At 40.7% G+C, this 72,089-nt stretch overlaps 1 protein-coding gene across 1 annotated transcript; it reads right to left on the reverse strand.

Annotated features, from left to right (window-relative positions):
- Positions 1-514: 514 nt before the first annotated feature.
- GALNT2 (polypeptide N-acetylgalactosaminyltransferase 2) lies at positions 515-47,558 on the reverse strand. The gene is made up of 16 exons (XM_030446703.1): positions 47,555-47,558; positions 46,938-47,069; positions 39,038-39,191; positions 32,472-32,570; positions 31,854-31,921; positions 30,372-30,437; positions 27,218-27,339; positions 20,320-20,407; positions 16,588-16,675; positions 15,951-16,054; positions 13,422-13,548; positions 10,736-10,828; positions 9,756-9,839; positions 7,893-8,019; positions 3,394-3,513; positions 515-981 (listed from the first exon to the last, which is right to left on the reverse strand). The coding sequence occupies exons 1-16, from the start codon at positions 47,556-47,558 to the stop codon at positions 826-828; spliced, it is 1,632 nt and encodes a 543-aa protein (XP_030302563.1). The 3' UTR covers positions 515-825.
- Between the last annotated feature and the right edge of the window lie 24,531 nt (positions 47,559-72,089).

The raw sequence follows: 72,089 nt of genomic DNA on the forward strand, positions 1-72,089 counted from the left end.
CTGTGCAGATGCATTGGCTTATTCTGCTGTTTTCTCTCTCCTCCTGAGTTTTGTGACCTCCAGTGAGGGTGAAGCAGTAAGAAGCAGATCCAGTTGGCAAAGCAAAAGCATCCAGTGTCAGCAGGGACATCACACTCAGCAGCACAAAACCTGCACCTCCGTGGAGTTTCCCAGCATTCTGATCCAATTTCTGGTTACACAAAGGTCAATCACTTGGTTGATAATTATAGGAGGATGAAAACAGATAAAAATAATTGGGAACTGACAGTATATATACTTTTATATATTTATATTTAGAGTCCATCATAGAAAAGTTCATATTCAAATTACCAAGTACACACAGGAAAAAAAAAAACAAAACCTTCCAAATGACACTTCTGTTTCTGGAAATGACAAACTATGATTTCTATGCAAATGGAGATTTCAAATAACCTTCTCCTAGTAATTTTTCCCACCCTCCCCTCCCACACCCTGTTTCCCACAAGTGTTTCTTCAGTTCCTTTTTTTTTTTTTCTATCATACATCAGTTGTTCCTAGAGTTAATTATCTGCTGTGCAAGAACGTAGCTGAAGACAGAAAGGAACCATTGAAGCCTTCACACCAAGGAGGATTTTGTGCTGCAGTTTTGTCCAGTGACATCTTTGCAGTGTTCCAAGTCCCCTGGATCCCTGGTGTCTGCTTCAGCACTCTCCTAACTTTCAGATCAAGGTGGAATACTGAGGTATATAAGGTCCGTGGAAAGTTTTTTAAGAAATACATCAGTAATTCAATCAAAACTTTGCCCAACTTTGTCTATGAAGCAAAAACTTTTGCTTGCAAGTCCTTCTACTGCTGCAGGTTAAGTGTGAATTTCCACTGTTGTGACAAAGAAGGGCCACAGATCTCCACGGTGAGGCCACCATTCTTGGCATTTCTGCTGTCCAGACAGAGGTTGCTGCCAACGTGTCTCAGTTTAGAGTTGCTTTCAATTTGTTCCCATTTCTGGAAGAGAAAAATAAGAGTTAATTGAGCTGGAAAAGCAGGAAAAGGATCACTTCTACATCCTGTCCTCTGAAGCCTTCATGAGCTGGTGCTTTGGAAAGCTGTGAGAAACTGCAATTATCATAGAATCATAGAATTGGCTGGGTTGGAAGGGACCTCAGAGATCATCAAGTCCAACCCTTGATCCACTCCCACTGCAGTTCCCAGCCCATGGCACTCAGTGCCACATCCAGGCTCTTTGGAAATATCTCCAGACACGGAGAATCCACTACTTCCCTGGGCAGCCCATTCCAATGCCTGAGCACCCTCTCCAGAAAGAAATTCTTTCTCATCTCCAACCTAAACCTCCCCTGGCACAACTTGAGACCTTTTGTGCCCTCTTGTCTTGCTGAGAGTTGCCTGGGAAAAGAGCCCAACCCCCCCTGGCTCCAACCTCCTTTCAGGGAGTTGGAGAGAGTGATGAGGTCTCCCCTGAGCCTCCTCTTCTCCAGCCTCAACACCCCCAGCTCCCTCAGCCCTTCCTCACAGCACTTGTGCTGGATCCCTTCACAGCCTCCTTGCTCTTCTCTGGACCTGCTCCAGCACCTCAAGCTCCTTCCTGAACTTCCTGAGGGGCCCAGAACTGGACACAGGACTCAAGCTGTGGCCTCCCCAGAGCTGAGCACAGGGGCAGAATCCTTCCCTGGACCTGCTGGCCACGCTCTTCCTGAGCCAGCCCAGGATGCCATTGGCCTTCTTGGCCACCTGGGCACACTGCTGGCTCATGGTCACCTTCCTGGCAATCCAGACTCCCAGGTCCCTTTCTGCCTGGCTGCTCTACAGCCACTCTGTGCCCAGCCTGTGCAGTTTTGATGAGCCTTGAATTAAAGCATCCATGTTCTGGCAAGCCTTGCCAAAACCCCTCAGCTACTACACTGCACCAGACACAAACCATACCAAATCATTTCACCCCTTCTCAAATACCCTGTCACACCATGTTACCTGGGTGAAACCTTCAGTCTGAAGGAAAAAAAAAATTAAAAAATCACAGAACCCATCCACACATCAATGGAATTGTGAGCAGAGAGAAGCAAGGAGCAGAATCACCAAAGACAACTTCACAGAAATCCAGCAATCTGTCAGACACCTCCCAGTCATACAGAAGACAACCAGTTCTCTGCTCTCAGAAGCATCTCCAGGGTGATGCCAAGGAGAATAAATCCCAAATAGGGGATTGTTTAATAAAAAATTGGGGTTTTTTTGCTGCATTTCTAACATATTGCACCTGTAAGGCAAGAAAATCTTGCTTTCCTTTTCAGAAAAGGGGCAAAAATATTCTTCCTGCTTCAATGAACAGCACTTGAGTTTTCTACCTTCAAAAAATGAGACAGGGATGCAAGGGAGCTGGCAGAAAAATCAGAACTGGTGACTTAGAAGGAGATAGATGGTTCCATGACTCCATCAAAAAGGTGCCAGGACTGCAAATGGGATTTTCCTCAGGTATGGGAAGGAGATGAAGTCACAAGGCTGCCTTAATAGAAACCCACTGAAGGAGTCCAGTGCTGTTCTAAACAGGGCACAGCTGGAAAGAAGGAAGGAAAGCCAAACCCTGCTCTTCAGAGACACAGACTGCATCATCTTGAGACTTCACAGAAGGCAGAATTCTTCACTGAAACTGTGGGATATGCATCCCACTTCAGGAAGAAGATGTGGCAGCTGAAGACTGATACACACCAACACTCTTGGGAGGGGGGGGGGGTGAAACCTTTTACCTAAGGCCTGTGTTGAGATAACACCTCTGTTTGTTCATGAAATGAGGAGGAAAAAAAAACAACCAAAAAAGCCCAGTGCACAAGCTTAATCCTGCTGCTCTGCAGGAGGATTACAGGAGAAAGAGCAAAGAGAAAACTGGACAGAAGATATGGAACTGCTGGATTCTAGAGGAGAACCCCAAAGATGATATGAGGGATGGAGCATCCCTCCTGTGAATACAGACTGAAAGACTTGGGGTTGTTCAGCCTGGAAAAGAGAAAGCTCCCAGGAGACCTTTCAGTACCTGAAAGGGCTCCAGGAAAGCTGGGGAGGGAATTTTTACAAGGGTGTGGAGTGATAGGACAAGAGGGAATGGTTTTAAACTGGAACAGAGATTTAGGTCAGACATTAAAAGGAAATTCTTCAGTGTGAGCACAGTGAGACCCTGGCACAGGATCAAAACCCAAGAAGGTTGTGGCTGCCCCATCCCTGGAAGTGTCTCAGGTCAGGCTGGATGGGGCTTGGAGCATCCTGGGCTGTGGGAGGTGTCCCTGCCCCTGGAAAGGGGTTGGAACTGGATGAGCTTTGAGGTCCCTTCCAACCCAACCCATTCTGTGATTCCTTCATCCTTATTCCCAGCCCTGGTTCTCTGTTTGCAGAGTGCATTTGGGACACACTTACCTGTCTGCTGTCATTTTCTCTGCAGCCCTGAAGTTTTATTAGTGAACCAGGTGCTCTGTCCACAACAGTAAGGCACAAATCCATATGTTTCACTGACTTGTCCTTTGTCAAGGCCCATTCCTAGAAATAAAAGAAAAACAAAGCATGGCTGTGTTAGCAGACACCATTCTGTACAAGGTGCATAATTAACACAGGTTTAAATCCTGTCAATGGCTACATATGAACACTCAAACAGTTCACTGCTTCCCATAGAGCAGGAGATGGAAAAAAAAAAAAAAAAAGCCTGTTTGCAAATGCAATAATTCCAGTTGCTTCAGTATTCCCAAGCCAGCTCTGGGTCTGGCTGGCTGTTTGCTCCCTCTGCTGGCTTTGCACAACTACAGTGGGCAGGCAAGCAGGTCCTCAGCTTTCAAATATTAATCTAGTTTTATGTATTATATATAAAATTATCTATTCATTTTTATCTGTCTGCATTTGTGTATTACACACCCCTCATATTTTCTAAGTAGGAAAGATTTATTTATATGTACAGAAATATATATCTATAAAATTATCTCTATATTATATATATATATAAAATTATCTGTTCATTTATTTCTGTCTGCATTTGTATATTACACACCCCTCATATTTTCTATGTAGGAAAGATTTATGTATATGTACAGAAATATATATTTATAAAATTATCTATATATTATATATAAATATATTATATATAAAATTATCTATTCATTTATTTCTGTCTGCATTTGTGTATTACACACCCCTCATATTTTCTATGTAGGAAAGATTTATGTATATGTACAGAAATATATATTTATAAAATTATCTGTATATTATATATATTATGTATAAATATATTATATATAAAATTATCTATTCATTTATTTCTGTCTGCATTTGTATATTACACATCCCTCATATTTTCTACGTTGAAAAGATTTGTGTATATGTACAAAAATATCATTATTTACATTAAAACCCCTCCAAGCTTGGGCTGCAGCATCACTGCCCACCCTACCCACCCACTTAAAAAGTTTCTGTACAGTGAGCAAGGTGATAGGAACCACCAGAAAGCAATATGCAAGCATCCCAAACCCAGGGGGAGAGGGAGAACCTTCCTTCCTATTCAAAGGTGTGATGTACAACAATTAAAAACAAATTAAACAATTTAAATATGCAGCTTCTTAAATAGAGAGCAAAGTGAAGCTGTTCCCAGCCTGATCCTGTGCTACTGTTCAGCTTCTCCCCATTCCTTTCTCCCCTGGTCTCCAAGTTCCAGATTTGTCTTCATTTCTCTAATAATTCCTTGAGGAAGGAAGCTGATTGATCAACTAAAGCCACATTAATTTATCAAATCATGCTCATTGCTACTTAAAAAGGGTTCCTATTCAAAGGTGTGATGTACAATAATTAAAAACAAATTAAACAATTTAAATATGCAGCTTCTTAAACAGAGAGCAAAGTGAAGCTGTTCCCTGCTTATTTGACCTCAGCCTGATCCTCTGCTGGTGTTCAGCTTCTCCCCATTCCTTTCTCCCCTGGTCTCCAAGTTCCAGATTTGTCTTCATTTCTCTGATAATCCTTTGAGGAAGGAAGCTGATTGATCAACTAAAGCCACACTAATTTATCAAATCATGCTCATTGCTACTTAAAAAGGGTTCCTATTCAAAGGTGTGATGTACAATAATTAAAAACAATTTAAACAATTTAAATATGCAGCTTCTTAAATAGAGAGCAAAGTGAAGCTGTTCCCAGCCTGATCCTCTGCTGGTGTTCAGCTTCTCCCCATTCCTTTCTCCCCTGGTCTCCAAGTTCCAGATTTGTCTTCATTTCTCTAATAATTCCTTGAGGAAGGAAGCTGATTGATCAACTAAAGCCACATTAATTTATCAAATCATGCTCATTGCTACTTAAAAAGGCACAGTTAGGTTTTCTCTAGCAACTGAAAAGGAAGCAGAATTGTGTAATACAAAACTTTATATATAAAGGGCCAACCAGGCTACATTTAGATGTTATTTTGTAAGCAATGAGTGTTTCAGAAAGAAACTAAACTACTAATCTCATCCTATTTTTTTTTTTTTATATTCTTCTTTTTTCTACCTATTTTCAGACAGCATAAGTGAATTTTTGGCTTGCATAATCACTTTCAAACTCTGAAGATTTAACAATGATTGAATTCATTTGGGAACAGATGGTCAGGAAACAATCAGAATTTTTATCCCACAAGCTTACAAGTAACTGTGGTCTCACAGGTAGCAAATACCACATTATGCAATAATGACAATTATGCAAAGCAAAGGCAGGAGAACTCTCTGTATACCTTTACTTTTTTCCAAACCCAAAAGCTGAAATCTTTTCCTTCCACTCTCAATGTGTAAAATATTTTCCACTATGTTCATCTCTAATGACAGCAAAATTCCTTGCCTACTCAGTTCTGTCCAGCTCCTAAGATGTCAAAAGGAATCCTTAATGATAATAATTACTTATGTTATTCTCAGAGCTTATCAGGACTCACAACTACCTCTGAAAAAGATATCCCCCCCTTATGAGATTTCTATTGAGTAGTGACAGCTGAAAATACCACCAGGAATGACTAAAACTTGTGTTTGAGAACCCTGCAGCCAGGGAAGTGAGAGCCTTGAAAAAATTGCTCTAAACACCTTCACTTTTCAAACAAAAGGCTGCAAGAGCCCCAGACACAACAGAAATCCCCCAAGGAATGAAGGCATTTAAAACCCAAAAGTATTTTCTTCACCAAAGCTCTGCTGCTGGAGACATCTCTGTGCTGGCCCTTCATGGTCTGAGAACCAGGGTATAAAATGGGTTCTCCACCAGTGATCTGGGACTGTGATTTGCTATAATTGGGACAAGATCCAGCAAATTCCACTACACCAGAAGAGAGGAAAAATTGGAAGCAGTTTCTGTGTGTGCTCAAGGCCCAGGACAGCTCTGTGTAATGATTTGAAAAATCAGGACTTCTAAAAAAACCTGTCTTAAATCTGAAATATCAAGTTAGTAGAACACCACTGACCTGAAAGCTTCTCTTTCTGCCAAAGTGCATTTTTTACCTTTGGCTATAATCCTAAATATTGGCACCTAATTGTCAAATACACCACAACTTCTTCAGCTCTTGAGAGATACCTTTTTTTTTTTGAGGTAGATACCTTTTTAATCACCAAATTCCATCAACCTGATGGGAGGGAAGGAGGGCAGAAATCCCACTTTTTACTGTTATTTTGGTTTTAAGTTGTGTTGAGCATGGAGTGCACTCTTCAAATTATAGGAAAAGGTCTTCACATCCTGTAACATCTGAGTGCTCTTAATCCCAAGAGCCTTTAAATCCTCTTGAAAAGAAGAGGTGCAGATTTAAAGACTGATTTGCTCCTTAATCCTTCTCCCATGCTGAGCTGACTCTGTTCTTGCCCTCCCATCCAATATGATGGACATAAAACCTACTTTTGATCCACTCTGCCTCTCTGAATCTTTCTGAATGTCCTCTCAAAGGGACTTGTTCAAAGTGTAAATTGGTTTGGCAAGGTCAGCTCCACAGAAGAAATCACACACAAAAAAAGAGGGTGAGATCCAGGGGAGGGGAGTTTGAAAGAAAAAGCCAAGTTTGTGTGTGTGTGTGTATAGAGAGAATAAACAATATCACCAAAAATTTCCCCAGCCTTCAATTTTTACCAAAGGTACCCAAAATCTTAATCTGACATTTGATTTATAGCCAGGTTGATTCTGAAAATAATTTAGTGACAAAGCAGCACACAAACCAGAGAGCACTTATGGATGTATTTCATGAGTGATAACTGGAATCACAGCTGCATAAAGAGATTCTTTAAAATAAATGCTGCTCTTGTTTACTGATTTGGCACCTTTGCAGAGCAGAAGTAGAATGGATTTGTTGAAACCCTCCATTTATTGTGTGTTATATGCTATAACATCTGGGTACTTCTGTTTTCTAGAAACTGGGATTTAAAACAGTTTTTTTAATGCCCTGATACTACAAATTGGAAATTGCTAATTGGGCATCACACCAAAGCACTGTTCTATTTTGCTGACCTTAGGCCACATGCTTAATAAAACCCAAATCTTTTCTTAAGTAGAAGTCCCACAACCTCCCCCTGCTTCCCCACTACCCCAAAATAATCAAATGCAAACAGTTAACTGAAACACAAGTTAAAAACTCCTAGGAAGGAGGTGACTTCCTCTGGTGTAAAAGCAAACATCAGTGAAGACAAAGGAAAGGGATAATCTGATGCATCCTGAATGAATCTGTGGGCTGAGATTCTAATCCTAAAAATGTAAAATTTATTTGAGGGAGAAGTAATTCAGCCAATCTGTTATCAAAACTGATCTGCTGATTCACATCCATCTTCCCATCACCAGTACAACTGTACCTTTTTCATTTAAAGCTTTCACTTCTTTTTTTTTTTTGTTTGTTTGTTTATTTTGTTTTCAATTGCACACTGTGGGGAAAAAATTAATGGTATACAGACCTGGTTTCCCCCGGCATTATGACATTCATAAACTCCAACAACACCATCTGCAAAATGGCCCAAAGTGTCAAGGCAATTGGTACCCTGCTGCAAAGCCCCAAAAGCTATATCTTGATGATCAGGTACCCTAAAATAAAACCAGAAATATCTGCTTAATTCAGTTTCTTCTTGAATTTTTTTTTCTTTGATTTCTTTTTCAACTCCTTGATTTACTCAAGAGTATTTTGAAGATGAGAGGTTAAAGATGAGTGGTGACTGCTCTCTGGAAATCTCAATCATTTTCTGAGGAGGGAAAGCAATTATCTGATCAGGAACTGATCAAACACAAGGAAGCTTGCAAGCTTAGGACAGAATACAAACTTAAAAAGAATAAGGATGAACATACAAACTCAGCACAAAAAGCAAATTAAAGGTGACCTAACATCATCATTTAAGGTCACTGAAGCTTAATGCTATGAGTAAAGGCCATCAAGCCTACAGCTTGTGGCAGAAAGGAGTTAGGAATTAAAAAAAATAAATAAATCAGAGTTTTCCTGATATTTATTTTCTGATGGTTGCACATAAAGTGAACTCATAGAGTAAGGAAATACCTAAAGAAACCCTTTCAACAAAGTACTGTTGTGGGGTAGAGACCATGAGTTTATGTAAAAACATAAACAGTGAAGAAAGGACATGTTAGTTCCTTTTAAAATTTCTGACTATAATATTAATATAAAAATTCAAGCCAGGAGAACAAGGATGTAAGAGGTGACACAGAGTAAGCTGATGTTACACTGCAGTAACACTTCAGGTAGCACATTTTCCAGGAGAGCTTTCAAGATGAGGGGTTTGTTTTTCCTGACAAAACAAACAAAAAATAAATATCCTCTAGCACTTCTAAGAGAAAATAATGAATAATTTTAGCATCACCCCAGCATCATCACCATAGCTCAGCATCCCCCTGGTTTATGAGACTCTTTAGTAGGTGTGGATCTGTGTGTGTTTCACTAGGGCTATAATGGCTGGTGCTTTTACATTCCAAGCCTGGATGCCACTAGCAGTTACTTGACCCTACTGACATGAAAAAACCCCTAAAAACCCCAAATATTCTTAATAAGCCACACAGAGTATCTTACCATGACACTACCAGTATTAGTTTGACAGCAGACAAACTGATTTATAGACTTGCATCTAACAGACATATTTATTAATAGGTTATTAATCAAAAAAACTTTTTATCCTTTCAAAAAGTGATAATCTTTCTCTTTGAGGATTTTTCCTCCAAGATTAGCTCATGTTATGGAAACAGTTAGGAATGTTATCCCTCATTTCTCCCTTCTCCACCCCAAAAAAAAACCCCAATCCCAACCCTAGTGATTATCCAGTGACAGTGAACAGGAGACAGAAAGAGCTTCTTAGAATCTTGGGCATCTGCCCTTGGCTCCCAAAAATACAAGGCTGTTTTGTCTGCTTTGTTCTTTTATTGTAGTGAGATTGAGTCTCCTCACTCAGCCAGGAATGTGCTTAGGTGAAGGCAAAAGCTTTCAAGGGACAAGAGCATAGAGGACAGGGCACTTCTGAGCAAAAGGTTTGTGTAGGAGACTGACTCCAGGCTCAGGTAAGTTGAGTCCTTTGGATACTCTTTAAAATACCTGCTACTGCAGCTGTAGTTGTGGTAAGCAGAAAAAGCAGCTTGCTAGGGGAAAAAAGGCTCTTTAGGAATAGAACTGATTAAACCCAAAATCCTCTAAGCCCGCATCACCGCTCCCTCAAAGAAATTCAAAAACATCCTTTATATCCAAGGAAGAAGAAAGAGAAACTGATGATTTCTAGGGAGGGCAAAGAAGAGAAGTCCACAGCTCCCTTGATTCAGCCCAAACTCACCGTAACTCAGGATAAACATTTTCAAGATACCACTTGAAGGGTTTGCAGCTGAGTCTCTTTCTGAGTTCCATCCGGCTTTGAATACTAAAGGGGGAAAAAAGGAGCAGCTTTAAATGGGGCTGCTGCCTTCATTTACATTAAAGAATACACAGAAAACTCAAGACCAGTAGAAGTAGAATCATAGAATCATAGAATTAGCCAGGTTGGAAGGGACCTCAGAGATCATCTAGTCCAACCCTTGACCCACCGGAGCAGTTGCTAGACCATGGCACTGAGTGCCACATCCAGTCTTTTTTTAAATGTCTCCAGGGACGGAGAATCTACCACCTCACCGGGCAGTCCATTCCATAGCCTGATCACCCTCTTCATGAAGAAATTCTTTCTAATATCTAACCTAAACCTCCCCTGGCACAACTTAAGACTGTGTCCTCTTGTCTTGTTGAAGGTCGTCTGTGAAAAGAGTCCAGTTCCCACCTCGCTACAGCCTCCTTTCAGGTAGTTGTAGACAGCAATGAGGTCTCCCCTGAGCCTCCTCTTCTTCAGGCTGAACAGCCCCAGCTCTCTCAGCCTCTCCTCATAGGGTCTGTGCTCGAGTCCCTTCACCAGCCTGGTTGCCCTCCTTTGGACCTGTTCCAGAACCTCTACATCCTTCTTAAACTGAGGGGCCCAGAACTGGACACAGTACTCGAGGTGTGGCCTAACCAGTGCTGAGTACAGGGGAAGAATCACCTCCCTGGACCTGCTGGTGACGCTGTTTCTGATACAGGCCAGGATGCCATTGGCCTTCTTGGCCACCTGGGCACACTGCTGGCTCATGTTCAGTTTCTTGTCGATGCAGACTCCCAGGTCCCTCTCTGTCTGGCTGCTCTCCAGCCACTCTGTCCCCAGCCTGTAGCGCTGCATGGGGTTGTTGTGGCCAAAGTGCAGGACCCGGCATTAATATAAGTGTTACTTATATTTTAAAGAGAATTAGCACTTACTTGCCATAGGGTACATTCCTGGCTGAAGGCACTGCTGCATAATAGAAATTTTTATACTCATCCATCCAGACTTCTGCTGCCCTGCGTGTATTTCTAGGGACAAGCACATGAAACACAGGTTATCTCTATTTCCTCTACCTGCAATTAAACCATGTCATTCATCCCTGGGTTGATTTTAACCTTTCCTAGTCCTATGTACTCAGCTGCCTCAAGCCAGGCAGAAGATTCCCCGTTAAAGACCTAAATAGCAGGCAACCATTAGGAGAATAACACAACTGAAACCCATGCACTAGAGTGAAATGTGGTTTTTTTCCACATTCATCATTGCTGCAGGTTTTAGTCAAGAATTTATTACACATCTTTGAGTTCTTCCCACAAACTTCATTACGTTGTGGTTGTGTTGATTTTTTTTTTTTCAAAAATAACTTGACAGAAGCCAAATAGAGTGAGTGTTCACCTGGAAAAGCAAGTTTCTTGGAAACATAAAAATCTCAACAACAGGCAGTATTTTATATGGTCTGTCACCTTTTTAAAAACAGATATGCTAACACAGGCAAGATAACCTTTCAGTCTTCATCCTGCTCCTACCAAGGCACTCAAAGTTCCAGCAGGACATCAGCTGTCCTGGCATTTAAGACCATGAACCAAATGAGTCTGCTGCAAGAGATCCAGTCACTAAAAAAATATCTGTAATGCTTTAAAATTCAAGAGAGGTTACTTATCAATAAATATGAAAACCACCAGCCTAAATTCTTTACTTTTAATCAAAGGAATTTCTGTATTCATGTAACTGGTGCCCTTCTGGACTGCAAGAGGCTGATGTCTTTTTCTGGCTTTTATGTAAGACTTATTTACTTCCATTGTTTGTAAGTTAATGCATTGAAAATCAAGTCATATTTCACTTGCAACTGCCAAGCTCTGAAGCTTATTTTACATTTGGCACTAAGTTCATTTCAAGCAACTGGAGTAAAGTCAGTCAGCCAGTAACTTCTTCAACACAATTTTCCCATTCAAAGCCAAAATTTGGTAAGGATCAAGTGAGTTCTTCTTGCAAGTCACTGAGAAGGAAGGAGATGAGGAAGAAAAAAAAGTGACAAGACAAACCTCAATCATTTTTTGTTTAAAGATTGCTTTTCCCTTGCAAAGACTCCTTTAGCAAAATCCCACTGAATCCAGATTAAGAGAGATATTTCAGTTTATCTTCACTTGCACTCTCTCAGGCCTGTGGAAGTGTCAACCAACCACTCAGCATCTGTCCCTGTTCCTTGCTCAGCCATCAGCTTGGCTGCCCCCAGGCCAAACAGATTTTGGTGGTAGACAGAAAATATTTGGTTTATTAGGGCTTAACTCCTCCAAAAGGGCTTTCAAGGCCTGAACAGATGCCTGTAGCATGTTTCCCCATGCTCAAGGATCAACACTTCAGGCTTAGTGTGGCAGATACAAACCCAGTGTGGATGCTGAGAACTGCCTGAACCAGTAAGACAGGCAGGATACTGAAGGACAAAATGTAGGGTGGACTCAGAACTTAAAGCTGAGCCACAGTTCCTAGAATGGTTTGGGTTGGAAGGGACCTTAAAGCTCATCTATTTCCAACCCTCTGCATGGGCAGGGACACCTCCCACACCCCAGGTTGCTCCAAGCCCCATCCAGCCTGACCTTAAAAACTTCCAGGGATGGATGGGGCTTCCACCACCTCTCTGGGCAACCTGTGCCAGGGTCTCACCACCCTCAGGGGGGAAAAATTTCTTTTTAATGTCTGAATCCTTCTTCCAGCTTAAAACCATTCAGCAGAGGATTCCAGGACAAACTGCATCCCCCTGCATCCTCCTGTCAGAGGACAGGTGATGGTACAAATTAAGAAGTCTGTGAGACCAGCACAGATTCCAGAACCAAGTTTCTTGCTCTTAGGCATAGCTGAGAATTCTGTGTTACAAGGGAACACAGGGCATTAGAGCAATTACAAGGGAACCATTACCTTAGGCTCTTCATTTTCTCATTGTTAAAATTGATTCAGGTATTGTCATATTGGTTTGACACTCAAAAAGGTTACTGAGGAAAACAAGAGCTACCACCACATATTGAATCAACAGCAAAATTAACAGGGAGGTTCATCTAAGCCCTTAATACTGCAGTTCATTAGCTCCATAGAAAATGCATTTTTAAACACTCAGGGAATACAGTATAGAACGAAGCTGCCAAGAGGCAGACAAAAATGCCAGAATCAGTCTATATAATCACTTGAATATCCCATACTGATAATGTCTCTACAAAAATCAAGCAAAGCATATTCATAACTCAAGTGTAGGTTGGCTTCTTAGGGAATGATGTAACTATTTTTATAAAATTAAGATTTATGAGCTGGTTCTGAAAATAAAGCCTCCTTTAAAACCAAACAAACCTCAAATTCTCAAAATTAATAGAATGTCAAGCTAAGCATTTCCTTCTTTTCCAGATCCTCAGGCTGTGTCTAGGAGAATTTTCCTTTTTTCAGCTCCCAGGCTCTTCTCTCAATCTGTGTGACTGCCTCGACATCATTAATTTCCTTTTAATGAATATTTTTCCATGCTAGCTAATACAGTGAACATTTCTAAAGGCAAGATTCTTGCTATTAAATTACTGCCACCTGCTGATCATCCGAAGAAATCCAAACCACTGCTTTTTTAGCTAGAGAAGACTGAACAGGTACCTTGCAAACACAGTTCCACTGCCCCCAGGGAAGGTGTAGGGATGCTGCTTGCGGAAGACATGTCCCACCCTGCTGCAAGGGATGATCTCCAGGCTCCCTCCACACTGCCAAACTCTGAATGAGATCTCTGAAATCCAAACAGGAATGAAAGGCCAACAGCCCCAAATGATGTCATTTTGTTATATATAAGGAAGGTTTTATTCAATCAAGTCGTTTTCTGAGGAATTCTGGGATAAACAAAGGTAAAGCTAAGAATTTCTTATTTTCCAAGCTCAAGAGAAAGATTCATATTAACTTGGGAGCAAAACTGTATGTCTTATCTAAAAATACCAGCATTCCTCAAATTCACAGACCACACTGCAATTTGCCAGAGTTAATTCAGGTCTGCAAGTACCATTAGAGTGATTTATCTACAGGGTATGCAACAGCTGATACACTTAACAGAGAAATTTATGATCTAGTTGCTAAAAAATCTTTTCAGCTAAAGATGGAATAACACAGTGGATAAAATCAAGGCTTGTTGAAGCAATCCATAGGTTCAGCCTGGTAACTTGCAACAGCAGATAACCAACACTAACCCAAACACTGACCATGAAGAGATTAAATCATGCCAATCTTCATTTGAAAACAGACTGAATAAAGATGAATAAACCTGAAGGTTTTGGACCTGTCTAAGCCAATCTCATGCACTGACCCAGCTCGTGAGAATTAAATTCTTTTACACAAATGGAAATATTTATACACCTCTCTCAACTCAGAACATTGGACATCAGAAGGTGCTGAGCACTGATGGAAAACTTGTCCTCATTCCTTCCAGTAAGAAGGATGCTTCCAGCAGCACTCTCAATTTTGATGGTTTCCTCTTTAATCCATCAGCTGGTACCAGTTACTGAGTGCCACCCTTAGCTTCAAACCTCTTCAAAATCAGTGTCCATTCTCCCTCCATGGAGAAAAGGGAACAGAATGCAGCAGGAGCAACACAAACAGTGTTTTGCATGCAGTCTGCTCACCTTGAGTAAGATGCTGTTGCTTGTGCCCTTTCCTGCTATCAATTACCAAAGCATAAAAGCAGCTGCTGTATTTCCAGAAAAAAACCTCAGTTACTCAAGTACATGCTTGCACTTAATCAAATATTTAAGACCTCTACTGGCAAGAGAGGTTTTCAAAGCAAATGTAAGTACTGCTGCAGTAAGTTTATCCAATGGTTTCCCAGGATATTTAAAAAAAAGTGAAAAATTGTTATATTCATATTGATCCAATTTAGCAATATGCACCCACTACAGTGAGAAAACAAACACTGAAAGTAATTGCTCAAAATAGGAGAAGTTTCTTCAAGTATTGCCTGGGAAGGTCAGCAACTGGACTATAAGGATGCCCCTTCCAGTTTTTCAGTTCCTCACAAGAGTGTTAAACCCACAGTTATTACCTTTCCATCCTTAGTGTGTACAGCAAACATTCCTTGTGGGCCAAGCATATGCTCAATGCATATGTATGCTTCAGGAACTCAAAATACTCCTGGGTTTTCACAAGTTTAAGGTATTTCAGGGTTTTTGCAGTAGAGAAGTTTGGAGGCTTAAAACTGGTCCTAAAACATACTACTTGGAATCTCTAAAATGCATCTCTACCCTAAAGAATGAATGACAGAAAGTCTTGAAGTTATAGTTCTGCTCCTCCCAAATCTTCTCTATTTTAATATAATTATGCCAGTTTGAACTGGAGAAAAAACTTTGTACCATAGTGGGATGCAAAGAGCCACAAAAACCTAACAGATTTAACCACCAGGTCAAAGAAGAAATGGTTACAGCCTCTCTTCCCTAAACTCCACTTATTTAAACATCTGAAAAGAAGGAACTACAGGAAAAATGCCCCTTCAACCATCGTTGGGCTAAACTTAGGGAATAAACTAAGGGAATAAAAGGGCTAAACTAAGCCCTTAGGGCTAAACTAAGGGAATAAAAGCAAGAAACTTACTACATTTAAATGCCAGGCTGTATGGCATTATTATTGTTAAGAAATATAATTATTCTTCAGTCAGCTAAGTTTTAATTGATTTCTCAAGATATATTTAAGAACATTTAACTCATGAACTCCTGTATTCACTTTTCATCATTAAATTTCAGCAACACTTTAAAAGATGCCTTACATTTAAATGCCAGCACTTAAACATTAATGTACTTCAAGTAGAAACTGTACTGGAGGATGTGGATCTTCCCAACAAGATAACATCTTGTAAGTGATTTCCATCTACATCCTGGAATATTTTTATCAGCCAACTTCCATGACAAAAAAAATTCACTGCTTAATAAACAAGTGATTTTATGCTCTCCTGTTTCACACTTAATTCATGCCTTGCTTAAATTCTTGCATTGAAATAAACATTTTTAATTTTGCCAACAATGCCTGTGAAGTTTTAACTCTGGTTTTAGCCCTCTTTGCACAAAATCAGGAAGCCCATGACTGTGACTGTAGAGACAGTGATGAAACCTGCTTTCTTTCAAGGCTGATCCAAAGGTAAATAAATATACATACCTAAATTTTCTCCACCCCAGACATCCATCATCATGTCATACTTCCCAAGTTCTTCAAAATAGGACTTGTCCATCACAAACAACCCACCAGCTATCATGGGTGTCCTAAACAGGTAAGAAAAATGGAAAGAAATACTTACAGAACCACAAACTGGGAGGTAACTATTATTGGCACCTCCAGGGTTATAACTCTTTGAAAAAAATCTGCAATGCTTTTGAGTACAACTAATTCTGCATCTATCACTTCAAATGTTGTCTGCACACATTTCCTTGGTATATATAGGGTATATATTTTAGTATATATATATGACCACCTTCTGAGGCAGGTTCCAAATCTCCATTTGGCTCACAAGTTCTTTATGTAATGGGTGGCAATTTGTGCCAGCAATCAAACCTTAAACCTGATGCTGAATTTTTAGCCCTCCAAACATACCAAAGTGACATCTACTTTTTGTTAAGGGTAAATAATCTATCAGTGTGCTTTAAAATACAGTTCATTTCTCATAGTAATACATAAATATGAAGTTTCCAGATTAATGAAAACTAAAGATCCCCTTTCAGACTCAAGAGATTATTTCTACTTCTGTCTGGTTGCAAACCACAACCTATAAGGGGGAGCAGCAGTGGTCCAAACATACTTTATGGGAGCAACTGGATTTCCTTGGCGTGCTCTTCTTTGCTCTGGTGTCATGTAATCCCACTTGAACACCAGGTTCCAGTCAAAGCCTTCAAGAAGAAAATATTAGAGAGCAGGATGTTAAAATGTGGTCATCATTCAATGTGGAGCAAAATGTTGACTGAAAACACTGGGAACTGTGATTTAAATTAAGATTTTACACTTATACAAACTTCTAGATAGGAAAAAAAATAAGTAGGAGTCCAGATGAGAGGGTAAAGAAGTTGACAGCACTGCTTTTAAAAACTAATTTCAACTACAAGATGGATTATACACTAAGTGAGAAACTTAGTCACCAAGCCACAAAGCAAAAGCCTTATGTATGAATCCATCTCAGATCCTCACATCAAACAGAATCATATGAAGCTCTTCCAGTCCTTACTGCACATTTGCACTTCAACTCCTTGTCAATCACACACTTTTATTGACACAGGCTCTATGCAGTGCCCTTGGTACTCCTGTCAGCTGGAGCTCCCCATCACCAAGGTCACAACAGGTTTTGCAGCTCCCCCTTTCTAACATTCCCATAACAACTTCTTTTCCCACTGCATGCTAATTGCATCATTTTTTAAACCTGAGACAAGTGCTAGAGTGCCAAAATAAATACTTAAAGTATGTACATATGTGTGTGTCTTCCAGGAGTCAATCCCAGAATCACCAGTGATCTCACTGGAATGGACAAGACCACCTGCAGCATCTTTCTACCTGACAGCCACTTGAATTATCTCCTTCAGGCACTGATCCAAGACCAACTTCCTATAGGAAACACTTCAGTAACAGCTTTTGAGGTGGGTGATGCTCAGAAGCATGAGCTCCCCAAGGTCCACTGCCCTCTCCCAGTATACCCAGTGAATCTGCCTCACACAGACTGCCTGCTGCCAAACACACTGAGATCCTCTGAGCTCATGGAAGGAATGATTTCCAGGTTTCTGGAGCACAGATGTCAACAGCTGCCTTTCTCCACCATAAACACAAAGCAATTACTTTGAGGTGAAGTGGGGAAAAAGCTAAGGACATCACCTGCAGTCCTCCAAACTGGCTGCTCCATAAACATCCATGGTCACCACTGATGGAGAGAGCTGGAAACAAATCACTTTTCATGGGAACTTACAAGATATTTACCACAGGCATACAACCACCACACAGCTATGCTCCTGACCTGTCTTTCCAGCCTGCATGCCAACTCTTACTCTCTGTGTTTGCCTATTTCATCAAGTGCTGCACTGTAAAAATGAAAGAGCATCTCAGGGCTCACCAACTCCAAGTAGCAAACCAGCAAGCTGGCTGCAATCAATAGTACTGCAAAGCCTCCAGTGTGAAAAGCAAAACCAGCTCCAGTATTTCCATGCAGTTAAAAAAGCTGCATTTCATCATATATACCCAGGCAAAATTACTTGCAACTGGGAAAAAAACCAAGAAAACCCAAAAAAGAAAACTGCAGGAGTTAGGTACAGCCCAGTGAACACAAGGGGTCTCTTTGAGAACACAGTACTCTGTTGCAAACCCCAACCAAGTGTATAAATTGTCAAAAATGTAAAAAAAAAAAATGATTTTCTGTCTCCATTTTCACTGACTCTGGGAAAAATCTGCACTCTTTAAGATAATATCTAAGTCTGTAAAAGGAATCTTTTTAAACACAAGTGCATAACCAATAAGACATTCTATCCAGTGTAAACTGTATCATAGGCAAGCTCTGAATTATTCCATCTCAGTTACCTACAGCTTATTCCTGTAATTCAAGTGTTTCTCAGGGCTGCATAAACACTCTTGCAAATCCCCCCTGAAAAAAATTACTTGCAACATGAAGTGCAGGGATTTAGTGCTGGCCAGACTGGGGAATTATTTCAGCCCTGTCGACTTGAAAAAAAGTTTGTAGCATTTCTTAGGTTGCTTGTCTTGGGTGATTAAGTCCTTTCAAAACAGACCAGGCACAAATGCTGCCCCAGCTGTCTCAAACTCCCCATGTTTCAGTCTCACAGATACTGGATCTAAGGCTGAAATCAAAGTTTGCTTTCCATGTTGAGCCTTTGGTCCCAGGGAAATTGTGCCATGATGCCAAATGCTGTGGTGTCTCTAACATGGTAATCTGTTCTCTGAGAACTGAAAAGAAATATATTCTTCACATCTTAACAGACCTCTCAATACCTTTAAACACTGTTATGGGCAAAATTTCTATTGTTAACATTAAAAGACATTAAAAGACAGCTTTTCTCTCTTCAGAAGACTCTGGGCACTTCAGAAAGAAAACAAAACCAGAACTATTCCCATTGTGTACAAGGGGAGAAAATGAGCACTGAACAAGTTAAAAAGAAACAAAAAAAATCAGGAAAAGTAGTTACAAAGATGAAGCATGAAAAACAGTAAAAAGTGAAACGATCTCTCAATCTTCTCCCACTTAACTTGGGAAGAATTTAAGGAGCATGAACCCTCCTTGAAGCCAATGGAAGGTTTCAATGAATGAATTTCTCCTCCTACTGCAGAGAACAACAAAAGCCACACAATGGCAGAGAGATTTCCATACTCAAGGCACAATAGATTGGGGAAAAACCTTCAGGATTTAATAAAGCTGGCACACAGATAATAGCAGGAAACTCTACATTAGCATACTGTGAATATATGCACTGTAGGTGTTGTTTCAGAATGTTAATTAAAAGGATAAAGAACCTCTCACCCCCATGTCACTGACTGGAATTTGAAGCATATGTGACCTTATGCTTTTATTTTAGTTTAAAGGAACAAAACTTGGTGGCCAGTGAGAGACAGGTAACTGAGAGAAGGGGCTCAAAATTGGGTTGTCATTCTTAACTCAAGAATGTCCATTCAGAAAAAGCTGAAATCCTGTGGGAACAGCACTGCAGAATTTCTGTGTTGTGCCTCACCTTACATCTTTCTGCAGATGGTTCAGTTTCCAGGGTTGTGGGAACTATTATTTGAAAAAAGCAAGAAGGGGAGGGGGCACAGAACAGCTGGTTTGAACACTGGATTCTCACTTACAGTGAAAAAGCAAGGGGAGAATTTTTTCTGGAAGGCTTCACACGTCTTTTTTGCTATCTGGTGTCACCAGTTCACACTAGATAGACACAGTGAAACTGCAGTAGCTCTAAACTCAATTTAACAGTAAATTCTGTAACTGTAAAGGCATAAACACTACAAATTTTCATCAAGGTCATATGTTAACTCTAACCATTTCAGCTCATGGCTAACAGCAGAATTCTTTAACAACATTCCAAAGCTTTCTGCCTATTCAGAAGAGTTAAATTTGATTTTATTTTTTTAAGCAAACCAGCATCTTGAAAACAACTCACAGTCACTGCACTGCTGATGGGCTTTCTAAGCTAGAGAGCAATTAAATCCTGTCTTATCTAAAAAGAGAATCATAAGCTCTAGTCAAAAGCTGTTTCTGACACAATCCTACAAACACTGGAGTGAGTACTGCACAGTGGTAAAAGGCAGCAAAAACTTAGAGGAATTAGCATAATAAAGATGAATTGGTTTAAAGCAGACGAGCATAAGGCCAATTAAAATCCAAGCCTAGGCACAACTGATCTACAGAACTTAAACTAGATAAATGGAAGGCAAGCACACTAGTTAACTGCCCATTCCCCAGCTGCAGTGATTATGAGCTTTGCTTCTTGATGCTTTTTTTTGGGTTTTTTTGTGGTTATTTCCTCTGCATTCCAGTACAGGTACATACCGCCTTTTAAATCAGCTGACGCCCCCACGTACTGGAAGTTGTCCATATTAATTACATCAATAATAGGAGACACAACTCTGGTCTTGTCCTAAAATAAATATTAGAAAGTCAGATTGAAATAATGATGTCAAGAAATAACAAGATTCAGGCAGGGTCAGATGTTGGAACAGGTCAGCAGGAATTTCAGCAGCAGCTCTCCCCCCCCCCCCTTCGACTTTGGGTTCTGCTGGGGCAGAGAAACTGCTCAGCACTGCTTCAGAAAGCAGAAACCACAAGGATGGGGCTGGGAATCCTCTTTCTATTCTAAGCTCCTTAGATCCAAGTCATCCCCCCTTTCCTGACTTGCTTGAAGGGAGGAAACTTGCAGTTCTAAAAGACAGGCAAGCAAACCCTTCCCCATTCTGACTTTTCAAACCAGCCCAAAGAAAAGCAGCATCCAGGTAATTCAGATTTTTCAGCAAATCTCTAGTCACACAGTGTATTACAGGCTTATTATTTCAACCTTTAAGGAATACCTTGGCCTTTCTGCAGTCAGAAAAGGCTTAAATTAACATTAACCAGTTTCACACTAGAAGAATCACGCTTCAGAACCAGATACTGAGGAAAGAGCCTAAACCACCACAAACTAATGGATGCTTTTGATTTCCAGCAGCCAAGATTCCAGTGGTACAGACACCACATTGTGTCCAAACATGGTCTCATTATATCACTCTGAGCAATCTTAGCTGATGCTTTGTCAAAATAGTTGAAGAGAAAACAAAAGTCTAACAACTCCACAGACATTATCCAGTAGGATCAACAAGACCTCAGCACCCTAAAAAACCCCATTTACCTGATATTTGAAAAGAACCAGTTTGTCTCCATAAGTTATTGGGGGGGGGGAAGTTACATTTACACATTTAAGCATAACCTCTATGACTGTATGATGGAACATTTTGCTTGAGTTCAGAATAGAAGCTTGAGCTCCAGAGTTTAACATCATTCCCAGAGCACAGATAAGCATCACTAAATCTGTGAATACAAAAAAGTGTTTTGAACAAAAAATTTCTGGGAGCTGTTTCTCTGTAACAGTTTTCATGGTTAAAAAACCATACCCATCTAAACACCCCCATGCCAAGAATTTATTGCCCAAGTACATCTTAAAAAACAATACATCTATTTCCCCCATTGATCATATTTTTAGCTCCTCCTTCTCTTAGCTGTAGCCCCAAGTCCACCTTTGTAATGACAAGCACAGAGTTTTCCTAACTTTTTTGTACTGAGGCAATTATGATTTACTGCACCTTAACTGCAGAAAAATGTTTGTGTGCCCTCCTACACAACTAAAGCACTCCAGGATCAACCATGAATTATTTGAGGCATTCTATGTACAGTGATAGTACTAGAAAACTCTTTTTCAATAAAGATTGATGAGATATAAGAGATCCAGCCTACCCAGTTATTTACAATCCATCCATCAGCACAACACACAAAAATGAACTCACCCTTCCTTTCTTTCTCCTATTTTCCTTATCTGAAACAGGTAGCTCCAGCCTAGACAGCTTACACATCTATGCCCACATCTAAAACCTTTTCTGAGCAAAATCTGCATTTCTCAAATGGCTCTTCTTGGCACAGTTGAGCTTTGTGGTGAAAGTTGCCCAAGCTATAAAGGTGTCATGTCAGGTAGAGCTTCAGCTGGACTTCAAATCATAGAATCACAGAATCATAGAATTGGCTGGGTTGGAAGGGACCTCAGAGATCATCGAGTCCAACCCTTTTACCACCGTTGGGGTTGCTAGACCATGGCACTGAGTGCCACATCCAGGCTCTTTTTAAATAGCTCCAGGGACGGAGAATCCACTACTTCCCTGGGCAGCCCATTCCAATGCCGGATCACTCTCTCCGTAAAGAAATTCTTTTTAATATCTAACCTAAATTTCCCCTGGCACAACTTAAGACTGTGTCCTCTTGTCTTGTTGAAAGTCGTCTGGCAAAAGAGACCAACGTCCACCCGGTTACAACCTCCTTTCAGGTAGTTGTAGACAGCGATGAGGTCTCCCCTGAGCCTCCTCTTCTCCAGGCTGAACAGCCCCAGCTCTCTCAGCCTCTCCTCATAGGGTCTGTGCTCGAGTCCCTTCACCAGCCTGGTTGCCCTCCTTTGGACCTGCTCCAGGACCGCGATATCCTTCCTGAAATGGGGGGCCCAGAACTGGACACAGGACTCAAGCTGTGGCCTCACCAGGGCTGAGTATAGGGGCAGAATCACTTCCTTGGACCTGCTGGCCACGCTGTTCCGGATACAGGCCAGGATGCCATTGGCTTTCTTGGCCACCTGGGCACACTGCTGGCTCATGGTCACCTTCCTGTCAATCCAGACTCCCAGGTCCCTCTCTGTCTGGCTCCTCTCCAACCACTCTGTGCCCAGCCTGGAGCTCCCCATGGGGTTGTTGTGGCCAAAGTGCAGGACCCGGCACTTGGCCGTGTTAAACCTCATCCCATTGGAATCATGTCCACCATGCTGAGGGAGCAGCTGTCACATCATATCCCATGCATTTGGTATTTCCTCAAGCATTTACTGCTGGTCTGATTAATTCTATCAATATCAGAGTGATACCACACTAACTCCAACCTATTATTTTAAGCATCTTATAGTTGCTTCTCCAACAGCCACATATCCAGGTTGTAAGCATAGTACAGCCACCACTTGTTGGCTTGGAAACATGCTTTGCTTCTGTGATTTGAAATTAGAGATGCTCAGCAGCAAAGCAGACAAAAACTTGTACATTTTTAAATTAATTCATTAATGAAGTTGTTAATGGAGAGGCTGCTAAAAAGGGCTTGTTGGTCTTCAAAGTAGAGGGGGGAAAGAAGTAAAAAGCAGCTGCTCCCTTTACGTTATCTTAAAGCAAGCTCCTTATTTATCCATTGTGTGATTAAAGAAGAAATCTGATTTGCATTTTTGCAACACACACACAAGCAAAAAGGAACTTTTCCTTTTGGAATCTCTGGTTTTGTTCTGAGGGGCTGACACCATCATGTGGAATGGAACACACAATTGGAAAACCATTTGTGCTTCTGGGGGAGAATAATGGAAAGAAATAGCCAATGAATACTGCAAGTCTTTAGGAGCTAAAAATTCACTGAATTTCATTTTAATATTTCACAAGGAGGTTATGTATACTCTGGAGAGCTCGACTATTATGTATTATTCTCATAAACCACCAGAAAATATCCTCAAGATTCTGCCTGCATTGCTTCCTCTCCCCTCTAAAAATCTTAAAACACTTCAAAGATTGAGCTTCACAACACTCTTAGGAGAAAACAAGTATTTCCCTTTCAGCATTGTGCCAGTTTAAAAGTTGACTCATTCAAGGTCACAAATTCAAGAAAGATGTGAAAAAGGAATCCACATCTCCTTTCTTACTTCCATCTAAGATGGAAAAAGATGTTTAAAAAGACCTCCCTAGAAGTGATACAGAATATACATCCATGCTATGAAAACAGGTCAGGTCAGTTCTGCACCAGATTTTTTTTATTTTTCTCATCCAATTGATGTATTATAACCACACAGCACTGAAGTGATTAGAAATTACCAATGGAAAAAGCCAAGCAGACAAATGTTCAAGAACCAGCTAATACTTAGCAGTGTTTTCAAGCCTCTGTGTAAGAGAACTGTGTGGACATTTTGAGATCCAAGGGTTAAACTCCACTGGCTCCTCATTTACTCTCTCCTAACAAACACACACAAAAATCTAGAGATATAAGAATAAGGCAGAAACCCTTTCTCTGGGAAGGAGCAAAGAAGAACACTCTCCAGCTCTGGGTTACACAGGTGTCCTCTTATGTTCCCATTTCTAAACCATTCACCTTGGAGCTTGATGCTTTAAGCCTCACCTCAGATTCCTGAAGAAAAATCATAGAATCACAGAATTAGCCGGGTTGGAAGGGACCTCAGAGATCATCTAGTCCAACCCTTGACCCACCGGAGCAGTTGCTAGACCATGGCACTGAGTGCCACATCCAGTCTTTTTTTAAATGTCTCCAGGGACGGAGAATCTACCACCTCACCGGGCAGTCCATTCCATAGCCTGATCACCCTCTCCGTGAAGAAATTCTTTCTAATATCTAACCTAAACCTCCCCTGGCACAACTTAAGACTGTGTCCTCTTGTCTTGTTGAAAGTCGTCTATGAAAAGAGTCCAGTTCCCACCTCGCTACAGCCTCCTTTCAGGTAGTTGTAGACAACAATGAGGTCTCCCCTGAGCCTCCTCTTCTTCAGGCTGAACAGCCCCAGCTCTCTCAGCCTCTCCTCATAGGGCCTGTGCTCGAGTCCCTTCACCAGACTGGTTGCCCTCCTTTGGACCTGTTCCAGGACCTCTACATCCTTCTTAAACTGAGGGGCCCAGAACTGGACACAGTACTCGAGGTGTGGCCTAACCAGCGCTGAGTACAGGGGAAGAAATCCCTAACAGTGTCAGTCCCTTCTAAGAATGCTAAGAAAGCTTGGTCAAGAGATACAGACACTAATCAGGAAGGCATCTCAAAGAAGGAAACTGTGGGATGGATCATTCTTCAAGTGAAAAGGAGAGCTTGAGGCCTCAGGTCTTTTAACACAAGCAAAAGGTCAAAGCCACAACTTGCTGAGTGGTTCCAGCACATCAGATAAGAGTAGTGCAGAACTGATTTCATTCAGGCTGTTTTTCTTGGAAACTATACATTTTTATATTGCAACACACACAACTAATGCCCCAAAATATTGACAGAACTAAATGCCAAGTGGGCAACCCGGGAAAGGAAACAAAAACCAAACCAAACAAACAAACAAAAAGAAAAAAACAAAAACCACACACCCCAAAAACCCACAAAAAAACCCCAACAAACAAACCCAAAAAACCCAAAACATCCACACTTTCCATCACACACACAAGAGATGCAGCAGCACGTCAGAAAAATACTGTGTTAATGTGTTGTAGGCCTGACCTGAAAAAGTTGCCTTTGAGGTCAGAACAGAAATTAATTCATCTCTAATTCAGCTTCTTGTCACTGAGGCTGTCAGGAAAATGCTGCCAATCAACAGCAAGTATCATATCACCTGCACTGGGAGCAAAATCAATCTATTTAAAGTTATATAGTCTATGTAAACACTATCAATCCTTAATTATTTGAACAAGCAGGAAGGTTAGCAACTGCTTTATCAAACTCCATACCTGTTGGATGGAAAGTAAGCAAACTGGAATTCCTCATCAGTTATTTATTTAAGAGTACAGCAAGCTGTTAAGAATAGAAAACTCTATTCATACAGCTGCAAACTGTTCCATCTCACATGATGAGCATCTATCACAGTGACAATAGTGAGGTGCAAGTCTGCTGCTAAAAAGGAGATGTTGTACAAAGCAAAATATGCTTCAGTTTCTCCCACCAAGTATACCACATGCAATGCTGCATCTTCATAACATTGCCAACAGTTTAATAGGAGGTTTTACATTTTGCTTTGATGAAAAGAGAACATTTTTTTCACATCCCATATCAGTTTCAGAAAGATAAATGAGTATGCCCTGGAAAAAGCCAGACAAGAAAAGGGTAAATGGCAAAATAGTTGCCTCACTAAAAAGCAAGGTTTTGTTGACCAAAACTGCCATTTTTCTTCTGATTTCCCAAACAGATAAATGCTTCAAACCATTTACACAAAAAGGTTTGAGCATCTTACATCCCAGAGTCCATTAGTGCTTTAGCTGCAAGCATTCTCCACTTTCTTCTGAGATACATTTCATGCCCTGAAGTTTTATTTTCCTAGTTAATAATTATAGAGAAAATCCCCCAACCCTTCTGAGGCTGCAACACTTTACACAGGCACAAAAATAGAAGGAATGCTATGTTACTCACTCTCAAGAGCTCTGTACTTTAATAATGTCCAGGTTTGAGCTGATTAAAGTTATTTCTACTCCAAAACAGGATTTTAACTGCTGATATGTCTTGGGCAACTTACAGTATTTTCTGGAATACACCATAAAGCATCATAGAACCAAACAGAATAAGAAAAATCAGTCATCAGTTGATACATTTGGCATCTGAGCATATGGGGTTTACTTCCTACTAGGTTTTTTCCCCTCCCTCTCCTTTTTGGAGAGTATTGCAAAGTGTAAGGAGGGGAAGTGAAGAACTGGCTATTAACAAGACTGAGTTTCTTACCAAAACCATTTTCAACAGCAGCTTTTGATAAGAAGCCTTTCCAGAAAGGTGAGTTTACCAGAAAGGGAAGGCAATTAATAAAGAATAAAAACTCTGTTGGCTTAAGTGTTCCCAATTGCTTTTTGGGATCACCACTGATTCACTTTCCACTATAGCTCAGATACTCCAAAGTAAGTTAGCAAGGATAACCAACCCCTGGAGAAAACAGTGTACTTCCACTCTTCAATCCTTTCAATTACTTTTCCAGCACACAGACTAAGCATCATTTTCATAGAAGCTGAGAACCCAAAATTCCCTGCTAATTTCTGTGAGAATTAGAGTTTCACAGCTCAAGCCCTCTCCTTTTACCAGACTGAATATAACTGAGGCATAAATACTCATGTAAACTGAATTACATTGAGACCATGTTGGTTGAGGAGAACTGTACTTTGCTCTAAAGACTTTCAAGGCTTGTTGAGGAGGTTCCTTAAGAACCAAAGAGACATATATTTGAATTGCCAGTAAAGGTAATAATAAATATACACATTTTATCTTTCTGTATTCACAGATTAAATGAACAAAAAGTGGGTTTTTAATCACTGAACACTCAGATGACCTCCATCCTCTCATTCAGAGACAAAACTTCCCTAGAAAAACGCATTTAATTAACACAGTGTAAACCAGATGGCTTTAAACTTTAAAAGCAACTCCTTCAGGAAATTATTTTAGAAGAACTCTATTTACTAACCTCAGCTACTCTTTCCAAAAGTGGTTCCAGCCAGTGCTCATTGCATTCACAGTGACTGTCCAGGAAGGTCAGTACCTTGGCTTGTGCTGCATCAGCCCCTCTGACCCGGGAGCGCATCAAGCCTGAGAAGACAAAAAAGTTTCAAATAGTTCCTGAGGAAACCAATCCACAGAAAACAAATCCAGAGAAAACACACAACAGCATTTCTAATCTCAGATGTAAGTTTAAAAAAAAAAATAGAATAAATTAAAAAGAGGTGACTACTTGGGTCATTAAGCCCTCTACAATCACTTTCAGACTTAGAGCACAAAAGGGTCAGAAGGTTCCCCTGAACATTTATTAAATTTGTTCCTATAACAAACTCTGGTCTTAGAGATGAGACCAACAGCAAACATCACACATTTCTAAAATGTCAGCCCACACACAGACACCAGGCTTTTGTTTTAATTTTTGTTTTCAAACACACTGCTTTTCTCTGCTGTTCATCCTGATGTGTTGCTCTCAGCATCCTACACACTGATTGATTTTCCTGAGTCTCTTAAATTGAAATCTGGATGTGCCTGAGTTATCTGTATCAGCCCACACTCAGAAATGAAAAGCAGAGTGAGTCTCAAGCAATCAAATGAAATCTTACAGTATTTTAATTTTAAAAATTACCACCTGGTTGCACACATGGATGGATGCCTAGGAAAGACTTTATGGATGGTGCTGTAGATCCCACAGGTAATAATTTAATCTTAACCTTACAAAAATAAAGAAAAACTGTGCCTTCCATCTGCAAATATTTGTTCCTTTCTGACATAGCAAAAGATTTGTCAAATTGTATTTAATTATCAGATACACTGATGCATATTTTAAAATACAAATTTGTATTTGCAGTATAAAGTTAATAGTTACAATACAGTAAAAAAAAAAAACAAACAGTGGTACTTTGTTTTTTTTTTCCATTGCTGTTACCTGCATCTTTAAGTGCTGTAGTGATCAGAAAAATGACAGTAATTTATTTTTAACTCTGCAATCATGGTAAATCATAGAAGGCTGCTTTCCCAACAAGCCTTTGGAAGCACATGCCAAATAAAATTTAAACACTAAGAACCCACAAGTTTGCAATAAATTTATTATGGGACAACAAAGATTTTGTCCATATAATTTTCCAGTTTCTGTCAACTCTAGCTGCTCCCCAGGACAGGCTGGCAGGCTGGCAGATCCAGTGCTTAGAAAAATAAACAAGCACATATCTGCTAACTCAGTCAGCTATTTCAACTGTCAGCTCTCACTTATTATTTCAAACAACTGTAGAGTAACAGTTGCCCATATCAAATAGTTTAAGCTCCACAGCCAGAAAGCTGCTGACTGAAGGGCTCAGTGGTATGAGACCATAAATTACAAAGCAACACAGAAGAAAACCAGAAGGTTGCTACATGGCACACAAACCCTCTCAAGTCTGCCAAAAAAAAAAAAAAAAACTGTTTGCAGGGCTGTCCATCAATTGGAATCTTAAAATGGGAACGGGAAAGGAAAGGGGGAAGGGAAAGGAAGGGAAGGAAGGGAAAGGAGGGAAGGGAAGGGAAAGGAAGGGAAGGGAAGGGAAGGGAAGGGAAGGGAAGGGAAGGGAAGGGAAGGGAAGGGAAGGGGAAGGGAAGGGAAGGGAAGGGAAGGGAAGGGAAGGGAAGGGAAGGGAAGGGAAGGGAAGGGAAGGGAAGGGAAGGGAAGGGAAGGGAAGGGAAGGGAAGGGAAGGGAAGGGAAGGGAAGGGAAGGAAGGAAGGGGAAGGGAAGGGAAGGGAAGGGAAGGAAGGGAAGGGAAGGGAAGGGAAGGGAAGGGAAGGGAAGGGAAGGAGGGGGGGGAAGGGAAGGGAAGGGAAGGGGAGGGAAGGGAAGGGAGAGAAGGGAAAGAAAGAAAGGAAAGGAAAGGAAAGGAAAGGAAAGGAAAGGAAGGAAAGGAAAGGAAAGGAAAGGAAAGGAAAGGAAAGGAAAGGAAAGGAAAGGAAAGGAAAGGAAGGAAAGGAAAGGAAAGGAAAGGAAGAAGAGAAGAGAAGAGAAGAGAAGAGAAGAGAAGAGAAGAGAAGAGAAGAGAAGAGAAGAGAAGAGGAAAGAAGAAAAGAAAAGAAAAGAAAAGAAAAGAAAAGAAAAGAAAAGAAAAGAAAAGAAAAGAAAAGAAAAGAAAAGAAAAGAAAAAGAAAAGAAAAGAAAAGAAAAGAAAAGAAAAGAAAAGAAAAGAAAAGAAGAAAAGAAAAGAAAAGAAAAGAAAAGAAAAGAAAAGAAAAGAAAAGAAAAGAAAAGAAAAGAAAAGAAAAGAAAAGAAAAGAAAAGAAAAGAAGGAAGGGAAAGGAAAGAGGGAAGGGAAAGGAAAGGAAAGAGGGAAGGGAAAGGAAAGAAAAGAGGGAAGGGAAAGGAAAGAAAAGAGGGAAGGGAAAGGAAAGAAAGGAGGGAAGGGAAAGGAAAGAAAGGAGGGAAGGGAAAGGAAAGAAAGGAGGGAAGGGAAAGGAAAGAAAGGAGGGAAAGAAAGGAGGGAAAGAAAGGAGGGAAAGAAAGGAGGGAAAGAAAGGAGGGAAAGAAAGGAGGGAAAGAAAGGAGGGAAAGAAAGGAGGGAAAGAAAGGAGGGAAAGAAAGGAGGGAAAGAAAGGAGGGAAAGAAAGGAGGGAAAGAAAGGAGGGAAAGAAAGGAGGGAAAGAAAGGAGGGAAAGAAAGGAGGGAAAGAAAAAGGAAAGGAAAGAAAAAGAAAAAAGAAAAAGGAAAAGAAAAAAGGAAAAAAAAAAGAAAACAGGAAAAAAAAGATGGCTATTCTAAAGCTGGATCATTCAAACATTAATGAAGTTTAGAGTGAGACTTTATGTACAACGGGAGCAGCTTCACAGAGGGTTCACTATAGAGAGAGAAAGAAGAGGTTGAGGGTGAAAGGCAATTTCTGAAGTCAATTTTCACTGTGAAAGCCAACAATGGGCAACTGTGCCCACAGCACCACAGAACTGATCAGAACCACTGGGATTGGCACAAACACGTTGCTTTTTATCTTTGCAGGTTGCTTCACAAAGCATAAATCCTCCCTTAAACACTGAATATGTAGCAGAGCATTCCTTCAAAAGTCTTAAAAGTTTCACAGGTAAAGCAGAAGAGTGGAATTTGTATCCTCCTTGTCCCTGAGATGGAAGTTACCTTCCCGGCGATCATTCCGAAGCACCCGGACTTTTTCAATTTTTCCCAAGAGAGCACCATCTTCAGCTTTAAAAAAAAATAAAATAATTAATAAAAATCAAGTGATGAGAAGCAGATCGATATCTAACACTTCTATACCACAAGAATGGCTGGCTAAAAAACCCCAAAGCTTGAAATATTCTTGGAATATTTTTATTTAATGACATTCGCTTTGCCTACTTTAGACAGTTTCTATATTGCATGAGGAAAAAAAAACTTTTTTTTTTTTTTACTGTTTTCTAGGATTAACTGCTTCTTTGCACATAAGAAAGCACACTTTGTAACCAACACCAAGGCTTAAAACCTAGCTATAAACTACCCAAGTGCAGACATCTGAATTGCCAGGAAGGTGACCATGAGCCAGCAGTGTGCCCAGGTGGCCAAGAAGGCCAATGGCATCCTGGGCTGGCTCAGGAACAGCGTGGCCAGCAGGTCCAGGGAAGGGATTCTGCCCCTGTGCTCAGCTCTGGGGAGGCCACAGCTTGAGTCCTGTGTCCAGTTCTGGGCCCCTCAGGAAGCTCAGGAAGGAGATTGAGGTGCTGGAGCAGGTCCAGAGAAGAGCAAGGAGGCTGTGAAGGGATCCAGCACAAGTCCTGTGAGGAAGGGCTGAGGGAGCTGGGGGTGTTGAGGCTGGAGAAGAGGAGGCTCAGGGGAGACCTCATCACTCTCTACAACTCCCTGAAAGGAGGTTGGAGCCAGGGGGGGGTTGGGCTCTTTTCCCAGGCAACTCTCAGCAAGACAAGAGGGCACAAAAGGTCTCAAGTTGTGCCAGGGGAGGTTTAGGTTGGAGATGAGAAAGAATTTCTTTCTGGAGAGGGTGATCAGGCATTGGAATGGGCTGCCCAGGGAAGTAGTGGATTCTCCGTGTCTGGAGATATTTCCAAAGAGCCTGGATGTGGCACTGAGTGCCATGGGCTGGGAACTGCAGCGGGAGTGGATCAAGGGTTGGACTTGATGATCTCTGAGGTCCCTTCCAACCCAGACAATTCTGTGATTCTGTGATTATCTATCTAAAGGAAATGTTACTCAGAGATCCATTTCAGCTGTTCAGATCTGTATTGTGATATCCCTAGTACTGATTAAACCTTTATTTATTTTAGATTTCTGTAATAATTTTTCCAAGAGACTAATGGAGATCAGCATTCATTTATAGTAGTGCTAAAATAAAATAACTGGTAGAAGAATAATTTATATAAAGGCCTTCTTCAACCACAGACTCAGCTCCTTCAGCTAGCAGGAAAGATTAAAATACACCTGAAGTCTTTATCAGAACTCTTTGCATTTCCACAATTATAGATAAAAAAGAATTAAGACCTGGTCTTGGATCACCCTCTGCAAACTCCTATTCATGAGACTTATTCTCAAGCAAGTCACCTACCAGCATCTACAGAAAGTTTTACCAGAATTCTCAGAATAAAGTTAGGACCCTGTAAAAGTACTTACGATCATTACTGTAGTCATCCACCAGTATGATTTCCTTAATCAGATGTGATGGGCTTTTTTTAAGGACACTGAAACAGACCCCCCCCAAAAAAGAAAGCATTTAATATCAAGCAGTTTCAAATTTCAACAATAATATCAAAAGATAAGCCCAGGATGCTGTCTTCAGCAAGAGCTACTGGCTTCTTCTTCCATCAAAGTGTGAAGAGAATTATTTAGAATAATTCCTCCTCAACTTCAAGCCTCCAGAAATCAGTGCATATCACAACTTCCAACACAGAAGTTCTGCAGTTACATATCCCTTAAGAAACCATCTTTCCTGATTTTTTTCTTGAAACTAGTTACACAGCCAACTCCACACGTCACCTGGTAACTGGTTCCACACTTCCATGTGTTTCTAACTAATGGAAGCAATTTTGTTCAGCACGATTTCAAAAGTCAAGAACTGGAGGCATCAATGAAATTAAGGCTCATCTTTCCCTCTGCAAATGGTTCAGGAAAGTCTAATGGCTTGTTGCTTCCCTTCCTGACCATAGGCAGTCACCTATAATATATATAATACATATATAAACCATGAAGTAACATCCTTTAGAGAAAAATGAAGGTGTCTGTTAGGTATACCTGACAACAGTTCGAAGCAAAGCAGATCTTGCCTCATTATGGAAGGTGATCACCACACTTGTGGCTGGCAAATCTATCCTCCACTGCTTCCGCTGACACCTGAAAGACATTGTACCCTTTGGCATTTGAACTTGGAATTCACATCTCAGGATTAACAGAGAATCACAGAAAGTTAGGGGTTGGAAGGGACCTTAAGAAATCATCAAGTCCAACCCCCCTGCCGGGGCAGGGTCACCTCGTGCAGGTCACCCAGGACACATCCAGGTGGGTGTTGGATGTCTCCAGAGAAGGAGACTCCACAACCTCCCTGGGCAGCCTGGGCCAGGGCTCTGTCACCCTCACAGTGAAAAAGTTTTTCCTTATATTTATGTGGAACCTCCTATGCTCCAGCTTGTACCCATTGCCCCTTGTCCTGTCATTGGTCACCCCTGAGAAGATCCTGGCTCCATCCTCCTGACATTCACCCTTTACGTATTTATAAACATTCCTGAGCTCCCCCCTCATTCTCCTCCAAGCTGCAGAGCCCCTCAGCTCCCTCAGCCTTTCCTCACCAGGACATGTTCCACTCCCTTCAGCATCTTGGAGGCTCTGTGCTGGACAACAACTTTCCAGAATTTGTTGTTAAGTAGTTATTTATTAAACTCATGTACACATCACACCTATCTAGGAAGAATGAAACCCTTTGTTTCAGGTGAGATCATAAGCATCTTCTCTTCTGCAACTTCTGGTAGTTGTTTTAGTACACAACAGACTAAGAAGTCACCATCAGATATAAGCAGGTTCAGAAAAGTCCCCAAACTATCAGCCCTGCAGTGTGTCATCAACACCTTTCATGCCACTCAGGATGAAACCAGAGCACTTTTCTGACTTCAAAAGAACTTTAAAAATAAGCAAATGAGCAGACTTTCAGTGAAAATACAGGGGCTACCACGTCTCCTCTTTAGAATGGCACATGTCTGTTTCTCCTTTTTTGTAAAGCTGCTGTAGCATTCTCCTCTTGCTCATAGCTCCAATTTCTCATTAAAGAGAAAACTGTTTTTAAGGAAAACTCAGTCACAAGCAAGGAACACAAGGGGTGTTCCCCAGGACTCAGTATTTGGGGCAGTTCTGGTTTATATCTTTTATCAATGATCTGGACAAGAGGATTGCCTGTGATAGGCATAAGGGGAAATAGCCACAAGTTGCACTTCAAGGGGAGGTTTAGATTGGATATTAGGAAAAACCTCTTTACTGAAAGGGTTGTCAGGCACTGGAACAGGCTGCCCAGGGACATGGTTGAACCACCATCCCTGGAGGTATTTAAAAGATGTGTAGATGTGGTGCTCAGGAATGTGGTTTGGTGGTGGACTTGGCAGTGTGCTAGGTTAAACATTGGACTTGATGATATTAAAGGTCATTTCCCATCCAAACAATTCCATGATTGTAGCATTCAGAATTTGAGAAACAAAGCAAGTTGTGACAACACTGAGCCAAGTAAACCCGGAACCACATCCTCCCAAACCTTTAAGACAATAAAATATTCCATTTATGTCAACTCATTTTTCATCATCCCTATTCGTCTCAAATTAATACAATAAGCAAAAAGAAGCAGCAAACAAAACCTTCCTGCAAGACTGTTAAATCCACTGAAAAACCAACTGAAAAAGGCCCTGGTCTCACTGTATGAGACACTAACAGCACTAGAAAACACTGTATATTGAGTTTTTGCTGAAAGCATTACAGCCTGACAGGTCCTGATGCTCAGTAACACACAGAAATGCTGTTATTTCTTCACACATCCTTCATCTAGAATTAGGGCAAGAGTTTTAACAGGCCCAGCTGTCTTTAGAGGGGATAAACCCAGCCACCATACAACTGTAGCAAATGCAGCAAGTAATTCTGTACTTTGTGTTGTATTAACCAAACTTGAAGGGAAGAGAGATGAGTTCCATGCCTGAAGGAGCCTGGGGCAGTGCTTTGTGCACAGCTCTGTAATGAGAGGGCTGGGGGTAATGGCTTAAAACTTGAAGAGGGGAGATTTAGATTGGATATTAGGAGGAAATTCTTTACTATGAGAGTGGTGAGACCTTGCACAGTCACCCAAGGAAGTTGTGGCTGCCCCATCCCTGGAAGTGCTCAAGTCCAGGTTGGATGGGGCTTGGAGCATCCTGGGCTGGTGGGAGGTGTCCCTACCCATGCTGGGGTTAGAACTGGATGAGCTTTAAAGGTCTCTTCCAACCCAAACCACTCTAAGATTGCTACCTAAACTTCTAGAACTAGGCCTCTGCCAATATTGGCCTCTCCACACTTGATTAAACATCTGTGACCACCCTCACATGCTTCTTCTCCTTGCCCACCCTACAAAATCCCAGGGACCAGCAGTGTTTTCAATACAAGACCCCCATAACATCACACACCTTAGAGCTTGCTCTGTAAGGAAACATTATTGTGCTGGGGTGACCTCACTTGCTCTGAAGGAAGCCAAAGCCCATGCCCACCCTACAACTGCTGTGTCAGAACAGTAAGGTTATTTATCTAGCTTTGTTTCTCATATGGTGCCCATAAAAGATGGGTTCATCACCAGCCTTCAGTGCTGAAGCCATAAATCAACAAATGTGTAAGGATTCCTGGAAAGTGAAGAATTAAAAACTTCTTTATTGTCAGCTTCTGGTAATTTATCTAGAAAGCTACAGTACCTCTACACCAAAGTAAATTGTATTATACACCAAAGCCTAAAAAGATACTCTTTTCTGCTTTCAAATTGCCCACAGAGGACAGACCTACTGTTCATGGAGTTATCACATGAAGCTCTTGCATTACAATAATTTAAAAAGTCACATTAAACTTCCACTGATCTCTTTGCAGAAGAGAGCACTTGAGCCAGAGCACATTCTAGGGTGGAATTACTGAAGGCAATTAAGTCTCAGTTTTAAGAAACCTCAAGAGAAGAGCACAGCTGAATATTTCCAAGGGAGAAATTAAGATTTTTAGACTTCCAAATAAAACTGAAGGAAAGCTTCATTGGGTATTTCTGCTCTCAGCTCTTCAAAAATCCCTGCTAAATGACTCTGTAGCAGTCCTCCTCCTGTCCTGCTGTATCAATAGTGTCACAGGCAAAAATACAAACCAAAGAAAGAAGTGTTATTACATTTGGCACAGAGATTACACTCTTTCCTCCAGTTACAGCATTTAATTTTACACTCAGAATGAGAAAATACATTTGGGTAAAACAGAGCTTGAACTGGAAACGTCAACCTAGACCTTCAATTCTCTAGTAAAGGTCACTGAAATCAGTGAAAACATGAAAAGTACATTCTTGCCCCCAGACATTTGTTCATACCATGAACATATTTTCTGAAAGCTTGGGGTTTGTTGAAACATTTTTAGGACAGAACAGTGCAAGGGAAACATTCACCTCAACAGATACCTGGGTACCAAAGAGACAGGAAAGTTGGTTTCTTCTTCATTTAAGAATAAAACCTGAGTGTGAGGTCAGAAGAACTCATAGCTGCCAAGTGAAGAAGAAGCTGAAGAAACTACCAGTAACTCAAGAATCACCCCAACACATCAGATAAAGAGAGGTGCTCAGAAACCACAGGTCCAAAGAAGTGTGATGGACATTGGTCCACAAAAACCATGCAGTGCTTCACAATTTTGCACTGGCAGAGAACAACTGGCTGGTGAAGGGACCCGAGCACAGACCCTATGAGGAGAGGCTGAGGGAGCTGGGGGTGTTGAGGCTGGAGAAGAGGAGGCTCAGGGGAGACCTCATCACTCTCTCCAACTCCCTGAAAGGAGGTTGGAGCCGGGGGGGGTTGGGCTCTTTTCCCAGGCAACTCTCAGCAAGACAAGAGGGCACAAAAGGTCTCAAGTTGTGCCAGGGGAGGTTTAGGTTGGAGATGAGAAAGAATTTCTTTCTGGAGAGGGTGATCAGGCATTGGAATGGGCTGCCCAGGGAAGTAGTGGATTCTCCGTGTCTGGAGATATTTCCAAAGAGCCTGGATGTGGCACTGAGTGCCATGGGCTGGGAACTGCAGCGGGAGTGGATCAAGGGTTGGACTTGATGATCTCTGAGGTCCCTTCCAACCCAGCCAGTTCTAGGATTCTATGATTCTATGACAGCTCTGGAAGTTTCCAATTATGCCTGTGACACTTGGCTTTCTGGATCTCCAAAATATCCCATGACAAGGATAAGCTCTCACTTACATGTCCCCAAGAGACTGCAACAGAAGGAAACCCAGAGGTTTCTCAGAGCTGTAGAAGTGGCAGCTGTGAGCATCAGCTGGAGCGAGAATCCACATTCCTGCTCAGACCTCCTCTCTCTGCTTCCTTGTTTTATCTGCCTGTTTCTCACTTCTCCTTAAAATAAAGGCAAATGGCTTAAACAGGCAAAGCACAGTTTTTTCTAGTACTGCTGGCACAGTTTCACAAGAAGTAGTAGACTGATGTCTTGAGAATAGAAAACTAAGTCTCAACCTGATGCTAGCAAAAGTTTTTCCTGTGCTAAAAAGACTAAATAAAGATACACAATTACACACACTTTTTCCACATCTCATGTGGAATCCTGACCACCTGCTCCTAAACAGCCTACATAACATCAGCAATTAAATAGATTATGGAGTTATTTCCAAGTCAAACAGCCTCTTCCACACAGCAGTACAACTAATAGGAAGTTGCTTAATTAGAAACAAGTATTTCCCCATCCAGGTTTTGCCCTTAAAGACTGCAGCAGCTCCATACAAGATCTTCAGCTGCTGCCAAATGTCACACAGAGATCTGTAGCTCTCCTTCCCCTGTAGCTATTGCCCTTTTCATTGCACAGCTCCTGAACAAATCCTTCATGGGACTTTTCCAGCTTCTGCAGTGGATCTTCTTGCCAAAACAGAAGGAAGATGAATAGCAACATGGCAGGGAAAGCATCATGGACAATTTGCAGGAAAGATTGCTTCAGTATGGGGTGGTTTTTCTGCTTGTTTTGTTCATTGTTTTATTCCTTTAATTCCTTCTGCAGATTGATGGGCACTTAAATTTGCTCCATGGCAAAATCTAAGTAATAATCACAGCACAGCCTCTCCCCAGAAACATCTCTCTCCCCATTGTGGGGCTCTTTCCAAGCTCCATTTAGTGAAAGAACACGACCCAGACAGCACACGATCACAGCTCTGACAGTCAGAACAACCATCACCAATGTAATAAAATTCATCATCTGTCACTTCTCTCATTTAAGTTCTTCTTAAGGAAGAGAATTTGTCTATTAGAACCTCCTCAGAGACTAATAAATATCAAGAAAATGTCCATAGTCAGTGTACCCGAACTAGAGAAGCTTCCAGAAGTTGGTGGCTGAGCTTTGCTCTTGTGGTAAAAAATACCTGGTCTAAAAAGTTAGAATGGGCAAAGAGCTTTTCACCACTTTCATGGCAACAAGTGAAACACGAGATTCTTCCTAATTTCCCATTCAATTAATGGCAAATTATACAGGACTTGCTTCACTCTACCTACACAGTATCTGCTTAAGGGAACCCAGAACCATGCTATGATAAAATGGCTTTTAAAATGAAATGCTAAGTATCTGATTTTTTACACAAATCTCCTTGACTACATCATTCCTGATGCTGTAAAGCTCCCCTGAGCTTTACAGAAGAAAAAACAAAACCAGGGACCTTTCTTTTCTCTCTCCCTCTGGTATCTCCTCCAGCTTCTACTATCTACAAAGCTGCCAATGTACATTCATCCTAACTGTAGGATTAGTTAGGCAAATCCATTAGAAACAGTTAGCTAATGTTATGCTTTGATACTATGCTTGCTAAGTTTTTAAAACCAAGTTCAACCTGTTTTTCTGATGTTAAATTTATCAAAGTCCTAATGAGCAACAGCTCTTTTAATATCAATCAATTCTGCTTAAGCAATATTAGTGCAAGTTATTAAAAAAATTTTCTAAAATGAAAGTCTTCTTTACCCACAAGAAAATAATACTTTTCCTTACTCTGAAGTGTCCTGTTGCCTGAATTTGCTGAATTAGCAAAAGTTTTCAGCATCTGAAGTGTAATTTTGTCCTGAAATTCACCAGGGGGTGTGTGAATAAATGGATTCCTTTAGGTCTGGAGTTGACAATCACCACATACTTAAAGCAAGAGCATCACTGAGTGACTTAGATTGGAAAGGGCCCCTGGAAAAGTCCTAAAAGTAGGACCAGGAACAGCAGGCTGTGCATCAGGCTCTGAATACCCCTAAGTCTGGGGACTTCACACAGGGGAGCAAGGTCGCCCAGAGAGGGTGCAATAACCCTGACAGTGAAAGAGACTTAAAAATACAAGAGCAAAGAAAAGCCAGGAAATAAACAGGAGCAAAAAGAGACTGAAATGCAGCACCACTTTGGGTATAGGATACACACTGATGGAAGTCATGGAAACAGAAAAACCTGAGTAAGATTCATTGTTCTTTAACCTCCACTGAAAATACCACGCCGCAGTTTCCTGCTCCCATCACACTGAAAGCTGGAGAACTCCTGCTTTAGGAAAACCCACCTGCTGCTCAAAAGCCATCAAAAAGGTTAATCCAACTCAAACCTGGCTCACTTTGGCACTTACTGATCATGCCTGGTGTCAGGAATGCTTCGGTCCATCCGCAGCTTGTCACTTTCTACCTGATTGAACTTGTTGCGGGCATACGGGTCCTGCCCAGACCGCACCATGGTAGCACCAACATAAGCATCTTGGTCAAAGTCCTGCCACCTAACTTTTCCTGCAAGGGAAAAAACACAAACAGAGAAAAATATCCAATTTAATCTTTGCCATTTCAAGAACAGCACTCAGCAAATCCACAGACAACTGATGAAAATAGCTTGGTTTTTAATCGTGCAGCAGTCATTATCCTCAGCAGTACTGTCAGCAGTGTAACATCAACAGTCACTTTTGCATATTAAATTCCTCTATAATACCCTGGGAATTAATATAAAAATAAAACAATTTTGCAGGCCTCATTTCATACAAGTAACCACCAGACTGTGCTTCATCTCATCCGTTTTGGTTTGGGGTTTTTTTTTAACCCCAGCTACTATAGTTCCTCTTTAAAAATAAATCCACCACATATTGATGGGCAATAATATGGCTGATGATCCGAAAATAAAGTTATCCAAGTAAAATATATTTAAGATCAAGAGTAGACTTTAAAGACATTATAACATAATGTAATGTCTCATTCCATAAGTAAAAACATAGTCACAATCAAACCATCTGAAGAACAGACATTTCAGAAGTACAAGACCATTATTATTCAAAAAAACAACATTTCATGTAGGCAGAACACTAGATCTCCCCCAGTATGACAGAAATGCAACCTCCTTCACAACCAGAACTGATTCACAAGTAAATCTTGTTTTAACAAGGACTGTGTTATTATGTGACTGACTGTGGCACAAACATGGAAAGGTAGATAAGCATCCAGCCTCCAGGAAGGAAATTTCAGCACTTTCCCCATCCTCAGGTATAGAATAATGGTATGATATCTACCAAATGTTTTCAAATTATCAGTTTTTACCTCTGCCTTTTTTTTTAACCTATTTTTTTCAGCCACTGACAGCCAAACTATAGCAAATTTATACCACATTGAACCCAAAATCACAGCTGAAGTTCTAATGCAATATAGATGTTCTTGGATGTTCTTGCTTTAACACAGATATAGATGAGAATCTCCTGTAAGCACATCAAAAAAGAAAAAAGCAAAAGCTGTCTTTTGGGGTCACTATATATTAAAGATGAAAAGAGAGTTAATAGTCATTGTTTTCATATTAATTATATATAAAGTTTTTTATGTACTTTCAGTTAAGTTTAGTAAATAGCTGGTTGCAGAGATGTCACTCCATTCAAGTTCAGCTTTTAGACAAAAATTATAGCAGATCCTAAACTAAATGTGCATAAAGGGAACAGTGACAGCTGTTAAGAGGAGTCAGAGGTTGCTCAGATGGTTCAGGGTTTCCCTTTGTTCCATCTCACAACCTGCTCAGCATGGGAACTGACCTCATTTCATTTGCTGTCCATGAGCCAGGCCACAACTATGACACATTTACTCCTCCCTAGAAGATATTTAAAAGGTACTTTCCATCATGAAAAAAAAAAGCTGTCTGTTGTTTAACAGGACAAATGCCCCCAACTTGATTAAAAATTCTCTAAAATCTTATGATCATCTGAGGAATTCAGCTACAAAAGCCACTTGGACCAAAGGTGTCATTTGGTTATCAGATGGTAGTGGAGGTTGTAAGGCAAAAATATTAAGGTGGTAGGAGGGTGGGATGGGAGGAGGTGGATTTGGGATGCTTGGCTGGTTTAATAAATTTCAAGCATCCAAGTCAAGCCAGAGTAAAAGTACTTTTGGACCACCCTTTAAACCACTGGTTTAGTGGTTTAAGAGCTAGGCAGTTAATATTAAGGCAATTATTTTTACATCTGAATTCCCATCCTAAATAAGTTAAAACATGAACATACAAAGAAGCCAGAACTAGAGAGTTAAACAAAAGCAGACTGCAGAACAGTATTTAATAGACACTTGGTGAGGCAGCCCAGAGGGGAAACTACAGCAAAATAACTGGAGGGAAAAATACATATTTTCAAATACCAGTTACTGAAAGAACACTAAAAAAAAAATTAACTTTCCAGCTGTTGTTGGTAGCCCACAAAGTGTCAAGAGTTTTGCTTGGCCTTTCAAGTTTTTTCTTCAAAATATTTCCAGGAACTTTGTAAACAAGTTTACACTTCAGCCAGCTACCACACAACAAATAACCCAATGCAGAGTTGTTTAGTAAAGTGAAACCAAATGTCACTTGCAAGAAAATTACCCAAATGCAGAGTAGTCTGATACAGGAAACTGCAAGAAACAGCAGAGATCACAAGGTCACCTCCCTGTAAACCTCCCATTTCCCAGTATTTCTGCAACCTCCTTGGTGACTGAACACTATTATCATGCTTGGTTCTAAATTATAATGGAACTTCAATCTGGAACATATGTTGAATATTTTTCTCTGCCTATCCAGTTCAATACAGTTTTCCAAAATATAATCTACACTTAAAATACATTTATACAGGATGGTCAACTTCCAAGCACCCCAACTTCCAAGAGGACTGCTGCCCCCAGCAGTGGCACTACTTCCATCCAGTAGTTGTCCTGGTTTGGGCCAGGATAAAGGGGATTTTTTGTCTTGTACTTTTGCTTTTAGCTGAGTCTCTTGTAAGTAGTTGCACTTGCTGAAATTAACAGCAAGTTTCTCAGACAGTGTGTGCTTCTAGGACTGATAACACTCCATGTTTCTAGTTACTGCTAGAGCCTGGTGTGCAGAGCCAAGGACACTGCTCAGCTCTGAGGAAAACTTTTACCCTCCAGAAGGAATAAAGAGGTCCCACCTGCAGCCTCCTCTGGGGAGGAACAGACAAGATAGATGCCAGAATTGACCAGAGGATTCCATCCCATACACCTCATACTCAGGATAAATCTGAGGGATCACAAGGGCCAAGCCAGATTTCATTATTTCCTACTTCCAGCTTCCAGCTCCTGCCCTTCCTGCTTCCCTTCCTTCACCCAGCATCCTGGGAGGATTCCATCCCTTCCTCTGCCTGTGCTCCTGATCCATCCCAGCCCATATCTGTGTGTTCCTGCCTCCAGCTCCAACTGCTGCTGACCCCAGGATTCCAGCCTGGACTTTCCCAGGGCTGCCCTGCAGCCTCGGGGGTGACGTGAGAGTTACTGGGGAAAAGGGGGGAGGAATGTGGGATCCATTTTCCTGTATATTTGTATAGATTTAGTCATTTTTCCTATTTATCATTCCTGTTTCATTAAAGTTGTGTAGTTTAGTTCCCAACCCATCAGTCTCTCTCCCTTATTCTCTCTCCTTTCTTTATCAGGGAGGAGAGAGAGATTAATAGAGAGCATCTGGTACTCGGTTTAATTGCCAGGCCAGTGTTAAACCGTGACAAGTAGGAAGAGTAATGAACGGACAAGAGATCTTGAGGTCACCCTGTGATGCCATCCCAACCATTCTTCTTGAACACGTTTTGTCCTTCTGAACTAAACTAAACTAAGCACTAACTAAACTAAAAGTTAACTAACTAAAAGTTAACTGCTAGAAAATGAAAGGCTGATCCAAAGCTGAGGGTTCTGGCACTTGGGTCACAACCACCCCACGTGAGATGCTACAGGTTTGGGGAAGAGTGGCTGCCAAGATTCCCAGCAGAAAAGGACCTGGGGATGCTGGGAGACACTGGGCTGAACATGAGGCAGCAATGTGCCCAGGTGGCCAAGAAGGCCACCAAGACCATCCTGGCTTCTATCAGAAGCAGCGTGGCCAGCAGAAGGGAGGTGACTGTCCCCTTGTACTTGGTGAGGCCAGACCTCAAATGCTGTGGTCAAGTTTGGGTCCCTCATTACAAGGAGACTGAGGTGCTGGAGCTTGTCCAAAGAAGAGCAACCAAGGTGAAGGGTCTGGAGAACAAGTCTGACAACAATCAGGTGAGGAAACTGGGATTGTTTAGGCTGGAGAAAGAGAGGCTAAAAGGACCCTTATAGCTTCAGGTTCTAGCAAACGTGTATCTGTGCTGAAACCTAATGTGAGAAAGAATTTGCTGCCAGAGCCAAAGAGAGCCAAAAAACCCCAAAACAAAAACAAAAATACAAAAAAAAAGGAAAGAGGGGGAAGGGAGAGGGAGGGAGGGAGGGAGGGAGAGGAAGGGGGAAGGGGGAAAAGGAGAAAGGAGAAAGGAGAAAGGAGAAAGGAGAAAGGAGAAAGGAGAAAGGAGAAAGGAGAAAGGAGAAAGGAGAAAGGAGAAAGGAGAAAGGAGAAAAAAGAAGAAAAGAAAAAAAAGAAAGAAAAGAAAAAAAAGAAGAAAAGAAAAAAAGAAGAAAAGAAGAAAAGAAGAAAAGAAGAAAAGAAAAAAAGAAGAAAGAAAAAAAGAAGAAAAGAAAAAAAAGAAGAAAAGAAAAAAGAAAAAAGAAAAAGAAAAAAAGAAAAAAGAAAAAAGAAAAAAAGAAAAAAGAAAAAGAAAAAAGAAAAAAAGGAAAAAAGAAAAGAAGGAAAGAAAAGGAAAGAAGAAGGAAAGAAGAAGGAAAGAAGAAGGAAAGAAGAAGGAAAGAAGAAGGAAAGAAGAAGGAAAGAAGAAGGAAAGAAGAAGGAAAGAAGAAGGAAAGAAGAAGGAAAGAAGAAGGAAAGAGAAGAAAGAAGGAAAGAAGAAGGAAAGAAGAAGGAAAGAAGAAGGAAAGAAGAAGGAAAGAAGAAGGAAAGAAGAAGGAAAGAAGAAGGAAAGAAGAAGGAAAGAAGAAGGAAAGAAGAAGGAAAGAAGAAGGAAAGAAGAAGGAAAGAAGAAGGAAAGAAGAAGGAAAGAAGAAGGAAAGAAGAAGAAAGAAAAAAAGAAGAAAAAACCCAAACAAACAAACAAACAAAAAACCACAAAAAACAACCCAACACTGAATTGGCTATGAACCTGGAACCTGCAGAGGCTGCAGTGCTAAACTTGGTTATAGCAAAAAGGGCTCATTTTTACAGACCTTTTTACAGACTGTTCCCAGCCTGAGCAGCTGAGCAGAAACAAGGTGAAATCAGTAAAGCTGCTGCTTTTTGTCCCAGGTATTCCCCAACTCTGAAATCTTGGCAATCACCAAAAGCAATGCAATTCTCTGCTATTATTTTAAGTAATAAGCTTGTTGATTCTAAATAGGAAGCATATATCTTCTTTTTTTTTTTTTCTCTTTAATAAGCAACTGTATTTGAAAAATACATATAATAATACTCTGTTCCAGTTTCCACCCAAGTAGAGTTTGATATAAATAATTTAAAATTGATCATTTATCATTTTCCAAGACTTTAAAACCAGCAAACACAACACTAGTACAGAAAGCATAGAATACATTTAAGAAAAAGAGAGACCACTTCATAGAGATAAGTTTACTGAAAAGCAGTGACAGGTCACACTAAAAAAAATAAAAAATAAAAACCAAAGCACACCACCAAAAACCTCAAACAAGAGAATTTTGCTTCAGGAGCCAGGAAAGAGGCAAAGCAGGAGAAGTCAGATAATGGGAAGAGCAGCTCAGAAGGGAGATCGAAGAGGAAAAAATCCTAAGAGATAAATCTGCATACAACCAAGCAGCAGGGAACAGAGTAGGAATAAATTGATATAAAATCCCCTCAATAGCTTGGACTCCCTCTTTCTGATTCAATACAGCTTAAAAGCAGTAGGATAGTCAATAAAAATATAGTTATTTTGACTTAGAGGCATTAAGAGATTCCAGATCTAAGAAAAAGAGCTGCTTGGCTGTTTCAGTGACTGCTGAGCCTCCTAGAATTAGAGAACTGGTTACCTAGTTTTGGTTTAGTTATCCCTGCAGACAATTCAGTCTTTTTAACTAGGAGAATTAACATCACTGTTTTCACAAACAAAAAAAATAAGACTTCTGTAGCATATTAAAAAAGTCACCAAGTGACAGCTGACAGATACACTCATGTACAGAAGGTAAAACCCCAACAGTTTAACCTTGATATAAAATAATTCTGAAGATGAAAATAATAATTCCCTAATTCCAGTAAGTTCTGAAAGATGCTATGATGCACAGTGCTGAAACCTGGACTATGAGTCTCCTAACATCAGTGGAAAAGCAAGAACACTCTCATATACAGAAGGTAAAAACACAATAGTTTAACCTGGATAGAAAACAATTTTGGAGATAAAAATAATAATTCCCTAATTCCAAGAAGTTCTGAAAGATGCTGTGCTGCACAATGCTGAAACCTGGACTATGAGTCTCCTAACATCAGTGGAAAAGCAAGAAAGTTTTGAACCAATACCCTCCTCAAATCTCATTTTTAAATCACTTTACTTTAAAAAAGCCCACAGAATCTGCAGAAATAGGAATTCCAAGCTTTGTTGCTGTAAGGATTCAAAAGTTTGCCTACACAAGCTGCAAATAATCAAAACAGAATTATAAACTCTTCAATCACTGTCTGTCTAATCTTTGATATTTGACTCCAGACTCTGGTATTACCTTGCAGTAAAGACTCTCCTGCCTGTTAAACCAAACCAGAAGAGATTATTAATCAACAGATTAAATAAAAAGAAAAAGCCCTGACCTACTGTACACTGAATTTCACTTCTGGTATCAACTCTTCCAGCTTCCAATTTCTTTTACTTTCAACTTGTGACACTTGCCACTTCTTTTAATACTCAAATGGCTACTTCGGGCCTCTGGGAAAGGAAAGTCTTGGAGGAAATTTGGCCCAGAGTACAAAAACATTCAAAAAGGGGAAATAAGAATAGTAGCCTGAAGGTGCAGAATTGGCTGACCTACAATCCCAGTAACACTATTTGCAGAGAGTTTTGTTAAGGGAAAAAAAAAAATACTTGGAAATATCTGCCAGGAACCAAGTTAAACAAGCCAGGCTCTTCAACTTCTTATGATTTATTTCCCAGTTCATACACAAAGTTTTTGCCAAAAAAGCATACATGTATAACTAGATTCTTGTTTCCCCTCTCCAGAAAGCAGCTAAGACAAGGTAGGCCAAAGGCTACAGAAAAAAGCCAAAAAAGTCAAACAGCTTATACTGTACCAGGAGTCTAAGACTGTAAAATAATAAATCCTACCCCATTATTGGGGATGGAGTTTTCCAGGTGCTTAAGTTTACCTTGGGTAGTTCTTTATTCAAGATCTCACAGTATTTCTGTTGGTTTGTGTACATAAATTTGGAAGCTAAAGGTTAGGATTAAGCAAAGAGGAGTAAAATGTTTTAGAGAAAGCTACCTGATCAGAAGCTGCCCTGCTCAGATGGTAAACTTTTCAAATACATTATAAAATACTCAAATCCATTTTACTACTTCTGTATTCCTTAGTTCCTCAATCATAGCTATAAATAAACCTCATTGATGTGAAACAGCTCAGCAGCAAAAGAAGTTCTGTGGAAGCAGTCATATGAAATGAAGGTCCCTTAACACATCATTTTCCTTGCTCATCCTCAAGGCACGAGACAAAAAAACCTTAAAACTCAACAAAATTCTCTTTTCACTTGCCAGCATGTGACAAACAAGGTGTGCCCTCAGTGAACTTAGGAAAAGCTGCCAGACCAAAAGCTGGATGCACCTAAAAAAAAAAAAGGATGAACTTTGGCTGAATCTTCTGTCAGAAGCAGAGTCCCAAGGCAGCTTGTCTGGTGCCTGCCAGCACTATCCATGGAGAGAAATGCACTACTTTTTGAGGTTTTTTAGGGCAGATAAAAACCTCTTGCAGGACAATACAAACAGAGCTGCAGACTCACATTCTCTATGGCTTCCAACCCACAGGAGCAGTGAAGATTTAAGGCAGCTGAAGCTTTAAGAACAAAGTAGTACATCTGTCTAAAATAATCCCAGCACTTCCAAGCTCCAAAGAATGAAGCAGAACAACTGCTATGTTTTATGGCTTTCAAAAATCAATGTTTTATGGCTAATGGATCTTTCAGAACAAATGTTACAGCAGTACCTGGAGGTAGTGTCTCCACGCTCTGTGCTTTGTCCTCCCCATCACTGCCACGCACGTCTTTCCTTTTGGGGTCGATATCATTGGGGTCCTCCTGAAAAAACAGAAAAAATACATAACCTTTAAAATGATCTCCTTAATGGATGTAAATTTTCTGCTTTCAAAGCAAAACACCAGGCACTATGCTTTGTGTGTTTAAATTCACGTGTTTAAACTCATGAAGTGGTCCAAGAAGCTGACGTTGGATTTGAAGAGCAAGGTTCATTATTTCCTTCCTTACTTGAAAAACATAATAAATAGAACACAAATTTAAGACAGGCTTTTGCATTTAGGAAAAAATGAAATACTAAAAAGTATTACTCAAATGAGCAAATCAGGCAAAAAGAATAAACATAACCTGAAGAAAGCCTCTAGCAAGGAATAGGCCAATCAGGAAAGTTGGCTGAAACACAGAAATCAGATTATCTAGCAGTTATAATATGCAGAGTGGCTGCTTTCCAACTGAAAACAAAAAGACCTTCCAAAAAATTGCTGTTTTCAGGTGTTCATTTCAGTGCAGTTTCACATCAGGTTAACAGGAAACTCCACTGGATGTGTGAGTCCAGTAATACTGACCATACCCATTTAGAGAAGGAAAAGGGGGATAAGGGGGGAAAATTAGTAAGTTTCATCTCCTCTTCCCACCAATTTCCAACATTGGTGTTAAAATTAAGATTTACAGATTCAGAAGAGAAAAACACTCTTGTAGGCTGGTTACCCAAAACCATACAAGACTCCAAGCTCAAATTGAGCCCTTATCACCTCGTGCATTTGGAAGAAAAGAGTAAGTTTAAAAAAAAACAAAAAAAGAAGTATAATTAGCAACTGTATGAACACTACATTTAGCCAAATGAGTTAAATCCCATCAGCATCTCTGGTTCTCACACACTTGCCAAAAGAAATTCTGTTGGCTTTTCTGTCTCTGCTGAAGGAACCCCAATTATACCATGGGGTTTATTTGCACAACCCCAATAAGGCAACACCTGTACAAGATTATGCAGAAAGATGCACTACTCTCCTATATTAATAAATCAAGCACACCTAGAAATATTACCAGGCACCAAAAGCAGGGCAGTAAGGTTCATATTTCTTCTAGGAAGCACCCCAAGCTTCCAGAAGAGGACGATGGCAATAGCTGGGAGTTCTTTGGGTAGCTGGAACAAGGCAACTTCAGGCTGGGGATCATTCAACCCAAAAATAATCCAATTTCAGGATGTCCCAAGGCATGTCTGACTTTTCCAATGTAAATTCAGCCTAAGTGTCTACACTAGGTAGGCACTAATAGCTGAAAATACCTTGGAGAAAGAAAAAGAAAAGTTTATCTAAAATAGTTAGGAATTAAATGCTATAAATGCAAGTTTTTCATAGAACTCTGTATTGAGAACATCAGAGATAAAATTTGTACATTATAACATTCACCACATGAGCCATGCCTTGGGTTATTTTGCCTTCTGGAGATGAATGATTTTGCTTAAATAAAGCAAAAGAAATAAAAAAAAAAAAGGAAAAAAAGTAAAGGCAGCAACTCTATGGATTAAGTGCAAGTATCAACCGTAGCTGAAAGAAAAGTCTTCCCAGTAAGACTGTCAAATTGTGCAAAATTCCACCAAGCTTTTCACTGTCCCAGATTACACTAATGAACTTTTAAAAAATAGCTCTACAAGTTGAAAAAGAAATAAAAACCATCCATTCAACAACTAAAAAAAAATAAATTACTGAATAAATTACTGTCTTGTCTCCTGAAGTTAGAAAAAAATCACTCATTCACTTAAAGAGAATTAACAAATATTAAAGTTTTCAGGGGAAAAGTGTCTATTAATTGTCCTAGCTGAGGAGTTTGTATTATGTATCAAGTTCTTTTTTGGTTTTTTGGGGTTTTTTTGGTGGTGGTGGTGGTGTTTTCTTATAGTTTTGTTTCTTTGTTGTTTGATTAACACCAACTCCCAAAGGCAAAGGTGAGCTTTAGACCTAACAGTTAAATGACATTTTCAGTTCTTATACATTTCAAGCTTCTAGGGAAATAACTTGGGTGAAGCCTTCAGGAATTCTGAGGGGGACCAGGCTGCCAGGATGAACATTCCCACTGCAGGTTGATTGATAGTCACCTCCTAGGATACCCTATAAAAACAGCAGAGTGATAGGAGAATATGGGATAATAACCTCAAACATTTATAACCTTGGTCTAGGGTATTTTTATTCTAATAAAAATTAATATTTTTTTTTAAAGTAGTCTATTCTAATTACACTAATGAACTTGTAAAAAATAGCTCTACAAGTTGAAAAAGAAATGAAAACCATCCATTCAACAACTAAAAAAAAAAATTACTGAACAAATTACTGTCATTTCTCCTGAAGTTAGAAAAAAATCACTCATTCACTTAAAGAGAATTAACAAATATTAAAGTTTTCAGGGAAAAAGTGTCTATTAATTGTCCTAGCTGAGGAGTTTGTATTATGTATCAAGTTCTTTTTTGGGTTTTTGGGGTTTTTTTGGTGGTGGTGGTGGTGTTTTCTTATAGTTTTGTTTCTTTGTTGTTTGATTAACACCAACTCCCAAAGGCAAAGGTGAGCTTTAGACCTAACAGTTAAATGACATTTTCAGTTCTTATACATTTCAAGCTTCTAGGGAAATAACTTGGGTGAAGCCTTCAGGAATTCTGAGGGGGACCAGGCTGCCAGGATGAACATTCCCACTGCAGGTTGATTGATAGTCACCCCCTAGGATACCCTATAAAAACAGCAGTGATAGGAGAATATGGGATAATAACCTCAAACATTTATAGCCTTGGTCTAGGGTATTTTTATTCTAATAAAAATTAATATTTTTTTAAAGTAGTCTATTCTAATTACACTAATGAACTTGTAAAAAATAGCTCTACAAGTTGAAAAAGAAATGCAAACCATCCATTCAACAACTAAAAAAGAAAAAATTACTGAACAAATTACTGTCATTTCTCCTGAAGTTAGAAAAAAATCACTCATTCACTTAAAGAGAATTAACAAATATTAAAGTTTTCAGGGGGAAAGTGTCTATTAATTGTCCTAGCTGAGGAGTTTGTATTGTGTATCAAGTTCTTTTTTGGGTTTTTGGTTTTTTTTTGGGGTGGTGGTGGTGTTTTCTTATAGTTTTGTTTGTTTGTTGTTTGATTAACACCAACTCCCAAAGGCAAAGGTGAGCTTTAGACCTAACAGTTAAATGACATTTTCAATTCTTATACATTTCAAGCTTCTAGGGAAATAACTTGGGTGAAGCCTTCAGGAATTCTGAGGGGGACCAGGCTGCCAGGATGAACATTCCCACTGCAGGTTGATTGATAGTCACCTCCTAGGATACCCTATAAAAACAGCAGAGTGATAGGAGAATATGGGATAATAACCTCAAACATTTATAGCCTTGGTCTAGGGTATTTTTATTCCAATAAAAAATAATATTTTTTTTACAATTAGTCTATTCTAATTATTTTTAAAATTCATTTCCCAGCTCAACCTGATGTTCTGCTATAAGCATTCATTTTCACCATCAAAGCAACTAGAAATAAAATTGGGCAATCCAGGCAACCAATATTTTCCATCCTTTAGAGAGAACTCAAGTGCTCAAAAGGAGAAGAAGGCAGACATTGAAACCACAGACAGAAATAAAACCAATTTCTTTACAAATCTGACTGTAAATTGCTTCAGCATGTTAACTTGGTGCAATACATGGCACAGCTCTTTAGTTGTGAGAATAAGCCAGATATAATAATAGTAGTAGTAATAATAATGATAATAATAAATAGAAAAAATTAAACCCAAAAAGACAAGTGTCTTTTTATATATTGAAATACTATTAGTACTCAATACTTGGAAATATTATTTTCCTGACATATTAAAAAATATGACAGTCTAAAGCTACAACCTAAATATGTAAATGCTGTAAATACACCTGTATTTTGAATGTATTAAAATAGTATTTTGAGCTTATTAAAAAATAAAAGGGAGCTGGCCAGCTAGCACAGACACAGCCACTGGATGGACTTGGAATGCCACCCCAGTAATGCAGTTTTGGTTGTTACTCATCCAGTTCTTTTCTCAGGCCAGGACACATATAGCAACATCAAAATAAGTAAATGCCAGCTTGTGGGGATTTGGCATACATCAATTTTACATGTCACTGTTTCCATTCTTTCCTGATGCAGTACCAGATGACATGCAAAGAAGAAAAATTGCCATCCTTTCCCCTCCATTCAGTGGGAAATCTACAGTCTTGTAATCATTTAGATGCACCAAATAAATGTAAACTAAATGTAATTTTTAAATTCACTACTCTAAATACCTCTGTTACTCCAAAAGCTCAGAAATTAAGGTGATACATACTTAGAATTTGTCACAACATCCCTTGCAAACCAGCACCACAATCCAGAGAGTGGTGCTGAACGGGGCTGCATCAAAATGGCGGCTGTGGTGTCCCCCAGGGATCAGTGTTGGGCCCAGTGCTGTTCAGTATCTTTATTGATGATTTAGATGAGGGGATTGAGTCCATCATCAGCAAATTCACAGATGACACTAAGCTGGGGGAAGTGTGGATCAGCTGGAAGGCAGGAGGGCTCTGCAGAGGGACCTGGACAGACTGGAGAGTTGGGATGATCCCAACAGGATGAGGTTCAACATTCCAAGTGCCGGGTCCTGCACTTTGGCCACAACAACCCCATGGGGAGCTCCAGGCTGGGCAGAGAGTGGTTGGAGAGCAGCCAGACAGAGAGGGATCTGGGAGTCTGGATTGCCAGGAAGGTGACCATGAGCCAGCAGTGTGCCCAGGTGGCCAAGAAGGCCAATGGCATCCTGGGCTGGCTCAGGAACAGTGTGGCCAGCAGGTCCAGGGAAGGGATTCTGCCTCTGTGCTCAGCTCTGGGGAGGCCACAGCTTGAGTCCTGTGTCCAGTTCTGGGCCCCTCAGGAAGTTCAGGAAGGAGATTGAGGTGCTGGAGCAGGTCCAGAGAAGAGCAAGGAGGCTGTGAAGGGATCCAGCACAAGTGCTGTGAGGAAGGGCTGAGGGAGCTGGGGGTGTTGAGGCTGGAGAAGAGGAGGCTCAGGGGAGACCTCATCACTCTCTACAACTCCCTGAAAGGAGGTTGGAGCCAGGGGGGGGTTGGGCTCTTTTCCCAGGCAACTCTCAGCAAGACAAGAGGGCACAAAAGGTCTCAAGTTGTGCCAGGGGAGGTTTAGGTTGGAGATGAGAAAGAATTTCTTTCTGGAGAGGGTGCTCAGGCATTGGAATGGGCTGCCCAGGGAAGTAGTGGATTCTCCGTGTCTGGAGATATTTCAAAAGAGCCTGGATGTGGCACTGAGTGCCATGGGCTGGGAACTGCAGCGGGAGTGGATCAAGGGTTGGACTTGATGATCTCTGAGGTCCCTTCCAACCCAGCCAATTCTAGGATTCTATGATTATGGTTAAAGTGAATCCAAGTTTCTTGGGTTTTAGGGGTGTTTTATTTCTAAGGTGGAATAATCACTGAAGTGCAGCCACTTTCTTCCTTCAGGATACTGTCAACTGATGCTTCAAAAAGCTTCCATCACTTTACAAACCTTGCTACTGCCACATCTTTCCTGCCCAACTCACCCACTCCAAGAAGACTCAGTAGTCTGAACAGGAGCTATGACAAAGATGCAACATGAAATTAAAGTTTCAAGAATCAGACCCCCAAAATTGGTTTCATTAAATTAATTGCATGTTTGCAGATGCTCTGGCTGATGGGGGGAGGATGAGGTAGTAGCAAAGCAAGACTCCAACACATTTTTGCAGCACTTCTAACACATCTACAAGGAGACACGACCATCTTCAACAAGAAATTTATGGCTGGTGACATTTTAGTTAGGAAAAATGTAATTATACACAGACATACATTAATGGTAATTTAATTACCATTATTTAGGTCTTCAAGATCATTTACCCTTCTGGTGTATTTGTTTGCACTGAATCCTTCATTCCTTACCAACACTGCAGATCAATTAGCTTTTTATCAACTGTTATTTCACTTGGCACACAGACAAAAAAGAAAGATATTACATTGATTCAGGTCCCTAGGTATTGCTGTTATATTAAAAACACTTAAAACTACTACTGCTTTTCCTATTTCTGTCTTCCAGGACAGAAATTCCTGGAAAAAATTCTTCTGTTTTTTTTTTTTTTTTAATTGAATTTTCAAGTCACATGGATTTGACATTTAACTGCTATGTATTAGAACCCATTACAGCAGAGATTTCTACCTTTCATGGGCTTCTTATCAACAACTTCCCACCATGGACATCACAAGATAGATAAAGATATCACTCACACACCTCAACAAGGGGCAAGTCAAGGGCAGCCTTCAGCCAGGCACTTGGGATTGAAAACAAAACATCTCCAGTGGGAGCTGAGTGTACTTCCAACACCAGCCACCCCAAATCCTGAGCAAAATGCAATATTCAAATCCCAAAGATGGTTGGGAGATGTGGCTGCTCCCTGGCCAGCTCTTCCCTGTCTTTTCCATGGAAATGGCAAGGAGGAGGAAAACATCTCCCAAGCTCCCTGTGCTCAGCTCTGGTGAGGCCACACCTCAAGTCCTGTGTCCAGTTCTGGGCCCCTCAGCTCAGGAAGGAGATTGAGGTGCTGGAGCAGGTCCAGAGAAGAGCAAGGAGGCTGTGAAGGGATCCAGCAGAATTCCTGTGAGGAAGGGCTGAGGGAGCTGGGGGTGTTGAGGCTGGAGAAGAGGAGGCTCAGGGGAGACCTCATCACTCTCTCCAACTCCCTGAAAGGAGGTTGGAGCCAGGGGGGGGTTGGGCTCTTTTCCCAGGCAACTCTCAGCAAGACAAGAGGGCACAAAAGGTCTCAAGTTGTGCCAGGGGAGGTTTAGGTTGGACATTAGAAAGGATTTCTTTCTGGAGAGGGTGATCAGCCATTGGAATGGGCTGCCCAGGGAAGTAGTGGATTCTCCGTGTCTGGAGATATTTCCAAAGAGCCTGGATGTGGCACTGAGTGCCATGGGCTGGGAACTGCAGCGGGAGTGGATCAAGGGTTGGACTTGATGATCTCTGAGGTCCCTTCCAACCCAGCCAATTCTAGGATTCTATGATTCTAATGCCTAGCAGTAGCCAAGGGTTAAAGGTGGTGGTGGGCACAGAGCAAGGTAACTACTTTGCTCATCCCCACCTACCAGCACAACTTAAAACAAATTTCACACAGAGGACAGAGCAGGGAATTCCACAGAATGAAACAAATTGCAGGGTGAAGCAAATTTCTACTTGCCTTGGTAGCACACATTCCATCTGAATCCTGAATAACTGAGAAATGGGGCTTCACTGGAGAAAATATGTGCTAAGGGTAAATGTGTTCTGTTGTTTGCTTTTTAAGATGTTGGCCAAGGGCCAACCACAGACAGATTTTCTTCTGCTGATGATTTTCTGAGAGGAAACTCAACCCTGGCAGCATCTTCAAAGAGCATCCTTTGATCCAGCTGGCCTAATACAAGGTCTCCCTGCCTCCTGCAGCACAGATCCCTGAAATCAGATGGAAATTTTGCTGCAGACTGACACTCCTCTCAGAACTTCATCCACTTCTGTTGGTGTACTTTGGGCCAGACACACAGAAGCACTTGGATGTTCTGTACAGCAGCACTTGGCACTGGAACAGTTCAATGCCTGCTCCAATCCAGATCCCTGCAGCAAGCACTGAGAGTTTTGTCACCTAAAAGAAGGACTCAGCACCAGGCAGATTCAGACCCCCAAAGCTCTTCTTTAATACCCACCTCCCTTTTTCCCCTCTATTTGGTTTACAAGCTGTGAATCAGATGCTTACGGAATAACCAAGCACCAGCTGGAGGACCAGTTCCTAGGAGAACTTTCAGCAAAGCTCAATCATCTTCCTCACTTTCTGACCCAATGCTCACTCACTGCCTTCCAGGAGAACTTGAGCAACAGGACTCCAGGACTCCTCTCTTGCTGGAGTAAATGAATTCTGGTTTCCTACATCCATGGCAAGCACTTGAGCAATTAAATTTAATCACATTACGGGGCAACCACGTCAGCAAAAATGTTTTGTAGGAAGCAGAGATAAAGAGTGCTCTGAAAATGCCTGGAATGCTGCTTCTTCCAGGCAAGACAAGCAGGAAATATCCCCCAAACAAATGGTGACTTGTTTTGATTGCAAACTTGCTTAGCATTAATAAAACAGACATTTCCATGTACACCATAAATAAACAAAACCACTGAAAAAACCACACTTTGTGATACTTGACTAACAGCCTTAGACGTAATGTCTGAAGCTATTACAGTAAAAATTAATTTTCATCCTTATTTCTCTACTCAGTTTAAGTAAATTGCTGTCAGAAGTACATTCCTTTCAGATGGCTGAATATTCAAAATAAAAATTGAAGCTTCCAGTAGAAGGGAATAAACACACATCCCCCCCCCCCTCATGCACACAGGAAGGGAATCTGAAGTTAAAAAAAAGGGGGGGGAATGTGTGTAAGTAATCAAGATTATGCTTTGATGGCTCCATATATAGGAAATCCATAAACATAGGAAATGTTTAGGGTTAAACATCTCAGTGGATACAGTCAAAACATTTTGAAAATGCCAATTCCTATAAACTGTAATCTCCAGACAAAATCAGATGCCTCAGTGCCCTACCTTCTCTGCTAATTTTACCTTTCTTTATGGCAAAGTACACATTTCAGAGCTTAAAGGCACAATTGGAACTTCCAAAACAACTATAAAACCTGACACTGTTAACTTGGAACAGAACAGACAAAACCAAGGCTGAAGTTTCTGGTCAGGATGTATACAGAGATATTCTCTGAGGAGGCTCTGATTCACCTTTGCAGCAGAAAACTGATTTGTACAGCAAATGAGACCAACTGGAAGTTCTATCAGAACTTCATTTTAGATTTGTGGGGACAATAAACTTAATGACAAGAGCCACCAATGAACAGACAATCTCAGGTGGGGAGGGAAAAAAAAATAATTAAATGTTGAAAGAAATGCCATTTGTTTTTTTTTAAAAATCACTGTTTAAAATGAATGTAATTGCATAAATTACACAGTAAGTGCACACTCAGCAGCAATGGCATTTACACTGCTCTTTTAGTTGAGCTGGATTGGAAGGAACTCAAGAATATATTAATCATAAATTATCAATCAAAAGCAGCTGAGTGATCTGATGTTATGCATATGCCAGCAAGAACAAACTTCAACAGCAAGAAAAGATGAGTCAGGAAGATGTCACAAAACTTGATCATTGGTGACTTGTTAAAAGCAGCTTATTGGTATTTCCAGATCCAGGGAACATTTTATCACCCTGTCTCCTATGGGTCCAAATGTTCTGAGAGACACAGGCGGGCAGCAGTATTACTTTTACCATGCCTATCTTACACCTACTCCTTTTCCTACACTTAATAATGTTTGCAAAGACTGTCTGAATGTTTTGATGGAATTGATCCATTTCTGGAATGGGATAAGGTACAAAAAATAGTGACAGATCCCTCCAAAAAGCAGGGCACAGCTTGATGCACAAACACTACCTGCTCCTTTCAGAGTCCATGGCTCTTGTTTGAGAATCACTGTGCACATTCATTTTCTTTTAAAGAAATTTCCCCAGGTGGGAAATCTGAACAGTCAAGTAGCTTAACACAAGTGCACAGACTCCAATTCAGATCCAGGAGTGGGCACGTTTGCCATTCAAAAAAATAGAAATAAAAATTAAGCAGATTACTCTAAACCCCTGTTTAACAATCCCAGGTGATTTTACTTCCAGGTGATGAAAAATATCACAGAAGAACTTGCCCAGCAAGAGGAAGAAACCAAAGGCCAATCTCATCTTAAAATGCTGCAATGCTTTGCAAAGTGCTGCTTACCCTGGCAGCTGCTTTAGGGGCTGCTCAGACTTCACCCCTCTCCATCCTGACACTTGACTTCTCCCCTGATGGATATTGGGGTGGCAGATGGAGGGATGAGATTCATTTGGCTGATTTGACATTGAACTGGAGGGGCATGGATATATGGATTTATTTTTTCACTGGTTGGGCTTTTTTTAAAACCATAAGATGAGTCACTGGTGTGAGGGAAGCAGCAGAGAAAGAAGTTCTGAAAAGGGTGTTCACATTACACCAAAAGGATTAGGAGTTTAGTTACAACATTAAACCACCCATCACTCAAAACCACTACATATTTTTCTGCTTGAAAGAAGGCAATTACTCCAACAAATGCTCGAGCATGATTTAATGCCATCTCTGGTTAATTCTACAATATCAGAAGTGTCTGATGAATTAGCCTGTATTTCAAAGTCCTGTCTCTAATCCTCTTTGAATTCAACTCATCACTGCTTGCTTTTAGCTCTAAGATTGTCTCTCTAAAGGAAAGGAAAAAGAAGGCTTTTTTATAGGAGAAGTAAAAAGGAAAAGAAAAAAAAAAGCCAACACAGAAAGCAAGGGGTGTGGTGCTTTGTTTTAATATTTACATACGTGAAAATGTCTCCTCTGGAAGTCCAGGAAACTGGGGTCAAGTAATGGAAAGAAAAGTGAAGGACAAAATAAAAAAGCAGAACTCAACTTCAAACACATGCACCCAATAACTTGAGTATACCAAAGTTTTCCAAGAACCCTGGCATTTCCAGTTCTCCATCTAGATGCTTCTGAAGGAAGCAGTAGGCAAACCTTCAGCTGCAAGACATAAACCAGATGGGCAGAAGGGAAGAATGGAAGGAGAAAAAAAAATCATATAAAAACCCCCACATCATCAAGCACAGAGCAGAAAAGGAAAGCTATTAGAACAAAGTTCTTTTCAGTTTATACGTTTTATAAATACTTAAACCTGCAACAGAGATCAAAAGGTTACACATCTATCAGAAATGCAAGAATGTGTAAATGTGCAGCCACATCCATGGTTTGTTAGTAAAGGAACAAGGGATTACAACAAAACAAGAACCTAAAATCCAAGAGAGATATTTAGGATGAGGAAAAAGAAAGGGAAAGGGAAAAGAAAGGGAAAAGGGGAAGAAAGGGAAAAGGGGAAAAAAGGAAAAAGGGGAAAAAAGGAAAAAGGGGAAAAAAGGAAAAAGGGGAAAAAAGGGAAAAGGGGAAAAAAGGGAAAAGGGAAACAAAGGGAAAAGGGAAAAAAGGGAAAAGGGAAAAAAGGGAAAAGGGAATAAAAGGAAAAAAAAAAGAGGAAGAAAAGAAAAATGAGATACAGTTGAGAGGTTGAATGTTTTCCTGGATCAGACCTGCATGCAAATAAAGAAACTGAAGATAGGCTGAGAGAAGGGAATTGAAGTCGCTGTGTCTCAGATCTGTTTTACAGCATGCAAAAGCATTGCTTTGCTGTCTAGGAAAACAAAGGGAATACAGAAAACTGAGACTGACTTAAAATCCAACCTTTTAAAAAGGGGAAAAGGTTCAGCTTCAAATTTCTGCCCCTATACTCAGCCCTGGTAAGGCCACACCTTGAGTACTGTGTTCAGTTTTGGGCCCCTCAGTTCAAGAAGGATATTGAGGTCCTTGAACAGGTCCAAAGGAGGGCAACCAAGCTGGTGAAGGGACTCGAACACAGATCCTATGAGGAGAGGCTGAGGGAGCTGGGGCTGTTCAGCCTGAGGAAGAGGAGGCTCAGGGGAGACCTCATTGCTCTCTACAACTACCTGAAAGGAGGATGGAGCCAGGCAGGGGTTGGTCTCTTTTCCCAGGCAACTCTCAGTAAGACAAGAGGGCATGGTCTTAAATTGTGCCAGGGGAAGTTCAGATTGGATATTAGAAAGAATTTTTTCACGGAAAGGGTGATCAGACATTGGAACGGGCTGCCTGGGGAGGTGGTGGACTCTTTGTCCCTGGAGACATTTAAAAAGCGACTCGATATGGCACTGAGTGCCATAGTCTAGTGACTGTGGCGGTAGCTGATCAAGGGTTGGACTCGATGATCTCTGAGGTCCCTTCCAACCCAGCCTATTCTATGATTCTATGATTCTATGAAATTCAAAAACTGAGCCACTGAAAACCAAACAAACTTTTAGTTCCTTCTATCACTTTCAAAGAAGGCATCTTTGAAAAGAAATTGATGGAATGAGTTCCAGACGTCTGAAAAATGACTTAGAAATCATCCAATTAAATAACCTTATGACAATCATAGAATCATAGAATCCTAGGGGTTGGAAGGGACCTCGAAAGATCATCTAGTCCAACCCCCCCTGCCAGAGCAGGGCCACCTAGAGCACTTCACATAGGAACGTGTCCAGGCGGGTTTTGAATGTCTCCAGTGAAGGAGACTCCACGACCCCCCTGGGCAGCCTGTTCCAGGGCTCTGTCACCCTTACAGTAAAAAGCTTGCACTTGACAGTCAACTTCTGCCTTCAGTGCCTATTTTCCCTTCCATCCCAACATCTGGATGGCCAAGGCTCTGAGTGCTGGGCACATGGCACAGAACTTGGTATCACTGTTTAGCATCAGTGCTTAACTGCAGGTTCTTATCTTTTTAAAACTCAAAAAAGAAGAATAATGACCACAGCAAGTGGAGCTTTAATAACACCCTAAAATCCTGAGAGTAAATGGTATCACATTCAAAGATCAAATGCTCCATGGTGTGAAATCCACACAGGAAAGTGCTAATAAAATCTTTCAGTTTTGCCTTGACAGCCTCGTCCATGTGAAATACACTGGGTACTAAATCAAAGCTCAGTCCCACAACCAAACCAATTCCTATCACAAATCAGAACAAGAGTGAGGAGGAAGAAACAATCACTCCAAAGATAAGGGGTATCTGTATTCCTTGTATTAAGATTTGTATCTGAAGCAGGCAATCCAGACCTTTATCTTGGTTCAGCACAGAACAAAACTACACATTCCACCTTCAAAAGGTTCTGCAAAAAGGCACCAAGTGAGGGAAAAAAAAAAAAAACTTGCTTTTTTTGTCTACAAAGACAAATTAATTGGTTAATGAATATTGGTTAATAACCAAACAATGCTATTATGGGAAACCAATGTCAGAGCACTCTATCAGTAAAATTGACCACATAGAGATCTACAGCTTCAGGGCAGAAAATTAGGCATTGCAATTAATGCATTCTGCTCCTGGCACCCTGTGCTTCTTTTCCTCCAAACTGAGCTCCCTTACTTTGCCTGTCCTGATGGAGTCCTTCAAGCTGGGATCCTGTTTGTTAAGGACAGTGAGATGCAGTGGGAAGCAACACTTCTGCAGCTAAATCTTATACCAAGTGTATAAATAGAGCCCTTTTAGATCTGATTTAGGTCCTTGAAGGTTTTGCACACAGATTCCCACTGTGCATATCAGATTTATCAATGAGATTATCTTCAGCTCCAAGGCAAAGCTGATAATACATAAAGTTGGTTGTAGGAAAGTAAGTTTGAAGGGACAGAAGGGAAGATGCTTAAAAAAGGAATTCTGTATGTTTATCAAACCTGGAAGGCAATTTTACACTCAACAGGCACACTGGAGTTAACCTCATTTAAAAAAGAAAGTGGGAAACCTCCTGGATGTTAAAGCCCAGCAAGAAGAGGGTAGGGACTAAAGCTTGCTCCAGTTAGGGTCTGGTCATCTGCAATCCCCCAGGAGAGGTCACCAAATGTGAAACCTTTGCAGAGCTCTTGCTCAACCTCCAAGAAGAGCCCTTATCATAGAAACCACACCTCGAGTACTGTGTCCAGTTCTGGGCCCCTCAGTTTAAGAAGGATGTAGAGGTCCTGGAAGAGGTCCAAAGGAGGGCAACCAGGCTGGTGAAGGGACTCGAGCACAGGCCCTATGAGGAGAGGCTGAGAGAGCTGGGGCTGTTCAGCCTGAAGAAGAGGAGGCTCAGGGGAGACCTCATTGCTGTCTACAACTCCCTGAAAGGAGGCTGTAGCGAGGTGGGAACTGGACTCTTTTCACAGACGGCCTTCAACAAGACAAGAGGACACAGTCTTAAGTTGTGCCAGGGGAGGTTTAGGTTAGATATTAGAAAGAATTTCTTCACGGAGAGGGTGATTAGGCTATGGAATGGACTGCCCGGTGAGGTGGTAGATTCTCCGTCCCTGGAGACATTTAAAAAAAGACTGGATGTGGCACTCAGTGCCATGGTCTAGCAACTGCTCCGGTGGGTCAAGGGTTGGACTAGATGATCTCTGAGGTCCCTTCCAACCCGGCTAATTCTATGATTCTATGATTCTATGAAACAGAGAGAAAAGGGGGGGGAAAACCAGACCCAAAGGCTGAGCCATGCATGAGGGTTAAACCAGGTGCAGCCCAGAAAGCTTTTGTGCTGCTCTTTAACTTACCAGTAAGGGAAAAGTTTTGGAATTAACTCTAAAGACTTGACATGAAAGATGACTCCAACTCAGATTCCACTTAACTCACAGAAACTTCCAAAAGTCAAAATTTAAACCATTCTTCAGGATTTAATGAGCTACCATTTTCTAAGCTTCATTAGCTCAAAGAAGGGTTTTTAGAGGTTGGAAATGGAATATTAGCTTTAACACTGGAAAATGCCAAAAGATGAGGTAAAAGCCATAACCTGTTCTAGAAGTCACGAAGGGTACATAAAACCAACATATGTGCACAAAACATATATATTTATATATATATACTCACATGCATACACACAGAGAAAAGTATTCTTTCATATTAGCAGCCACAGTCAGCCCTGATCACAGACTTTGTGGTAGAAAAGTGCTCTTATAAAAGTGCAATAAAAATCCTAAAACTTTGTCTTCTACTGCTAGCTCAAGTTAAGTGCTTTCTGGCAAGAGAAAGAAGAGTTGAAACCCCTGGATTACAGCACAACAGCAAATTACAAAATTAAGAGATGTGTTACTCCAATGAAGAAAAAAAATCTAAAAGGAAAAGCAATAAGATTTCACAGAAATTAAGGGAAAAAACCTAATAATATCAACTGTCTTGAACCCAAGCCACAGCAGCTATCTCAGATTTAGCTGGCAGAATAAAAGGATTTGTCCAGCTTTCTGAAAAATACACTGTCAGGTGAATGAGAAATGTCCCTTAAGAGGAGAGAGTCAATTCTGCATGACAGCCAGGAAAGTTAACCCATGTCTGTACAATAAAGGGCAGCTCCAAATCACAAGTTGGCTCCAGTAAGAATATGGTTACCAGTTTGATTCTTCTCCAGTAGGCTTCATATTAAGATCACTGCACTGCAGAAAATATTTCAATTACTCTGAGTGAATGCACCAACTCATTCAAATGTTGGTGTTCAAGCAAGATGCAGTCAGGTGAGTATTAAGTATCTAACACTACAAATCATTAAAAAAAAAAAAAAATCTCAGCTCTCATAACTACAAAGAGTTTGTGTTTCATTAACAGGATTTCCTTCTCCTCCTTTTTCACCTCTAATTCTTTAACAACCAAAACAGGAGCAGAACTGACAGAACAAAACAGCTGATGTGGTGGGAAAGGAGTGAGGGTTATTTTATATTGGCTATTCCACAGGAGAAACTACATGATTTAAGACACTGACATGTTCTCCCCTTGCATCAGCCTGAAAACATGTGTTTAATTTATGCCTTTGCTTACAGTGCAGCTGAGGTGCTTGCTTTGCACAGCAGTAACACCACTTCACACCTGAGATCAGACTCCTCTGTTCTCTTTCAATCATTATTGGACTAGACCATCATCTCAACAGGAGAGCAATCTTCTTTCTGGTTAAAAAGGTGATTGCTGTCTTTAAATCAGTTTTACACTCCATTACCAAATGCCACCGTGTTGACTAAATTTCTCAGAGCCATCTCATCAGAAAAAAAAAAAAAATTCATCTCCAACACTGGGCAGCACCAACCAGACTGCTGGAGCTGTGCTTTCCACTTTAGTGGCTCTACAGACTGCTTCATCTCTTTTCACAGGGGCTTTGATTTTATGGAGAACTTGAAGTAGGCTCATCCTTTACAAAAAAAACCCCACAAAACAGCAGTTCAGGCAACAGGGGTATGAAGGGAAGAAGTAATAACGTGAGATGCACAATGCAGATATCCAGACAGCTGCATCATTGGCTTTTTGTTTCCTTCATCAGTGCTCTTTCAAATCATCAATAATTCCTCATCACAGGGAGGCAATAGATATGTCAAGCTTCATCAGCCAGTCCTTTCACTTCAAGGCTGAATGATAATATTGAGAGCAACAGATCAGAGCTGGAGATAGCCAGCATCTCAAGCCTGAAAGCTTGATCTTCTAAGGCAGAACAAAAAGACCCCATCCCCAAACCAAAATGACTTTTCTTGGTATTTCTTAAACAGTTTGTTTCACCTAAAAAGATTTAGGTGAGAGAAGCAATTTGCTTATTAAATTGGAGGGATTCAAACTCATGAGGTCAGAAGTTTTCAAATACTTAACTTCCTAAGGACTTGTTGTATAGGGAGGATAAATAAAACAGGCCAACTGGCTTCCATTTTCAGACCAGCCACACCATTTAAAGCTACCAGATTTTTTTAAATCTACACATTGCTCTAATTTCCTAAGTGATTTTGTGTGTATTTCAGAAAAATGACACCAAAATACTGAGCCATGGAAGTGAAACTGAGCTTCAGGGAATGAGCACTTTGCACAGCCATACTTCTCCCTTACAAAGGTTAATAACTCCAAAGCTATTTCTAGACAAATGAGTAAATATGATCTGTCCAATTCCTTATATTCTGACTCACATAGCCAGATGAATAGTTGAGCTGCAGCCTAAATGCAGCTTTACCATCATTTTTCAGACTTCAGTCAGACCAGAATAGATAACAGAGCCAGGCAAGCAGCAGCACTGATAAACTGAGGCCATGAGAAATTAGGCTTAGAAATCTTAACCCTCAAGGAGTTACAAATAATTCAATTCACAATACAGCTGTTCCTTCAGGGACATCATAATCTCATCTCTTCTTATACACTACATTGTCTATTTTGAAAGAACTTGACAAAGATGAAATGTTTATTTCTAATTGAGTAACAGATCGAACAGCTGAAGGATGAAAAAGAACAAGGGAGGAGAGAAAGGGGACAGCCTATCAAAAGAATTTTTTGTGATGGGAAGAAGGCTAAAAATATACCCCCACAAAAAATATACCAACACACACAGATGCAGAAGGATTCCTTGATAAAATGAAGTAAAACTTCAGAAACACCAAGCAACAATTCAAAGCGAGCACTCTTTTGACATTTAATTCTCACTACTGGATACTTACATTTCAGATAACAGCAACTTTAAAAGGTTTATTATTAAAAACACAGACCACTTGAAAACTCATTTATTTTGCACTTGCAGGAAATCACAGAGCCAGACACGTAGCTGAGGTCACCTGCCCTTAAAGCATGTGCTGTTCTCTTGATGGGTATTCTTCACATGTTGAGAATGAAGCTGAAAAAAAAGTGCTAAAGAAAAATCTTACAGCTAAAACCCCCCTTATACCTACAGAGGCACTAGAAGGAACATTCACAAATAATTAAAAGGGGACAGGAGTAGGAGACATCTGTTAACTTCTCTACCCACCCAACGACTGCATTGACTTTCCAAAAGTTCCAAAAGTCAAAAGTTCAGCCTGGAGAAAGGAAAGGGAGACCTAATAGTGACCTCCCAGTATCTAAAGGGGCTATGGAAAGCTATGGAGGGACTGTTTGCAAGGGTTTGGAGTGATAGGATGAGGGGCAAAGGTTTAAAATTAGAGGAGATTTAGATTAGATGTTAAGAAAAAGTGATTTACCATCAGGACAGAGGAAAAATGGAAGAGGTTGCCCTGGGAAGTGGTTGAGGCCTCATCCCTGGAGATATTCTAGGTGAGGTTTGATGCTGAGCACCCTGATCTGGCTGAGGGTGTTCTTACTGCAGGGGGTTGGACTGGATGCCCTTTAGAGGCTCCTTCTAACCCAAATTATTCTCTAATTCTATGGTTTTTGCCAGCCCCAAGCCACACTGATTGCTGACTCCAACCTTTTCCACTTCTCATTTCACCCACACTTCTTTCTTCCAAGAAGATGAAACAGTCCTTAAAACCAGAGCTGAATCCTTTGAAGCTCAAACTGATCAGGTGCAACTCAATGAGGCTGCAACACAAACGGGAGCAAGACAGAGGTTTGGTTTCTTACAAAGCTTTTGAAAGCCACCAGCTCTACTTTAACACCAAAACCTGTTCCAAGATTGTCCTCTATCTCCAAATGTTTCTCACTGCTGGCATTAGCTGCACCTAAAAAAACACCAAACCTATGGGTTATAATTAGAGGTGGCCAAAACTGGCTCTAAAACAGTGCTTCCCTGGTGAGGCCACAGCTTGAGTCCTGTGTCCAGTTCTGGGCCCCTCAGTTTAGAAAGGATATCGAGGTGCTGGAGCAGGTCCAGAGGAGGGCAACCAGGCTGGTGAAAGGACTCGAGCACAGATCCTATGAGGAGAGGCTGAGGGAGCTGGGGGTGTTGAGGCTGGAGAAGAGAAGGCTCAGGGGAGACCTCATCACTCTCTCCAACTCCCTGAAAGGAGGTTGGAGCCAGGGGGGGGTTGGGCTCTTTTCCCAGGCAACTCTCAGCAAGACAAGAGGGCACAAAAGGTCTCAAGTTGTGCCAGGGGAGGTTTAGGTTGGAGATGAGAAAGAATTTCTTTCTGGAGAGGGTGATCAGACATTGGAATGGGCTGCCCAGGGAAGTAGTGGATTCTCCGTGTCTGGAGCTATTTCCAAAGAGCCTGGATGTGGCACTGAGTGCCATGGGCTGGGAACTGCAGCGGGAGTGGATCAAGGGTTGGACTTGATGATCTCTGAGGTCCCTTCCAACCCAGCCAATTCTATGATTCTATGATTCTACTGTTTTTTTCTTCTACTGCTTCAAAGTCACCATTTTTTAGACTTTCTTTGCAATTCCATTAATTGGAATTAATCCATTAATTAATTCCATTAGCAATTCCATTACCATCAGCACTTAAGGCAAAAGGCTCAAACACTCCACAACCATTTGGTTGCCATGCCACACATTTAGAAACAATGCTGAGATTTTCTAAAGGCAATCTCTAAGCTTCCTTTCACAGGGAAGAACTGGAACCAGGCAAGAGTTTCCCTTCATAAGCACAGTAATACAGTCAAAGGTGGCTTGGAATACTTGTTGCATAAAATTATGATTGGGTTCATTCCTCTACCAGCTGCTTTCATTACTACCAAAGGAGTTCTAAGGACTGGAATTATTAAAACCAAGAACTGGCCCATTGCTAAAGATGGGACTGGTGAATTGTCAGATGTAAGGAGCAACTTAGAATTTTTAAATCTTATTTCAGTAGGTGAAAACCAACAGAATATTAAATTTCTATTAGAAATATTTCTAATTTCTAATATATCTATTAGAATATTTGCTTAAATTAATGACCTATAATAGGTCATAAAATAGGCTTTCTGTTAAGGAACACCTTTTGAAGTAATGTATTTATTTTGTTTAATCAGGCTATTAGTTTAAATGTTTTTCAGACATTATTGTGTCTTACTAGAGGCATGACTACAAACAGTAACATTGAGAATAATTTTGCTTCATTGCTTGGTTACAGTAAGCCTGAAGCCCAGAGACAGGTTTATTGATTAGCTTTGGACACAAGATCATCTTGCATTTATGAAATCAATATACTTGAGGCAATGATAAACTTACCCCAAAAGTCACACACTGCAGTTTACACTTCACTTTAATAGAAGGCATTAATTCTGCCTTAAGCATCATTTGATTCCACTGACTAGAAACCACTGCAGAGAACACTATTGAACAGAAACAAGGCAATTCAATTTTTAGATTTTCAAATGTCCTTTCGTGCAGTTTTTCAGAAGCACCTTAATTCATAGTAAGATCTTAGTTCCAGAATAATGAGATAGCCTTAAAAAAATCTATTGATGTCAAGGGTAAGATACAAAGTCTAATGACAATTATTCAATACCTATTCAAGTGAATTTACCATTTGGCAATAGTTTGCTGGAAACCACACTTCAAGCCTTGTGCATAGCAAGGAAGCACCTTGTATTTCTTTGTCTCTTTATTTGGGGATGCATCTATTCCTGCATCTTCCCACATTAACCACATTCATGTTCATAGAATCCCAGAACTGGCTGGGTTGGAAGGGGCCTCAGAGATCATCAAGTCCAACCCTTGATCCACTCCCGCTGCAGTTCCCAGCCCATGGCACTCAGTGCCACATCCAGGCTCTTTGGAAATATCTCCAGACACGGAGAATCCACTACTTCCCTGGGCAGCCCATTCCAATGCCTGAGCACCCTCTCCAGAAAGAAATTCTTTCTCATCTCCAACCTAAACCTCCCCTGGCACAACTTGAGACCTTTTGTGCCCTCTTGTCTTGCTGAGAGTTGCCTGGGAAAAGAGCCCAACCCCCCCCTGGCTCCAACCTCCTTTCAGGGAGTTGGAGAGAGTGATGAGGTCTCCCCTGAGCCTCCTCTTCTCCAGCCTCAACACCCCCAGCTCCCTCAGCCCTTCCTCACAGGAATTCTGCTGGATCCCTTCACAGCCTCCTTGCTCTTCTCTGGACCTGCTCCAGCACCTCAAGCTCCTTCCTGAACTTCCTGAGGGGCCCAGAACTGGACACAGGACTCAAGCTGTGGCCTCACCAGTGTTGAAGCAGTACATTTTCCCCCTCCTGTTTAATTTAGATTTCTTATCCCAGTTTCCCTACAGACTTTTATTACCATGTTGTACTCTGGTAGATTTCTGGATAATAAAGGGTTTTTTTCTATATGGAGTGATTTAAAATCAGAGACAAACTGTCCCCATAATGGTGTTTATTTCATAGATTTATTCTTCCTTGCTCTGCTCCCAAAGAAAAACATGCAGTAGCTCTCCCAGACAGTTTACAGACCTGTTGGCAATTCTTAGGGATAATTTTGGGGATCTCCTCCCACCGCCATTGAAAACATCCACCTGATACTGAAGATCTGGACTGAATCTAGGTGAGCACATGGGGCAGGGGAATCAACACAAAAGGTCATCTGGAGAACACAACCTTTTGGCCTCCAGATGGGTTATCAGGAGGGCTTCTCTTCTGAACAAAAAAGGATGCTTCTTACTTGTTCACCAGGTTATTCCTTTATATTTACTTGGATTTGTCCAGCTTAAATTCCAGGACACTGTAGTGAGAGCAGAGATAGAGGAATTCAAGGGAAAATGGAGATCCTGCAGAACTGACAGAAGCAGAGTAAAGATTTTTTTTTTAGTAGAAAGGGGCTAATCTGATGCTCTCTAAAAGAGGGCAACAGGAAAAAAAGAATATTTACTCAAAACTGAAACAGATGAATCTTATGGAGAGAAAAAAAGCTATGTACTCATGTTTAATTATGGAAAAGCATCTTGTGATTGTTTCCATCATAAACTCTTGGAAGACAGCAGAGATCAGAAGGAATGGCTCTCCAAAATGAAAAGAAATTTAGAGCTCTGCATCAGCAGAATCAAGATAAAACAAACCTGCTCTGAAGTAAAAAATGAATCTCAATCTTGAATATCTACAAACTGTGTAGTGGGATGAATAATAGATATTCCACATGAGAGAAAATAAGTATTTGTTCTCTTAATGAAATCATTCCTTTGGAGATGAAATAAAAGACTGGTTATTTTTACTTAACTTTGTGTTCTGACATTTTCATCCCCATAAAAGGTGAACTGCATCCCTGATGATGACAGATTTTCTTGGAGAAGATCAGCATAAGCTGCAGGGCTTTGAACTTTCTAGAAACTACACAGAAATCCTGTAACCTTTTGAAGAAAATAATGTCTTTATTGCCAGTCAAACACTAAAAGCATGAATTTCTCTAGCTAGGGTAAAAAAAAATACAGCATAGGAAGGAAGAAGCAGATCAAGTGTCAGGGAACCCAAATGAGAATGCTACAGGAGGAACAATCCTCTCCATCCTTTTCCCTCCATGCTGTTGATGAACTGGACAGGTCTGGCTTTCAGCAACTGATGAAATTTCAGCAAAGAGATGAAAATTAGATGTCTCTGCAACTTTTTGCAACCTGCACCCTTAATCCACATTCTACACTGGTTCAGCAAAAGGATGCACTACATGTACACACTGGCAATGTGTTGAGTTCCAGCAGAAAAAGAGCTAAAAAAACCCCAACTCCTTATAGCATCTTTCAAATATCTGAACATGTAGAACAGCAAACCTGGTTTTGTCATATGTGCCACCAAAAAATCAGACTGTTCAAATCCTGACTGACTGAACCAGCAAGAAGTAGGGACATCCATGAGATAAAGGCAAAGGAGAACTGGCAGAGGGTGTTTGCCCAGGAACTCTTCATCAGAGCTCCTGGAACAGAATGATGGATGGTTCTGCTGATAGATAAAGTTCTTCTAGTAGTGACTCCAAACTAATATAGAATCTCCTCAAGCAGAATTTCAATGCCTTCCATTCAGGTTTCTGTTAATCTCTTATGGATTGCCAACAGAGCACCACTTTTTAGCTTTCAGTATCATTTCCCAGGCAGGCTCAGGCACCTTCAAATGATTATTTGGGCATTTTGGAGTCTAAGATATGCACTTATGTCAGCCACGACCCAGGTAAAAGTTGTGGAGCTCAACAGTATTCAAGTACTGAAATCTAAACCCAACCTTTCAGCAGAAGCCTTTCAGTCAGCCCTCTCCATGTGGCAGCACTAAGGATGCCCAAGGAAGCACCACAGCAAAAAAAATTAAAGCCCATGCTGGATAATGTGTTGGGAGGAGATGGTTCAGCCAAGCTAGCAGGCTGGAATCATCAAAAGGAGAATCTGGACATGAGGACAGTCCAGAGAGCTTAGAATTAAAGAAGTTTATACCCTGTGATGTTTTGCACTCTCTCTCTCTTCAGCCCCTGGAAGAACTACTCCATCCCATCTGTAAGGCTGACCTAGAAGATGGATGTGCAAGACATTTTTAAAAGAACATAACTAAATTAAATTTAAATCTCTGGTAGTAAATTCACTTGCATTTTAGTGATCCCCACTGATCCCAAAGAAAGGATGCAATTGCTCCACAGAATGTTATCCTCTATACAAAAAATGCCCTGAGTTTTAATTTATTTTTTCTTAAAGAGCTCTCACACACAGAAGAAAAACAGGAATCAAATAGGTGGGCAAAACCAAACACAGCACATATTTGACACCTATAAAAAGCAGAAAACTAAAATATGTCATCTGTCCTATTAAATTTCCCCATCACCTGCCATTTACAGGTAAAGTTTCAAAAGGGTTGTCCTGGTTTGGGCCAGGATAAAGGTGATTTTTCTGTTTTGTACTTTTACTTTTAGCTAAGTCTCTTGTAAGTAGTTTCACTTGCTGAAATTAACAGCAAGTTTCTCAGACAGTGTGTGTTTCTAGGATTGATAACACTTGATGTTTATAGTTACTGCTAGAGACTGGTGTGCAGAGCCAAGGACACTGCTCAGCTCTGAGGAAAACATTTTACCGTCCAGGAGGATAAAGAGGTCCCACCTGCAGCCTCCTTTGGGGAGGAACAGACAAGATAGATGCCAGAATTGACCAAACAGAGGATTCCATCCCATATACGTCACACTCAGTATAAATTTGAGGCATCACGAGGGCTGAGCCAGATCTTTTCCTGCTTTCCTGCTTCCCTTCCTTCACTCGGCATCCTGGAAGGATTCCATCCGTTCGTTTGCCTGCGGTCCTGATCCGTGCCAGCCCATATCTGTGTGTTCCTGCCTCCAGTTCCCGACTGCTGCCGACTCCAGGAGTCCAGCCTGGACTTTCCCAGTGCTGCCCTGCAGCCTCGGTGGTGACGTGAGAGTTATTGGGGAAAAGGGGGCAGGAATGTGGTTTCCATTTTCCTGTATATTTGTATAGATTTAGTCATTTTTCCTATTTATCATTCCTGTTTCATTAAAGTTGTGTAGTTTAGTTCCCAACCCATCAGTCTCTCTCCCTTATTCTCTCTCCTTTCTCTATCAAGGAGAGAGAGATTAATAGAGAGCGTCTGTTATTTGGTTTAATCGCCGGGCCAGTGTTAAACCGTGACAAGGGTCTTCCTTGTAAGAGGAGTAAGGACTGAACTTTTGTGAAAACAAAACAAAAATCTACTGGCTACAAACTCAAATTCCATCATAATGTCTCTACTTAGAAGTAAAACCAGGTTTTATCTCAGAAGCCTACACAGGCTGTTAGAAATCATTCTTCATTGTTCTACAGCACCTTACACAGCAACACTAACAGGATAAAGAAAGATATTTATCCTCTTCCATTGGTCCCTCATGATACTTGGATAAAGCCAAATATCACAGCAGATGCATCAAATGTCCCTGGCCAGCCCCAGAATTGGTAGATAGCAGCATTTTTTGCTGCACAACTTGCAAAGTGTAGGGAAACATATTCCTTTCATAGAAGAAGTTCCAAGGGCAAGAACAGAAAATTAAATAGCTGCGTTGGCAGTCAATACCTCTCTTATCCTAGAAAAACATACCAGCATGTCATCCATCCTGAGAAATGTATTAATAAAGAAATGAAAAGTCTAGAATGCTCAGGCTGCCAAGTTTCATTGCAGAGCAAGAAAACCAAGTTTGGCTTCCTCTTAACTCCTACTCAGGATTTTATCAAGTCCTTGCATTAGCCTTCCAATGACTCACATCCAAACAAACCAATCTTCATCTTCTCAATGATTTTTAATTAAATCACTATTGATAAGTTTTATATAGATGTAAACACCAAAAAGAAGTGTTTTATCAAAATAAGAGATAATGCAAGAAATGTGCTAGCCCTTAAGCTTCTGTGTGTGCTTAGCTTTGGGTTGACAACATTCCTATTCCAAGTAACACCATAAACTAATTTATTAGAAGTACACAAGATATACTTCTTGGTCTGCCAATTAAGGCTAAGATGATTTGGTTTTATGGATGATTGAAGAATAATTTTGTAAAACTGTTGTCTAATTTACTGCCTAAAAATATTCCCTAATATAACACTCCCTCTCATCTTCAAAAGGTGACTGTAAAGAAAAGGATTTTCAACTTTAGTTTTTTTAAACTTGGAGGAATGCATAGTGGAGACATTACTCCAACTACTTAAAAGGTAAAGCTAACAGAATATTACAAATTGTCCAAAGTACAGCACCAGCCCAGCTTTGCTGTGCACTTAATACATCTGAGCCCATCCACCTTCTCAGCTCTGCATCAAAGCTTTAAGAAT

This window comes from Calypte anna, chromosome 3, assembly GCF_003957555.1.
Source record: "Calypte anna isolate BGI_N300 chromosome 3, bCalAnn1_v1.p, whole genome shotgun sequence".
Lineage (NCBI taxonomy): Eukaryota > Metazoa > Chordata > Aves > Apodiformes > Trochilidae > Calypte > Calypte anna.

What these genes read in the sequence shown, in the direction of transcription:
- GALNT2 (XM_030446703.1), bottom strand. An exon ending in ATAATGCCGGGGGAAACCAG is followed by an intron (nt 3,514 to 7,892) that starts GTCTGTATACCA and finishes TTTTATTTCTAG; the next exon opens with GAATGGGCCTTGACAAAGGA. An exon ending in GAGAAAATGACAGCAGACAG is followed by an intron (nt 982 to 3,393) that starts GTAAGTGTGTCC and finishes TTTCTCTTCCAG; the next exon opens with AAATGGGAACAAATTGAAAG.